The sequence below is a fragment of the Staurois parvus genome, unplaced genomic scaffold (assembly GCF_062004578.1).
Source record: "Staurois parvus isolate SC_StPar_1 unplaced genomic scaffold, SC_StPar_1.0 ptg001482l, whole genome shotgun sequence".
NCBI lineage: Eukaryota > Metazoa > Chordata > Amphibia > Anura > Ranidae > Staurois > Staurois parvus.
In genome coordinates this window covers 358,674-430,762 of record NW_028319278.1, presented here as the reverse complement: position 1 = coordinate 430,762, position 72,089 = coordinate 358,674, and the positions used below count along the sequence as shown (strand labels likewise).

At 46.6% G+C, this 72,089-nt stretch overlaps 2 protein-coding genes across 3 annotated transcripts; one reads left to right on the top strand and one right to left on the bottom strand.

The window, feature by feature from the left end:
• Positions 1-2,505: 2,505 nt before the first annotated feature.
• LOC149435678 (E3 ubiquitin-protein ligase TRIM11-like) lies at positions 2,506-5,864 on the top strand. The gene is made up of 2 exons (XM_089662487.1): positions 2,506-3,009; positions 5,751-5,864. Exons 1-2 carry the CDS (start codon positions 2,506-2,508, stop codon positions 5,862-5,864), a joined length of 618 nt encoding a protein of 205 aa, XP_089518613.1.
• A 14,057-nt stretch (positions 5,865-19,921) lies between these two features.
• LOC149435677 (uncharacterized) lies at positions 19,922-61,682 on the bottom strand. 2 transcript variants are annotated; one of them, XM_089662490.1, is made up of 10 exons: positions 61,596-61,682; positions 55,930-56,007; positions 50,637-50,714; positions 48,795-48,905; positions 47,184-47,225; positions 37,980-38,024; positions 32,096-32,137; positions 30,037-30,081; positions 26,888-26,929; positions 19,922-20,103 (listed from the first exon to the last, which is right to left on the bottom strand). In XM_089662490.1, the coding sequence occupies exons 1-10, from the start codon at positions 61,603-61,605 to the stop codon at positions 20,048-20,050; spliced, it is 549 nt and encodes a 182-aa protein (XP_089518616.1). In that variant the 5' UTR covers positions 61,606-61,682; the 3' UTR covers positions 19,922-20,047. The 2 variants fall into 2 exon arrangements, with proteins under 2 accessions (XP_089518616.1, XP_089518617.1); XM_089662491.1 differs by lacking the exon at positions 37,980-38,024.
• Between the last annotated feature and the right edge of the window lie 10,407 nt (positions 61,683-72,089).

The following is a 72,089-nucleotide window of genomic DNA, read 5'->3' as shown; positions in this document are numbered from 1 at the left end:
TTTTTTTTTATTCTATTTGGCTGGAAACAACATTTTTCAATACTATTGATCTTTACAAAGAAATAAATGTAATAAGTTGCAGGAAAATTATATTTCCCTTCTGGCTTCTATTTAAACAAAAGCACAAAAAAATTAGACCCGCCCCCCCCCCCCTAAATATTTGGAGGGTTTTAAAAGTCGAGTAATTTTTTTTTTTAAAGAAGTCCGCAATGAAATATTTGCCAGCAAAATGTAAACTGTAAGATTGTTTTCACTGTGAATGTAAAGTTTGCTGCAACACTTACTACAGGAAGATGTGAGAACAATCCTGCTGAGGCTGCTATGGATTGTAAGAGGGATTCTCACACAAAACAACAACAAAAATATATCCAACCAAAAATTCCATACCAGACACTGAAAGGAAGCAGGCAGCCCTGCTGGCCAGGAAAAGGGGGTATATTCATAACAATTCCTACAATGAAGCCTGTGAATCGCTGTGTAAATGCTGCAGCTCTAGCAACTGCTGCTGTCAAAATACGTCCATCTGACACATCAATCAGGCAGGAGATAGAGAGATACAAAGTAACATTGTTTATAAACATCGATCAGACGGGAGACGGAGAGACACAAAGTAACATTGTTTATAAACATCGATCAGACAGGAGATACAGAGATACAAAGTAACATTGTTTATAAACATCGATCAGACGGGAGACGGAGAGATACAAAGTAACATTGTTTATAAACATCGATCAGATGGGAGATACAGAGATACAAAGTAACATTGTTTATAAACATCGATCAGACGGGAGATAGAGAGATACAAAGTAACATTGTTTATAAACATCGATCAGACGGGAGATAGAGAGATACAAAGTAACATTGTTTATAAACATCGATCAGACGGGAGATAGAGAGATACAAAGTAACATTGTTTATAAACATCGATCAGATGGGAGATAGAGAGATACAAAGTAACATTGTTTATAAACATCGATCAGACGGGAGATAGAGAGATACAAAGTAACATTGTTTATAAACATCGATCAGACGGGAGATAGAGAGATACAAAGTAACATTGTTTATAAACATCGATCAGACGGGAGATGGAGAGATACAAAGTAACATTGTTTATAAACATCGATCAGACGGGAGATGGAGAGATACAAAGTAACATTGTTTATAAACATCGATCAGACGGGAGATAGAGAGATACAAAGTAACATTGTTTATAAACATCGATCAGACGGGAGATAGAGAGATACAAAGTAACATTGTTTATAAACATTGATCAGAGGGGAGATAAAGAGATACAAAGTAACTTGAGGCCTTGACATACTCCTGAACATCAGAAAAAAGAGGAGAGGAAACAATGATGCTTGGCATGCGTTGAGGGCAGCCTTTACAAGTGATTGACAATGATTAGCGGAAGGAGAGTTCAGGTGGAATATGTGAGGAAGCTGAGATGCAGGACCCTGGCAGGAGGCCTAGTGGGAAGAGGCCTACCTACAGGCAGGGAACTGGAAAAGGGGATCACTCATTCTCACCAGCCCCCAAAGCGAAGACCCTTTAGAGCCAGGAAAGAAGCCAACCCAGTGGAAGGCCTGAAGGCAACCACCTACCTAAATCTGCTCACAGGACTGACACTAAGTAGTCCTACACTCTCTAGGCCAGCTAAGGGAAAAAGAACACTCTGGTGGGAAACCTTATTAGCTCCTTACCTGTGACTGTTTCATTTAAGGTGACAAGCACTGGATTCCCTTGCCCAGGGATTCCCTCAGGCAGCTGGATAAGAAGAGAATTATCTGGGATCTGGGGTGGTACACCAGGAGAGGCTGGAGAGCTCTCCAAGAAGAGTTTCTACGGTGTAAAGTCTTGTACATAGTTGCTAAGGAATTTGTCCTTGGTTTGTAGTTCCATATCCCCCTTACCCCATCCAAGTTTAATACCCCTTAATAAAACAAAACAAAACAAGCTCAAGGACTGTTTACTAACTCTTAATGTAAGTCTGAGGAAGATGCATGTTGCCTGGTTGTGCAAGACCATAGGGGGACCCAACTCATCATTAACCCCTAAGGGGGTAATGCTACAATGCCTACAAGAAGCACACAAACTGATTGCTGGTAGGGGTTCTAGTCTTCTACTCTACACTTTAAATGAACCCAACAATATGTTAGATTGTAAAAATAGCCATCATTCAAACCAGGCAATAGACTCTACCACCCACAGAGGTTTCCTCGAGTCCATGTGTACTTTGCTAATTCCAATTCATTCAACTGAAAGATCAGCTCAGCCGCGCCCCGTACAGAAAAGCTGGAACCGGTTCAACTGCATTTTTTGTGTTAGAGACACTTATTTCATTTCTCTTCTTCTGTCAGGGATGGAAGTCCATGTGTACTTTGCTAATTCCATTTCAATCAACTGAAATATCAGCTCAGCCGCGCCCCGTACAGAAAAGCTGGAACCAGTTAAACTGAATTTTTTAGTGTTAGAGACACTTATTTCATTTCTCATCTGCTGGCAGCGATGGCGGCTGCTTTTCTGAGAGCTGAGCTGGAATGTTTCATTTGTATGAACATTTATACAGATCCTGTAATGCTGATATGTGGACACAACTTCTGCCGGGTCTGTATTGGTCGTGTGCTGGATACACAGGAGGAGTCTGGAGGGTATTCCTGCCCTGAATGCAGACAGAAGTTTCCGGATCGTCCTCCACTGCACAGGAACATAACACTGCATAACATAGTGGACAAGTTCCTGTCTGCTCAGCCAGATCAAGAGGAATCCGGGGTCTCTGGAGTCCACAAAAATACACCAGGACACAACTTAACTGACCCCACCTTCCCCTTGGAGAGAAGTAAATGCACCATCCACAACAATGGTTTGAAGTATTTCTGTTCTAAAGATGATACCTGCATCTGTGAGTCTTGCTATGTGCTTGGAGAACATCAAGGACACCAGGTGGAGATGCTGGATGAGGCCTTTGAGAAGAAGAAGAAAACACTGAGGAAAGTTCTGCAGACACTTCTGGCAAAGAGAGAGGAGATGGAGGAAAGAGTCCAGAGTCTGCAGGAACACAGGATGAAAGTAGAAGTAAAATCAGCTGGTGACACCAAGAGAGTCACTACCCTGTTTAAAGATCTCAGGAAATGTCTGGAAGACCCAGAAAAGGAATTTCTGAGGGAACTCTTGGGACAGGCAAAGCAGGTCTCCATCTCCATGTTGGATAAGATTCGGGATCTGGAAATAAAGAAGGAGGAGCTGTCCAGGAAGATGCGTGACATTGAGGAGCTGTGTAACATGACGGATCCACTGACTGTCCTACAGGAATCAGACACAGGTGACTTGTGTGATACTGAGGATGGAGATAACGAAGACAGAGAGAGATATGAGGAACTCCTCCATGATGGAGGGGGGCTGGATGTGGCTAGGATCCTATATGCAGGTTTATCTAATTTAATAACAGAGGCAGTTGAATACTTCCATAATCCAGAAGCTGCAGACATATTACTGGATTTAAACACAGCTCATAATAATCTACATATATCAGATGACAGGAAAACTGTATCCTGGTCAGATATGGACCAGAATCGCCCAGAAACACCAGAGAGATTCACAGATTATTCTCAGGTGATGAGCAGTCAGAGTTTCTCCTCGGGACGACATTACTGGGAGTTGGAAGTCGGGAAAACATTTCGTGGCAGTTTTGGGATGTGTTACCCCAGTGTAGACAGGAAAGGAAGTAATTCATTGATTGGGCGTAATGACAAGTCCTGGGGTGCTAAAATAGGTATTTTCGATGCTACTTTTGAAAACAATAAAAAGAACATCTTTTATACTGGTATCACCAAAACCAGAATCAGGATATATCTGGATTATGAGGCCGGGAGGATCTCCTTTTATGATCTGTGTGACCCGAGCCGACACCTCCACACCTTCACCACCACCTTCACTGAGCCCCTCCATGCCGGGGTATGTGTAGAGCAAGGTTTTATAAAGATATATGGGGGGATCCCGGAGATGTGAGACCTCCACCTAGAGAATGGTGACATCAAAGGAAAGGGTGGTGGGATTGGTTCACCGTTCAGCCAATGGTTGGAGGAAGTGGTGACTATGTTATGTTAGAAATACAAAAGGGTTGAATTACTAACGGCAAATAGACTGTGCAGTTGCTCCAGAGCTTAGTAAATGAGCAGGAGCTCTGGTGACTTCCATCATCCAATCGTATGCAAGCAAAATTCTGAATATTTTCTTTTTTTTCTCCTTGCATGTGATTGGGAATTCTTTGTAAAGTGAATCTTTACCTCATTTACTAAGCTCTGGAGCAACTGCGCTTGCAGAGTACAACTGAACTTTTGCAAAGTGCACAGTAAATCAAACCCCGAAGTCTGCAATTGCAGACCTTCTTCTGAAAATGCGAGTTACCCGGCTTTGTTTAATGTAACCCACATGGAAGAAAAATATATTTGAAATCTATTTTAAAAATATCCTTCCCAAATATTTGGCCATATATTTGAAATACTACAATTTTTGCCGTATTGAATATATTTCAAAATACATTTCAATAAATATATATGTTGAAATAAGTTTTTATTACAAAATATATATATTTGTAAATGCAGTCCAAAAAAAAATATATATATATATACACACACACACATATATATATATATATATATATATATATACTGTGTATATATATATATATATATATATATATATACTGCATGTTGAAATTAGTTTTTATTACAAAATATATGAAAAATATTTTTAAAAATACCTTTCAAATATTCTGTATGTCTTTAAAAATGCAAATCTACATTTTTGGAATGCATTTACATATATTTTTAAATATATATTTTATAAATATATTCTTCAGGTTTTTATCAACATATAAAAAAGTCATTTTAACATATATTTTTATTTATATTTGTAAATGCACTCCAAAAATGTAGATTTGTATTTTTAAAGGCATAAAGTATATTTGAAATGTATTTTTAAAAAATATTTTTCATATATTTTGTAATAAAAACACATTTCAACATGCAGTATATATATATGTATAGATATATGTATATATATGTATATATATATATATATATATTGAATATGGCCATAATTGTGTTATTTCAAATATATGGCAATAGTTTGGGAAAGAATATTTAAAAAATGTATTTCAATTGTATTTTTCTTCCATGTGGGAAGAACTGTGTCCGGGTCAAAGACTGCAGCCAAAGCACTGCCATGACATCCAGGGAACAACCATTCTCTAAAGAAGAGTTGAACAATGTCAGCCTCCACAATTCTCTCATGATGGAGGCCCTTTAAATGCAATTATTTCATGCCAAGGTGTGTCGGGATTCCAAGGACGGTCCCGGGATTTAGATTTTTGGTTCCTGGAAATGTTGCCAATTTTAGTAATCATTTCTACAAATGTTTCTACTGTGATTTCTATTACAGAGTAATTTCACTTTCGTGGTGATAATAAATGGTGATGGATATTTTATTCCTCGATTTCCTGTTTCTATTGATGTCGGCAGTTTTCAGTCCTGGAAATACACATCTTCCTTCATGCAGGACAGAATTCTGGGAAATCTATGGCAGAAAACATGAGCAGGAATGGGTCAGCCCAATCTCCGGTGATATGATAATACCAGACCGGTCTCCGGGACTCGGCCTGGCTTGCCTCATGTTATCTCGGCTTCTACAGATAATATTGATACAAAAGTCTACAATGAAATGTAAAGTGATGATTTATTATGTTATATTAGAAGGAGATCAAGGCTGAATATGGAGTTATCGGGGCAATACTGGACTATAGGGATGAGGTTCATATTCGGTTCAGCAAATCCTGGGCGAGCAACAATTTTAATAAGGCAGAATAAAAAAAAAATACAGTAAAGTCCCCCCCCCCAAAAAAAAAAAAAAGAAATGCATACCAGAACCTTTGAATCTGACAGGAATTTGAAGCTGGATCCTCATCCGCAAAAATTCATGAAGTCCAACTTAACATTCCACATGAGATCCTTAACCTCTTCCCCTGCCAATGAACGGCCGTATGGGAGATTTTGCAGATGTGGGGGAACATTTCTAAATGTCCCCCCGCATCCATTACCCTGGGAGCGAGCAGAGCCCCGATCTGTGCCCCAGTCCCAGGGAGTACCTCCCCTCAGAAGAAGAGATGAAACAAGGGACACGTGCACCACAGGAACCAGGTGGGATCCAAGAGGGGCTGCGGGCTGCTTGATGGTGTATGTAGAGCCTGACTCCCATTCCCAGGGATGTCTGGAGCTTTGAAGATGAGGGTCTTTCTCTCTGTCGCCAGGAGGGGGGGTAGTGGAAGGCTCTCCCGAGTGGAGGGCAGGGGTGTTGTTGGTCAATGTCAGGCTCTCTCCAAGGGGGGGGGGGGGGGTTTGGGTTGGTGTCTGTTGGAGCAAATGATTTTTGTGTTGCCTAGGGCAGCACAAAACCTAAATACACCGCTGTATGAAGGGATGGGGAGTGGTTAATGTATCAGTACATTTGTTCATACATTACATTCAAAAGCACCCCAATGGTATAACACAGTGGCGTACCGAGGCCGGTGCGGGGGGTGCGGTCCGCACTGGGTGACACCGACCTCACGGGGTGACACCAGACCAGCTCCACAAAAAGGTAAGTTGTAAAGCAAGCTGACGATCCTCGCAGGATGGATCCGACCCATCCTGCGGAGATCGTCGGCTTTCTTTACAACTTACCTTTTCTTCTGGTGTCACCCCGTATAGGTTGCATACGGACGATACTGCGGGGTGACACCGGTGTATCGGTAAGATGTGTCTCTCATGCAGGGGCGTATCCACCGCGAGGCTAACAAGGCGTTTGCCTAGGGCGGCAATTTTAGTAGGGCGTCCCCCCTTTGAGCAGCAGCGGACAGCAGGAAGATCGATGCGGTGGGGTGTGAGGGAGGGAAGTTGCAGAGCAAGGATCGTGCATCTCTCCCTCCAGCAGCTGACAAGCCAGGACCAGGGGAATGCCTGGAGCAGGGAGAGAAGTGATGAAAGAGCCCAGAGGAGGTGAGCTGTGTTGTGTTCTGTGGACTCTCCCTCCTGTCATCCATACGGTAGATTACACTGACACTGATCACTGACAGAACGTATGAGACTGCACACCCCTTCCTGCTGCATGGAGATCAGCAGCCCTTGGAGAGGGGCGAGAGGGGCGAGAGGGGGGAGGGGTGGGTGGGTGGGTGTGTGTGTGTGGTCCCATACGATCTGAGGGAGGGGGGGGAGAAAGGGAAGAGAGAGAGGGAGGGAAAAGAGAGAGAGGGAGGAAAGAGAGAAGGGGGGGGGGAGAGAGGGAAGAGGGAGAGGGGGATAAAGAGAGAGAGGGAAGGGGGGGAGAAAAAGAGGGAGAAAGAGGGAAGAGAGAGGGGAGGGGAGAGAGAGAGAGAGGGAAGAAGAGATAAATAAAAGGAGGAAGAGAGAAAGAAAGAGAGAGAGAGGGAGAAAGAGAAAAGGGGAGAGAAAGAGAGGGGGGTGAGAGAGAGGGGGGAGAAAGAGAGAGGGGAGAAATAGAGAGGGGGGGAGAAAGAGAGAGGGGGAGAAAGAGAGGGGGGGAAAGAGAGAGAGAGAGGGGGAGATAGAGAGGGGGGGGAGAGAGAGGGGGGAGAAGAGAGAGGGGAGAAATAGAGAGGGGGGAGAAAGAGAGAGGGGGAGAAAGAGAGGGGGGGAAAGAGAGAGAGGGGGGTGAAAGAGAGAGAGAGGGGGGAGAAAGAGAGAGGGGGAGAAAGAGAGAGAGGGGGGAGAGAGAGGGGGGAGAAAGAAAGAGAGGGGGGGAGAAAGCAGGAGAGAGGGAGGGGGGAGAAAGAGGGAGAGAGGGGGGAGAGAGGGGGGAGAGAGAGGAGAGAGGGAAGAGAGGGAGAGAGAGAGAGAGAGGGGGAGAGAGGGAAGAGAGGGGAGAGGGGGAGGAAAGAGAGAGGGGGGGGAGAGAGAGAGAAGAAAAAGAAAGGGAGAGAGACATAATATACATACACACACTTATTGAACTCTCTCACTCTCTCGGGGGGGGGGGGGGGGCACACATTTTTTGTGTTGCCTAGGGCAGCACAAAATCTAAATACACTACTGCTCCCATGTAGATATGTCCCCCTGAAGCATCTGCGCATGTCCCGGTTTCAGGCCGGATCACTGGATGATAGAACTACTGCTATCATCGATTGATCGTGCCTGGAAGAGGGACATGCGCAGTTGTCCCAGACCCGCTTCAAGAATAGGTAAGTTGTAAAGAAAGCTGACGATCCCCGCAGGATGGATCGGAGTCCTATCCATTATGCTCAATCTGCAGATCCGATCCATTCTGCGGGGATCGTCGGAGGGGGTGTCACCAAGTGTTACCGCACCGGGTGACACCAACCCTAGGGACGCCCCTGGTATAACGCTTCAAAGGTTTGCCAAAATGGATCTGGACTAATTGGTCCTTCAAGGAAAAGGCACGTCTAAAAGTCAACTGCAATAAGGAGGAAACATATTTCTCTATCTGTGTGTCCTCAAGTAACCGATCCCAGGGAGTAGAAAGGATTGATTGTTACTCTGAGTGGGGTACAATGTTCAGGACACCCCATTCTGCGTTCCTTGTTATGTGCTACCCATCACCCAGTTTGAAAAGTTGAAACCAAGAGCAACACTGGACTTCTTTTTACTGCATTCTAATTGTCCTCCTCAGTTGCTCATGGGTTGTCCTATTTGCCTTCCAATCACAAATCAGTAAGTGGGGGGCTAGCAACTGCGGGAAACAATTTACAGTGGTCTCCAGACACAAGAAGCATCACAAAAACTAAACACACAACAGTTGTCAGAGCTCCTCCCATCTCCATATCATTTTTACGACTGACTTTCTTTTAACAATGGACTTTTCTTTCTGATAACAGGTAGGAGAGTTCTATATTTCCTCCATAAGTTAAAACTGCAGTCTTCAGTGTAGACATTCTGAGATCTTCCCAGTCTAGAGAAATGTAAAACCCCAGCATATTCTGCAGCATTCCTATGGCCGTAGTATGATGGAGGAGGAGAAAAGGCAGACGGACATCATGTGCCCTCCGATGTTCACCAGTCCATATCAGAATATCTTCTTCTCACAGATGTACTTGTAGCTCAGAGAACAGTGATCGTCATTCCACTCATGTCCATCCCTTAACTCAACGCAGTCTTCTCCTCCTCCAAAACCATGACCCTTCCAGTCACCGACTCCCAGAACCTGAAGGACAGAAGAGATAATGATGATTACACCAAGACAGACAACGTGCAGAACTGGAACCTCTGAGGGTAGCGGCCAGGTGTCCAAGGATCTCTAAACCAAAAGATCAATGATATTGTCCTCAATCCCACAACAGGCCATTCAGAATAATAGTGTTCAGGTGATATGAAAGGTAAAGTTCTTTTCACAACAAGCATGTTACACTCACCTGCTATGTGCAAACGTTGTGCACAGAGAAGCCCCAATCCTCTTCTTCTTGAGTCCCCTGCCGATGCTCCTGGTTCCTCCTCTTTTCCGAGTACCCCCATAGCATGTCACTTGTATGCTTGCTCCGCTCCCACTTCCTCCTCACTGGCTGTGATTGACAGTAGTGGGAGCCAATGGGGTGGCAGAGACCCAGGAGGGACGTCGCTGTGGTGCATATCACTGGGTCGTGATCAGGCTCAGGTAAGTGTTGGATGGGCTGTGGAGGGAGCTACTTACCGAAAGTTTTTATTTCTTCATGCATAGAATGAAGCTACGTTAAAGGAGAAGTGTGAGCTTAAAAAAAAAGACAAACATCCCTACTTACCTCCATAATGAAGCATCTATGTGGTGCTTCAGCTGTACCACATCAGCTCTATGACCAAGAACCGAGCTATCGCCCATGATGGGTGATCACACGTTTTTGGTCTTCTCAGAGCAGAGAGTGCTGACTGTCAGTCATCACTCTCCAATCTGTTCTTCCAGCATTCACTGGAGGACTGGGCTGATGTCAGGGATCGCGGCGTCCTGTCGGCCGGCGCATGCGCGCTGGCAACGGCTCACGCCGGGATACAAGCACTAGGTCCCGGCGAGCCGCGGATGACAGGATGCCGCGCATGTGCAGTGGGAGCCGGGGGCGCGCCTCGGGCGACCAATGACAGCCCGGGGGCGCGTCCTGGGCGGCCAATGACAGTGCAGGGCGCGATATTTAAAGATGCCCTGCACTGTCACTGATTGCCGCAAGGTCTTCTGAGTTCCTGTATCCTGTACCTGTGTTTTTGATCCTGATTGACCCTGACTACTCTACTCTCTCCTGCATTTTGACCCGGATTGTCCTGACTACTCTACTCTCTCCCGCATTTTGACCCGGATTGTCCTGACTACTCTACTCTCTCCCGCATTTTGACCCGGATTGTCCTGACTACTCTACTCTCTCCCATCCTGACCCCCGGCTTGTTAAACCTATCTACGGACTGACTTCTCCTGCTGACCCTGCGAGTGACCTGACGATTCTCCGCCTGCCGATTCTGTACCACGCCTCTCCCACGGGACCACTGCTCGCAATCTATCCTGCTGGGCCCTGCCGTCCTCCTCACATCTGGCTCTTCCGGTACCAATACATCCCCAGAGGTTCTCCCTGCCACTGGTGGGCCTGCTCAGAGGTCGTGACCTGGTCCTGGTCTGTTTCAAGTCCATCCCCACCATCAGGGGCCCTGGTGAAAGCACAGACCGGGACTTAGACTCCACGCTTTGGGTAGGTCTGTCAAGTGGGCAGCCAGCAGCACCACCTGGCAGATCATAACAGCTGGGGAGGGGCAGGTGTGACTGGCTCTGGCTCTCAGCTGCGCTCTGAAGAGTAGAACTAGCTGTCAATCAGGCAGTGGGGTGGATTCAAGCAATATTGTCAGGATCCTTCCTGAGCCTGGTGCTTCTTTTTCCCATTATCTGATAGTGGACAATAGTGTTGGGCTAGATGTTCAAGTTGAATGTAAGTTCGACTCAAACATCAGCTGTTCGTGTCTTCATCAAACACACAAGCAGTAAGGGTGTTCAGTGGGCTATTCGCCTACCGTGCCCCACAATGTACTGCGCCCTGACAGTGCATTGTGATTGGCTAAAGCAATGCACCTGACCACAGGTCAGGTGACATGCTTCTTTGGTCAATCACAGAGCATGATGACATCGCAAGGCAGGTTGTGGGGAAGAGGCCCTTGTCACCATCAACATGGTGCTTTGGGGGGGAGCCCCCCTGCCCCAAAGCACCCCCAAATGTTGAGGGCATGTGGCCTGGTATGGTTTGGGGGGGGCACTCACTCAGCCCTCCTTTCCTGACCTACCAGGCTGAATGCTTGGATAAGGGTCTGGTATGGATCTTGGGGGAACCCCACACCATTTTTTTTTTAATTTTGGCATGGGGGTTCACCTCAAAATCCATACCAGACCCAAATATTTCAATTGCCGGCATCTTTATGCATAAAGATATGAATACATTGCTTTGTTCTTATATCAATTAGTGATTTAGCATAACATAATATACATATTAGAAAAACAAAGAATATCAATGCTCCATTGTATTAATATATGTACATGTTATATTCACTCCTTGTGCCTGGGGGGGGGGGGGGGGGGGATTACTGCTGAAGAACCAGTGTGTCACAGCATGTTTAATTAGTTTTTGTATAGATTATGGCAAGCACTAAGTTTCTTGACAGATATATGGGATTGACCATGTTTCCGGAGCCGTCCAATTAACTTCCAGTATTCTCACTGACTGGTGTCCAATGAGGAACCAGGTGCCCTTATATAAACCTCTCCGGATATGGCAGTTGTCACTTCCTAAAGAAGCCTTTTAGGGTGAAACGTATGTTGGACTGGCATTACGGCACTTCCGGGCCTGGCAATAGTGAAAGTGAGGTTTGAAGTGCAAAGCGGCCATCTTTAAAAACATATATGCCTGGAACACTGGCGCTGGTTCACAAGCACCTGTACAAGTGAGTGGAATATTTTAGTGATTTTGATTCCTATTAAAGTACTACACTTAGAGAAGCTATTCACTTGTCTGATTCATTCATTGGCCGGCTGCATTCCCGTGGGAGGAATATCTAAAACTAACCTAAAGTATATTACTGGAAAACCGATTGGAATCCCTTATATCTGGCTATACTCCACGGAGATTTAGAGGGAGAAAAATGGAAAATCCAACAAAAGGTGGTTCCCTATATAACCAAAGGCGCATTTGACCACCATAATTGGGGCCAAAGGATCTGGTGAGGGAGTCATCCACACTTCACGATTATGAACACGCGGTGAAGATCGGTCACATTTATTTTTTATATTTTTTTTTATTTATTTTTGACCCTCTTTGGAATTTTCTATTACTCTGTTTTGGGACAGTTACAAGAGTTGTCATTCTATTCAAGGTTTTTTATTATTTACTTCACATGTTCACTATTGGTTGAATTGCTATACGGAGGGGTTACAATATCTTTTTGGTCTAAGCACTTTTAGGTGCCCGCAGCCACATCCCCTGAATGCACCAAATCTTGTCTGATCTCTGAAGCTAAGCAGGGTCAGTCCTGGTTGGTATCTGGATTGGAGACCTCCTGGGAATACCAGGTGCTGAAGGTTAAAAATTTTTGCATGGACCAAAATTGAGATAATCCTCAGGTGGTACTAATCTTGTACTTATTGCACTCTATGAAGTTTATTGTTTGGGCAAATATAGCGCCTATTTTATATTTTATTTGCATGTTTAATCCCAATATGTATTGGGCTCGCAGCCATCCTGCCAACAGGACAACACTGCCGGTGGGGTGGGGGAGCCAGGAGAGGAGACACAGGCACGGCCACACAGTGGGTGTCAGGAATGGACTTGCCAATAACGGTGGGACTCACCTGCCTTGTGGGCTGCAGTACCAGGGCTGGCCAGCGGGTGCTCTCAGCAATCAGAGACTCACCCCTGCAGTCAGCCAAAACATCTGAAGCTGATTGCAGGGGTTGTATTTAAGGAATGGCCAGACTCACAGTCAGGGCCTTGGTGTGTGTTTTTCCATGGGCCCCTGTATCTTGTAACCTGCATTCCTGTTCCTGTTTCTGCCTGACTTGTTGCCGACCCTGCCTGATCCTGACCTCTGCTGACTTCTCCTGTTTGATCCCTGGCTTGTGACCCTGACCATTCTCTCCGTCTGCTCCTCCTGTACCTACCTGCCCGATAGTTATCGACCCGGCCTGCCTGACTACGTTGTGCACTATATGTGTATGTACCTGTGTATCTATATCAGTTTAGGTTTGGGTTTGTTTCACCTTGTTGTATGTATTTGTGTTAGCTTGGGGTTTGGTGCACTGCGTTTATGTTTGTATTGTTAGTCTTTAATAAATTGTCTTATTTATACCATATCTGAAGCCTGCGTTTCCCTGTGTCAGTCCACACACTTCTGGTCATACCCGGAGCCCTGACAGTGGGAGTCGAGCAGCGACTCAAGCCCGCATCATAACCGTCCAGACCACAGCTGCCACCCACCTCCTGCTGTGTGGCCCGGTCACCTGCCAAGGCATGCAGCCCTGGGCCACCGAGCAAATGCTCCATGTGCCCTATGGCCAGTCCAGGTCTGACATGATTTTTGACCATCTTGGTAACATTAGTGGTCAGTATATTCAGGTGTTAAGGCAGGACTGATCCCAGCTCTCCCAGGAATTCCTGTGACCAGTCTTGCTGACATTTTGCTGATTGCTGCTCAGAGAAGGACTACCCCACATCAATGTTTTTGACTATCTAAGTAACATCAGTTGTCAAGGCTAGACTGTTCCCAGCTCTACAAGGAATGCATGGGAAGAGTCTTCCTGGCATTTTGATTCATGCCGAATATTTACTACATATTGTGAGTTTTAAAGGCTTTGCTGCTTCCCACATCCAGTCTCTTCAGCCCTGTTTGATGTGCAAGTGATTCTTCACTATTGAAGGTCCTTGTGGGTTTCCTTGTCCTTCCTTGGGCCAGGTCCGGGCTTCCTGGATTCCAAGATGAGGATCGTTTTATTGGCCAGCAACTTGTACTGTTTCCATATATATTTATAAGAATGTGCTCCGGCCCCTGAGGAAGAGTATGAAATGCGTCGACCAACTTCCACACATGATGTTGCAATAATACCAACTGTGTTGATAATCTCTTTTCTCTCTCCCGCTGCCATCTCCATGTGCACACAAGGTGGGGGGCAGGGAGACCACACTTTGAGATGCTGGGTGAAAGCGATGGGTTTGTATGTAAAAGAGGAAACTCAGCAGGCCCTCTGACTTCCAGATTCACATACAAGCCCATTACTTTCAGCCAGCAGCTCAGTGTGGTCTGCCTGCCCCCACCTTGTGTGCGCATGCAGGGCTGAGCGGGAGGGGGGGTACTGTACTGGGCTGGGTGGGGGGCTGAGCAGAGAGTGCCACAGCAGATATCACAACTTTTTTTTTTTTAACACCTTTCTTTTATATGTTACTAAACCACACCAAGTTACCTCTCTCATGGCCAGGCTGCAGTGATATGGAGGTGCAGGATATTAGGGAAAAGTAGCATCCCCCTTCCACCAGGTAATGACACATGCCCTCCTGCCCCCTCTAGATATTGCCCTCCTTCAAGTGCCCCCCACTTCAGCTAATAGATAGATGACCCCCTCCTCCTTTAAAAACAGATGACTATCCAACCTGGTAATGACACATTTCCCCCACTAGGCAATGACAGATGCCCCCCCCCCCCCTCCACCAGGCAATGACAGATGACCCTTACCCCCCACCAGGTAATGACAGATGACCCCCCACCAGGTAATGACACATGCCCTCCTGCCTCCTCTTGGTATTGATAGATGACCCCTCCAAGAGCCCCCACTTTAGCTTATCATAGATGACCCCCTCCTCCTATAAAGGCAGATGACTCCCCCACCTGGTAATGATGGATGACCCCCTCCCACCACCAGGCAATGAGATGACCCTCCCCCCACCACCAGGTAATTATAAATGCCCCCCTTCCCCACCAGGTAATGACATATACCCCCTCCCCCACAGAGCAGTCTCTGGAGCCCACAGTCCCACGGTGGCCCCTCAGGAGGTGTTACAGGATTTTGTGCAAATTTTTGTGTGGGTGTCAGCAGGAGTTGTGGGGCGGTGTTTCTGTTCTCTGCACGGATCCGGCCGCCATCTTTATACCTCCCCAATGACAGCAGTACCAGCTCCTTGACAGTGCTCTCTCCCTCCCTTAGTCCGGTGACAGCTCGGTGTCCAGCAGGGCTGGCCTCATCCCGTCCTTCCTCCTCTACTCTCCGACTCAGGACTTGAAAATGGAGCCAAAAGCTCAGTTTCCACTTTGCCCATGATAGTGACAGTGAGACAACAGGGGCCCCCCGAAGCACAAGCAGGTCACAGTTGTGACCTCTGAGACCCCTGATGCTACACACATGGATCTCAGTTTGATCAGATGCTTTGGAAAGACCCCGGATCTCTCCATAAAGAGGACTTGTCATGGCCCATGCTATTACAAGGGATGTTGTTCATAGCAAAGTTGATATAAAAAAAGAAAAGTTTTAACTAAAACAGACAAAATGTAAAAAGGAAAAGTGTGATCTCAGCACACATCTGAGGTATCGTCACGAATGTCAGAGCGAGACCAATAATTCTAGCACTTGACCTCCTGTGGAACTTGAAACTGGAAATCTGTAAAGGCTCTTAAAGCGTCTTCTATGAAGATTTTTAGGTACTGTAGTTCCATTCCATGGACATGAGCAATTTAACCACTTGGCAACCACGCTATAACCGAATGATGGCTACAGTGGGGTTGTCCAGTTCTGGGAGGGCGTCATATGATGCCCTCCCACGCACACCCGGCTTTCTCCATGGCAGCTGTGTCCTATGGACACAGCTGATCACGTGATGTGGTAAAAGGCCAATCACAGCGCCCTTTTACCATGTGATCAGCTGTGTCCAATGACCCAACAGAACATGGGGTATATATAGTTGCTGGTTATCGGCTGCACTTTCCTCCCCTGTTCGCAGGGAAGTACTGCCGATAACCGGCAATTGTCAGAACAGATCGGCACTGATGATCAGTGCCACCCAGCAGTGTCATCCACCAGTGCTGCCCATCAGTGCCACCAGTCAGTGCTGCTCATCAATGCACATCGGTGAAGGAGAAAAATTACCTGCTTGCAAAACGTTACAATAGAAACAAACTTTTTTTTTTTTGCAAATTTTTTTGGCTCTTTTTTGTTTATAGCGAAAAAAATAAAACACCCAATCACTTGTCTTCAGGAAACTCATTTCTCAAGGCAAGCCACTCCTAAGTTGTTGTTTTTTTTTTAGTTTGTTTGTTTTTTTTTTCATGTTAGATATTGGCAAGTCTTTACTGCGTCTGCTACAACTACACAACGTGGTGTTTTGATTCGTTTCATCGCTCAGTACCCTTTACTCTCTCGGCCGAGATTAGAGACCCGGAAGGCCTTTATCTAATTCTCACAGGCCAACTCATGGATGCTGATATCACCATTGTGTCATACTATGCCCCCAACAGGCACCCTACATCCTTTCTTTCTCACTTACTTGAGGTGGTAGCCTCCCATAAGCTGGGTATGGCCATCATTTGTGGTGATTCTAATCAGGTTTTAATGCCCTTTTTGGATAAATCCCCCTCCATCTCCGCTCACTAGCCCTGCTAAGCCTTCCTTTAACCATCTACTTGCCAAACACAAATTAGTTGACTCCTGGTTTGAATTAAACCCCACTAAAAAACATTACACTTACTATTCGCACCCACATAAATCTTTCTCGTGCATTGACCACATCTTCCTGAGCATTGGCATAGCTCCTGAACTTTTATCCTCGTCTAGTATTCCATTTACCTGGCCGGATCATAGTGCGGTCCTGACCACTGTTGCTTCACCTATTCCAACGGCTCAAGACACCTCCTGGTGCCTCAATGAATCTTTGCTTAAAAACCTGTCTTATCGGGCAGACTTTGAGATAGTTCATAAGGACTACCTATTCCATAATTCCATAATTCATGGGAAGTGCATAAGCCGGTGATTCATGGGGCTCTTATTCGTCAAATGACCCTTCTTAAAAAAGATCTCAAATCTCTACTTCAGAGACTGGAATGTTACTTTAACTCCTGCTACACAACCTTCCAAGCCGACCCGATAAGGCCCGATTAGAACTAGACCTATTTTTAACTGACTCAGCAGATAAATTAGTGAGAGGCTTCCAACATAAATTTTATTTTCAAGCTAACAAGCCAGACTCTCTGCTTGCATGCACTCTCAGATCACTGAATACGCCCTCTAAACCCACTAGACTTAAGGTGGCACGAGACATCTATACCATCAACCTGGCCAAGATTTTGCAAAAATTTCAATCTCATCTAGCTTCCCTGTACTCATCTGTGCGTTGGATGTTTCGAAGACAGAGGCCTTTTTTTTTCACATATTAAGCTTCCGGAGCTCTCACAGGCCCATCGCTCCAAGTTGGATTCTCCTATTACTGAGCCTGAAGTGGCTATGGCCATAAAAGGTTTGAAAGTTATCTTCTCACTACTGCTTTTAACATGCTACTTGATGGACGTTCTTTCTGTTCAGAATCCTTATTGGCCGTTATTTGCTCCCTAAACCCCACTCTGATGATTCTATTTGGTCTAACTATCTCACTTCTGAATCTTAACATTAAGCTTTTAGCTAAAATACTGGCGACCAGATTAAATACTATGATTGGGAGACTTATTCATCGTGACCAGGTGGGGTTCATACCAGTGCAGCGGGCCGGAGACAATATCTGTAGGGTTGTGTTGATTGAACATGTGGCCAGAACACAATGTATCCCCTGTTGCTTCCTATCACTTGATATTATAAAGGCTTTCGATACCATGTCGTGGTCCGATCTACAATCTACCTTACAAAAATGGGGGTTTGGTCCTCACTTTCTTCACTGGATTTCAGCCTTTTATGATTATCAGAGCGTATGTCAAGTATGCTGGATACAAATCAGACTCTCTATGCATCGGCAGAGGAACACGTCAAGGTTGTCCCTTATCTCCTATATTTGCTCTTCTTATCGAACCTTTAGCCAAGCACATCCGTTCGGATTCCAAAATTAGAGGAATTGAACTTGGAGGACATCATCATAAATTGTGTCTTTTCGCAGACAACATTCTGCTGTTCTTATCCACTCCGCAAATTTCGGAGCCAAACTTACTAGCCACGCTCTCTCAATTTGCTTCTCTTTCTGGCTCTCTGTAAACGCTCAGAAAATTACCGCCCTTAACATATCACTATCGGAGGAAGAGCTATGGCTCACCCAAGCGTTTTTACCCTTTTCATGGGCCCAGCATCTTCTTTATTTGGGTATCAAGTTAACAACTTCTCATTCTGACCTTTTTGCTGCTAATTATCCCCCAATACTCACATCTGTATCTTCAATGACTCGCTGGTCCTCTCTTCCAATTTCTTGGATATGTAGGATTAACGTTCTTAAGATGGTTCTTACCCAAATTACTATATCTCTTTCGAGTCTTGATGATTTCTGTCCCGGCCTATTTCCTTCGTATTTTGCAGAGGCGAGCATTGTCTTATGTTTGGGGCACAAAAAAAAAGCTGCGGATACCTAGTTCCACATTGTTTCTCCCCAAAGCCTGTGGCAGAACCGCTCTTCAAACCCACCACAAAACATTCTCTGTCTACCTGGGATAGATTCAAGGCTACATATGGATTGCAATCCACTCACAATCCAATGCTCTCCTTTTTCAAAAACCCTACCTTTCTTCCAGCTTGGGAAAGTCTTACCTCGCTTCATGTCTGGAATGCCACGGGCCTTATACGCCTATATAAACTAGTCAATGCGTCCTCTTTTCTGTCCTTCCCCACTCTCTGTGACTCCTTTTTTGGCCTTCTGGGTTTATATCATTTGTTTGGCCTGTATCCTGTTTTATACCCGGCCTCTTGAAGGCCTGCCCGTCTGTGTTTGTCAGCCCCCCCGTCTTTCTTCTTTTCTGTATCCTATGTTGAAATAAAAATCTTTGACAAGGAAAAATAAAACACCCAGTGGTGATTACATACCACCAAAGGAAAGCTGTGTGTGAAAAAAAAAGATAAAAATTTCATATGGGTACAATGTTGCATGACCATTCAAAGTGCAACAGTGCTGAAAATTGTCCTGAAGGGGATATATGTGCCAGGTAGGCAAGTGGTTAAAGTGTGCCATGTTAAGTATCTATTTACTCATAACATAACATTTTTTATATTTTACAAAAAAAAATGGGTATTATATTTTTGTTTGTGTACACTAAAATTCATTAGTGTGTTTCTTACTAATTTTTATTGCTGCACAGCCATTTTTAAAAAGAAAAGTTGCAAAAAACACCATTTTAATCTCCAGGGCCTCTGCTGTCAAAAAATGTTTGGGGGTTTTAAGTAATTTTCTGGCAAAAAAAATGTATGTGAAAAGTATCAGAATTGGCCCGGGTGGTTAAAGGTGAACCCCCTTTGTCTGTATAATATGGGCAGCACAGGGGCTAAATGGTTAGCACTTCTACCTGGCAGTACTAGGGGTCACTGGTTTGAATCCAAACCATGGCACCACCTGCCTAGAGTTTGGATGTTCTCCCTGTGCCTGCGTGGGTTTCCTCCGGGTATTCCGGTTTCCTCCCACACTCCAAAGACATGCTGGTAGGTTAATTGGATCCTGTCTAAATTGTCCCTAGTATGTGTATGTATGAATGTGAGTTAGGGACCTTAGATTGTACGCCCCTCGGGGGCGGGGGCTGATGTGAATGTACAATATATATGTAAAGTGCTGTGTAAATTGATGGCGCTATATAAGCACCTGAAATAAAATAAGTCTATTATATTGCAAGATTAGCCCTACCCCCTACAATTAATATGCTTTCTGCTCACAAGTTTCTTTGGTGATGTCTGTTTTACATTGTAAAACAAAACCCAAAATGCTAAATTTTGTTCCACAATTTTTTTTTATTTAAATACAACACAATTTTATTACATTGGGGTCCTGAGGAGAAAAATGGAAGGAGGGATGAGCTAGCTGGCCCCCTGATTTACAACAAAGGCTGTGGCATTCTCAAGTACGTTCACCTTTCTTTTTTATCTTGTTCAGGTCATCCATTATGTTGTCAACTGGAAGAAGAAAACACAAAGCTGAAGTGATTATTATACAGAAGGCCAGTGCAAGGATGGGCAAAGAGGGGTGAAGGACACTGAATGGAGGCCAGTGGAGGGATTGGCAGAGAGGGGTGGTGGACACTGAATGGAGGCCAGTGGAAGGATTAGCAGAGAGGGGTGGTGGACACTAAATGGAAGTCAGTGGAGGGATTGGCAGAGAGGGGTGGAGGACACTGAATGGAGACCAGTGGAGGGGTTGGCAGAGAGTGGTGGAAGACACTGAGTGAAAGCCAGTTGAGGGATTGGCAGAGAGGGGTGGAGGACACTGAGTGGAGGCCAGTGGAGGGATTGGCAGAGAGGGGTGGAGAACACTGAGTGTAAGCCAGTGGAGGGATTGGCAGAGAGGGGTGGAGGACACTGAATAGAAGGCTGTGGAGGGATTGGCAGAGAGGGATGGAGGACACTGAATGGAGACCAGTGGAAGGATTAGCAGAGAGGGGTGGTGGACACTGAATGGAAGCCAGTGGAGGGATTGGCAGAGAGGGGTGGAGGACACTGAATAGAAGGCTGTGGAGGGATTGGATGAGAGGGGTGGATGACACTGAGCGGAGGCCAGTGAAGGGATTGGCAGAGATGGGTGGAGGACACTGAATGGAAGCCAAAGGAGGTATTGGCAGAGAGGGGTGGAGGTCAATAGAGGGAATGGCAGAGAGGGTCAGATGACACTGAATGGAGGGCAGTGGAGGGATTGGCAGAGAGGTGGAGGACACTAAATTGAGGTCAGAGGAGGGATTGGCAAAGTTGGGTGGAGGGATCAGCAGAGAGGGGTATGGGACACTGAAGGAGGTCAATAGAGGGATTGGCAAAGATGGGCAGAGGATACTTAATAGAGGCTAGTGGATGGATTCAACCGGTAACAAGGGGCATATTTTGGAGATGTTACAGAGGTGACTTTTACAAGATTTGGACAGTGATTGTATTTGAGGCTGAAAGGGCAGGTCAGAGTCTAGGATTACATCTAGCACCCTGTTGGGAGGAGGGGGACAGTTGCATTATTGATCTATATGGAAAAGTCACGGAGGAGGGAATAAGCGAGGAGAAATATTTTTCAGCTTGATGTTAGAGAGATTTAGTTTAAGGAATTGGTCAGGGCCTGGACAAGGGGTGGCAGCGACAAGGGCAGCCGGGAGGGTCAGCTCCCCTGAGCACAATGTTTTACTGTAGGGATGGGGGCATCTTCCTTCTGTTATAAGACTAACAAGATGGAAGCCGTGGGAGGTTATCAAATGACTGCGAAGAGGTGTAGATAGAGAAGGGGTCCAAGAACAGAACCTTGGAAGACCCCTACAGAAAGAGGAAGTGGAGAGGAGACAGTTACAGGGAACACTGAAGGAGCACTGCTATAGGTATGAGAACCAGGATAGAGCAGAATTTTGAATGCCACGAGAGTGCAGTTTGAGAAGAAGCAGGCGGTCAACAGTGTCAAAGACCGCAGAGAGGTCTAGCAGTAAGAGTATGGAGCAGTGGCCATGAGTTTTAGTAGTGCGGTTTCTGTGGAGTGCTGTGAATGAAAGCCAGACTATAAGGGGTCAGGAAGGTGGTTTTCAGTGGGTAGGAGCTCAGATGGATGTAGACTAAGCATTCTAAAAGTTCAGAAGAAAAACAGGAGCAAGGAGATGGGTCTTAATCTGTTCAAGCTGGTTTGGTCCAGTGATGGCTATTGGGGTGATCTCTGCATGCTTTGAAGGGGAGAAGAAGGTGCCAGTAGAGAGGGAGAGACTGAAGATGTGAGTGAAAGAGCATAGGATAGAAAAAGTGACTGTAGTACTTGCGTGGGAACAGGAACAGTGACTGAACATTGTAATGGCACATCCAGATCTTAGGCTATCATACCCTATACAATCAGATTTGGCAATTTCTGTACAATCTGCTTCTTCATCAGAGCTCTGAAGAAGGGACCCCCTTCAAAACGCGTCAGCCTTACATTGAGAGTCTACCCTGCGATGTGACTCGTCCTGGCTCTACACTCCTAAAGTTCCTTTGAGGACCTATATGCTTGATTTACTTTGTTGTCTGTGAGTATTATTCTCAATTTAATAAAATCAGTTTACTGAGGTAATGCGCAAGGTTGGTGCGCTTTTTGTTTCACTTTGCAGTACATTGATATGAGTTCATGCAAAGTTTGAAGAACTCACTGGCTTTGGTTAGGCTACTCACGACAGACAAGGCTAGCCTCCAGTGGGTACCCATGTAAGGAGAGCCAGACCAAAAGATAAAAGTACCTCCTGTGGGTCCCCATTTATGGAGTGACGGACCAAAAGATAAAAGTACCTCCTGTGGGTCCCCATTTATGGAGTGACGGACCAAAAGATAAAAGTACCTCCTGTGGGTCCCCATTTATGGAGTGACGGACCAAAAGATAAAAGTACCTCCTGTGGGTCCCCATTTATGGAGTGACGGACCAAAAGATAAAAGTCCAAATTCATTGATTAGTTTGTACTAAAAAAATATCCAACATGTTTCGGCAATCAGAACATTCTGTTCAGGGAAGCCTTACTGCTGGACCAGGATAGTTACTGGCCAGCAGCATCTGGGGAGCAATTAAGATACGATCCCTTGCACAAATTCACACAGGAAAGCTGTATTTTGAATTCATTCAAGGTCCTTCCTTTAACTGAAACCCTGATGAAGGGGGAGTTGTCAACCCCAAAATAAACTGCAGTTTTTTTTAGTACAAACTAATAAACTAATTTGTACTCGTATCTTTTGGTCTAGTGCTTCTTCCGTTTGTGCATGCATTTTTGTCAATCTCTAGCCAATCAGGCAGGTCCTTGGTAGTTTTACAGGATATTTTGCAAGCAGTTTGCATAGTGTATGGTCAAGACTAAGACTAACTCCCTCCCAACACTAGTAGAATGGATACGGTATTCATGCTGTGCGATCACAGAGCAAAATGATACGAAGGAAGCTGACCTACGGCCTCCCCTCCAGTCTTGCACAGGTCTACCGGCCCCTCCCCCTCCAGTCTTGCACAGGTGTACTGGCTCCTCCCCTTCAGTCTTGCACAGGTGTACCAGCTCCCTCCCCCTGAAGGGGGGGAACCATTACACCTGTGCAAGACTAGAGTCTTGCACAGGTGTAATGGTTCCCCCCCTTCAGTCTTGCACAGGTGTACCAGTTCCCCCCCTTCAGTCTTGCACAGGTGTAATGGTTCCCCCCCTTCAGTCTTGCACAGGTGTACCAGTTCCCCCCCTTCAGTCTTGCACAGGTGTAATGGTTCCCCCCATTCAGTCTTGCACAGGTGTAATGGTTCCCCCCATTCAGTCTTGCACAGGTGTACCAGTTCCCCCCCTTCAGTCTTGCACAGGTTTACCAGCTCCTCCCCCTCCAGTCTTGCACAGGTTTACCGGCTCCTCCCCCTCCAGTCTTGCACAGGTGTACCGGCTCCTCCCCCTCCAGTCTTGCACAGGTGTACCGGCTACTCCCCCTCCAGTCTTGCACAGGTGTACCGGCTACTCCCCCTCCAGTCTTGCACAGGTGTACCGGCTCCTCCCCCCTTCAGTCTTGCACAGGTTTACCAGCTCCTCCCCCTCCAGTCTTGCACAGGTTTACCGGCTCCTCCCCCTCCAGTCTTGCACAGGTGTACCGGCTACTCCCCCTCCAGTCTTGCACAGGTGTACCGGCTACTCCCCCTCCAGTCTTGCACAGGTGTACTGGCTCCTCCCCCTCCAGTCTTGCACAGGTGTACCGGCTACTCCCCCTCCAGTCTTGCACAGGTGTACCGGCTCCTCCCTTGGACTGAAATAGCTTCCTCTGATGTCACTGCACACTGGGAGCTTCTCACAATGTGCATTAGAAGCTGCAGCCAGTCAAATAGAGCTCCGCCTCATTTCCTGGCTGAAGGACGCCCAGCACCATCATCTAAGATTTTTCTCTCCAGCCCACCTGTTCCTGGCCCCGCCCCTGTCATTCATCGAATTTCAGCATTGCCCTGCACTGTGCTACTAAAAAAGGCCATGAGCATATCTGTTGTGAAGTGTTGGAAGGCCGTTCATAATGAATGGGCTGCCTTAATGCAACACGTATAAAGGTGTGTAACATTGATCACAATAGTTCATTTACATGCGAGCGGATCCTCAAAGATCTTCTTTTCCTTCTTGTTCATGTTTTAGCCCCCCCCCCCCCCCCGTCAGCTTGATGTCAATGGCTGGTCCAGGCTCTACAGCAGTGGTTCTCAACCTGTGGGTCACGACCCCTTTGGGGGTCGAACAACCCTTTCACAGGGGTCTCCTAAGACTATCGGAAAACACATATTTCTGATGGTCTTAGGAACCGAGACACCGCTCCTCTATCAGTCTCCAGGCGGGTCCGCCCACATGCAGATACGCCCACATTTCCCTGGACGCGATGTGTGCGCGGGATGACATGCCGCCCCTGTCATCTGGCCACATCCCTGGGATCACTCAACAGCTCCGCCTCCTTGCCAGTGATTGGCCGCCAGAACTGTAGCTCAGGAGAGGCACACAGGCGGCCAATCACCGGCGAGAAGGAGGAGCCGAGCAGCAGCGCGAAGATCAAAGAAGATCGAGCAAGGGAGCGGCCGGAGAAGGAAGACAGCTGACTGGTAAGTGTCTGTAGTGTGCAGATGGTGCTGCTGCAGCCAGGTATGCTGGCTGTAGATGGGAGAGGGAGGGAGCGAGCCCAGGCTGGAGCAGGAGTCAGCAAGGTAAGTATCATTGGTGTCAGTAGGAGGAATAGTGCCCCATCATTGGTGTCACTGACACCAATGATGGGGCACTATTTCCTCCCACTGACACTAATGATGGGGCACTATTCCCCCCCCCCCCACTGACACCAACGGTGGGGAACTATTCCTCCCCCCACTGACACCAACGATGGGGCACTATTCCCCCCCACACTAGTATCAATGATGGGGCACTATTCCCCCCCACACTAGTATCAATGATGGGGCACTATTCCCCCCCCCACTGACACCAATGATGGGGCACTATTCCTCCCACACTGATACCAATGATGGGGCACTATTCCTCCCACTGATACCAATGATGGGGCACTATTCCTCCCACTGACACCAATGATGGGGCACTATTCCTCCCACTGACACCAATGATGGGGCACTATTCCTCCCACTGACACCAATGATGGGGCACTATTCCTCCCACTGACACCAATGATGGGGCACTATTCCTCCCACTGATACCAATGATGGGGCACTATTCCTCCCACTGACACCAATGATGGGGCACTATTCCTCCCACTGACACCAATGATGGGGCACTATTCCTCCCACTGACACCAATGATGGGGCACTATTCCTCCCACTGACACCAATGATGGGGCACTATTCCTCCCACTGACACCAATGATGGGGCACTATTCCTCCCACTGATACCAATGATGGGGCACTATTCCTCCCACTGATACCAATGATGGGGCACTATTCCTCCCACTGACACCAATGATGGGGCACTATTCCTCCCACTGACACCAATGATGTGGCACTATTCCTCCCACTGACACCAATGATGTGGCACTACTCTCACTGACACCAATGATGTGGCACTATTCCTCCCACTGACACTAATGATGAGACATTATTCCTCCCACTGATACCAATGATGGGGCACTATTCCTCCCACTGATACCAATGATGGGGCACTATTCCTCCCACTGATACCAATGATGGGGCACTATTCCTCCCACTGATACCAATGATGGGGCACTATTCCTCCCACTGATACCAATGATGGGGCACTATTCCTCCCACTGACACCAATGATGGGGCACTATTCCTCCCACTGACACCAATGATGGGGCACTATTCCTCCCACTGACACCAATGATGGGGCACTATTCCTCCCACTGATACCAATGATGGGGCACTATTCCTCCCACACTGATACCAATGATGGGGCACTATTCCTCCCACTGACACCAATGATGGGGCACAATTCCTCCCACTGACACCAATGATGGGGCACTATTCCTCCCACTGATACCAATGATGGGGCACTATTCCCCCCACTGACACCAATGATGGGGCACTATTCCCCCCACTGACACCAATGATGGGGCACTATTCCTCCCACTGACACCAATGATGGGACACTATTCCTCCCACTGACACCAATGATGGGGCACTATTCCTCCTACTGACACCAATGATGGGGCACTATTCCTCCTACTGACACCAATGATGGGGCACTATTCCTCCCACTGACACCAATGATGGGACACTATTCCTCCCACTGACACCAATGATGGGGCACTATTCCTCCTACTGACACCAATGATGGGGCACTATTCCTCCTACTGACACCAATGATGGGGCACTATTCCTCCTACTGACACCAATGATGGGGCACAATTCCTCCCACTGACACCAATGATGGGGCACTATTCCTCCCACTGACACCGATGATGGGGCACTATTCCTCTCACTGCAAAATTACAGTTATGAAGTAGCAACGAAAATAATGTTATGGTTGGAGGTCACCACAACATGAGGAACTGTATTAAAGGGTCGCGGCATTAGGAAGGTTGAGAACCACTGGTCTACAGGGATCCGCCAAGATGCCTGACTGACAGCCTGAGCCAGCCATCCCCTCCCCCTCCGCAGTCTGGCACTCCAGTGAGTGCTGAGGGTACAGCACAGAGCTCAGTGAAGATTAAGACAGTTGAAGCATCAGATCGACGTGGCACCCACCTACATGAATGTAGATGTTCGGGGTTTTTTTTGAAACCTAGACTTCTCTTTAATACTTTTTACAATAGTTACCTGATTCTTGCAGATCAGACACATCCATTTTCAACCCAGAATCTAGAAAAAAAGAAAAATGTTAGAAAACTTACAGGAAGGACTTTGCAGAAATCAATTGACTGCTGAGAGCAACAGATATTCACAACACGACCATTTTAAAACATAAAACAAGAATGAGAAAGTGCCGTCAGGGGTGTCTCATGGATTTTGGAGAAAAAGAGATGAATTACTTCTCTATCTCATTCAATTCTGTATGGACAAAATGTTTTAAGCTTGAGCCATTGAGCTCTGTACACAAACTTATTTTTAATTCAGTAAAACAAATGAGAGCCGGGAAAAAAGCGTACACACACACATGGTCCGAAAAAGAGAAAATATCAAGTGAGTGGCAGTTGTGTGGTGGAGAATGCCTTGTTGAGGTCAGAGGAGAATGGGCAGACTGGTTGAAGATTATAGAAAGGCAACAGTAACTCCAATAACCCCTCGTTACACCCAAGGTATGCAGAATACCATCTCTGAATGCACAACATGGCCAACCTTAAAGCAGATGGGCTACAGCAGCAGAAGACCACACCGGGTGCCACTCCTGTCAGCTAAGAACAGGAAACTGAGACTACAATTCACACAGGTCATCACAATTGGACAATAGAAGATTGGAAAAACATTGCCTGGTCTGATAAGTCTGGATTTCGGCTGCGACCTTCAGATCGTAAGGTCAAAATTTGGTGTAAACATGAAAGCATGGATCCATCCTGCCTCGTATCAACGGTTCATGGATGTGCTGCTGCCAAATCTGCAGCAACTGTGTGATGCCATCATGGCAATATGGAGCAAAATCTCTGAGGAACGTTTCCAACACCTTGTTGAATCTATGCCACCAAGAATGAAGGCCGAAGGGGGTCCAACCCGGGACTAGCAAGGTGGACTTCATAAAGTGGCCGGTAAGTGTCTATTTATGTATAATTATATTGTGGGGGATCACCTTCCCTGTGAAAATGGTAGTCCAGACGGCAGGTCTTTTCTTAAAAATCTGACTTGTAGCCAGTTTTATTTAAAAGGTTCTATGCATCATAAACAGAAAATAAATCCTTGCCATCCAGGCACTAACTAAACAGAAAAGGTTCCCATCTCACAGGTGAAGGGCTTCTCCCTGTCACCAACAGAACAAAATGGTGTGCAAACGTTTTCCTTTCTTGTACAACGCAAACTTTCATCCACAGCTCTCTCAAGTATGGCTCCCTGAGTCCCAGGCCAAGAGCAACTTCTTGCCCCAGTCCTGATTTAGTTATACCACCTGCTGATGGTCATCAGTGGACCACAAAATCTGGTCCCGAACCAACTCTGCCAAAGTGGCTGGGTTTTATATATACACACTATATTGCCAAAAGTGTTGGGCCGCCTGCCTTTCCACGCACATGACCTTTAATGGCCCCCCAGTCTTAGTCCGTAGGGTTCAATATTGGTTGGCCGGCCTTTCCACACACATGACCTTTAATGACCCCCCAGTCTTAGTCCATAGGGTTCAATATTGAGTTGGCCCCGCCCTTTCCACACACATGACCTTTAATGACCCCCCAGTCTTAGTCCGTAGGGTTCAATATTGAGTTGGCACCGGTCTTTCCTCGCACATGACCTTTAATGGCTCCCCAGTCTTAGTCCGTAGGGTTCAATATTGAGTTGGCCCCGCCCTTTGCAGCTATAACAGCTTCAACTCTTCTGGGAAGGCCGTCCACAAGGTTTAGGAGGGTGTCTATGGGAAGGTTGGACCATTCTTCCAGAAGCACATTTGTCAGGTCAGGCACTGATGTCGGGGGAGGAGGCCTGGCTCGCAGTCTCCACTCTAATTCATCCCAAAGGTGTTCTATGGGGTTGAGGTCAGGACTCTGTGCAGGACAGTCAAGTTTCTCCACCCCAAACTGGCTCCTCCATGTCTTTATGGACCTTGCTTTGTGCACTGGTGCACAGTCATGTTGGAACAGGAAGGGGCCATCCCCAAACTCTTCCCACAAAGTTGGGAGCATGAAATTGTCCAAAATGTCGCCTTAAGAGTTCCCTTCACTGGAACTAGGGGGCCAAACCCAACCCCTGAAAAACAACCCCACACCATAATCCCCCCTCCACCAAACCTTACACTTGGCACAATGCAGTCAGGCAAGTACCGTTCTCCTGGCAACCCCAGACATGTCCATCATATTGCCAGACAGAGGCATGATTGATCATTCCAGAGAACACATCTCCACTGATCTAGAGTCCTGTGGCGGCGTGCTTTACACCAAGGCATCCAACGCTTTGCATTGCACTTGGTGATGGAAGGCTTGGATGCAGCTGCTCAGCCATGGAAACCCATTCCATGAAGCTCTCTACGCACTGTTGTTGGGCTCATCTGAAGGCCACACCAAGTTTGGAGGTCTTTAGCTATTGACTCTGCAGACAGTTGGTGACTTCTGGGCACTGTGCGCTTCAGCATGCGCTGACCCCGCCCTGTCATGTGACGTGGCCTACCACTTGGTGGCTGAGTGGCTGTTGTTCCCAGTTGCTTCCACTTTGTTATAATCCCACTAACAGTTGAGCGTGGAATATTTAGTAGCCAGGAAATGTCACGGATGGACTTATTGCCCAGGTGGCCACCTATCACGGGACCACTCTTGGAGTCACTGAGCACCTGAGAGCGACCCATTCTTTCACCAATGTTTGTAGAAGCCGTCTGCATGCCTAGGGGCTTGATTGTATACACCTGTGTCCATGGAGGGGATTGGAGCACCTGAATCACATGATTGGGAGGGCGGGCCCAATACCTTTGGCAATATTATGTATGTATTTTAGGAATGATTACATTTTCCCATTCACAAGCTCCACAAAAACATTCAATCATTTTTGGTCATATGTATCCAGCAAAGATTTCCAGCTTATCACTGCAAATACAAAATGTCCAAATACTGTCACTGAAAGTGTTGGAATGTCATAATGGACCCAAATAGACAGTCAGGATCCTACCTGTCAACACACAATAATCTGAATTAACGTGAAACCCCCCATTACAGACAGCGCCACTCATCTTAGTCTGTTCAGAACAATTCTTTGAAATAAAATGGAACATTGCTGAGACCAGGTCATCAGGTGATCTCAGGGGAAGGCTGAATGATCAGATTTACACATAAATGACTTACGTGTTTCCTCCTTAAATTTTCTTAGTTGTGAAACGTATTGCCTGACTGAAACAAAAAAACAACAACAAAGAATCATTAGATACATAAACATTAAATAAAGTAATAAATACAAATTTAATATAAAATAATAATAATTAATATACACATAACTAATGAATCTGAGTCGCAGCCAAGTTTGAATGTAGTTCCTGCACTGCGATTGGAGGTGCGACTTGCACAAACGTCTGTAAATGAAGTCACAGAGATGTCTTCCGAGTCGCACCTGACGTGACAATGAAATCGTGTGACTTCAAAGTGAAGCTGCACAATTTCAAAGTCGTATTCAATGTGAATGGGGGCTTACTAGAGCAAAGCGCTCCACACCATTGGTGTAACAAGTTCAATATTACGAGATCTGGTTCTCCAAATGACACCCGGCTGTCAGTGGGTGACTCTGATCCCATGCGCTCTGTACTGGTTTTCAATTGTCCTCCACCACAAGACCAAATTTACTGCCAGCACACAAGCCCTGATGAAGGGAGAACTGAGCTCCTGGGCCACATTGGCTTTATTATTATTTTTATTTATTATATTCAAGCCTTCTGTGCGGTGCGGAACAACAAAACACCAAAGTGAACCTAAAAAGTGCATGTAAACACACACAAATAAAAGTGTCATAGTTCCCTCCTCAAGAGAGGGGACCCCTCTGTGGGCCCTCCGGGGCCCAAGACCCCTGATGGTGGCAAGGCACATTCAGATCTACCTAGCCAAAAGGCCCATTATGATTAGCAGAAGCCAACCAACAAGTACTGGTTGGGATACTCTCCCAAAGAGACCCCTCCCCCCCACACCAAAGCAGGAGAGGAAGAAACCTGATAGCTGCATATCTTCCACTTTAAGATTGGATGAGACACACTCTGCCATCTTCTCCTAAGGCGTCAGCATACCAAGACATTTTGGACAATTTCATGCTCCCAACTTTGTGGGAGGAGTTTGGGGATGGCCCCTTCCTGGTCCAACATGACTGCGCACCAGTGCACAAAGCAAGGTCCATAAAGACATGGAGGAGCCAGTTTGGGGTGGAGGAACATGACTGTCCTGCACAGAGTCCTGACCTCAACCCCATAGAACACCTTTGGGATGAATTAGAGCGGAGACTGCGAGCCAGGCCTCCTCCCCCGACATCAGTGCCTGACCTGACAAATGTGCTTCTGGAAGAATGGTCCAACCTTCCCATAGACACCCTCCTAAACCTTGTGGACGGCCTTCCCAGAAGAGTTGAAGCTGTTATAGCTGCAAAGGGCGGGGCCAACTCAATATTGAACCCTACGGACTAAGACTGGGGGGCCATTAAAGGTCATGTGTGTGGAAAGGGCGGGGCCAACTCAATATTGAACCCTACGGACTAAGACTGGGGGCCATTAAAGGTCATGTTTGTTGAAAGTGCGGGGCCAATTCAATATTGAACCCTACGGACTAAGACTGGGGGGCCATTAAAGGTCATGTGTGTGGAAAGGGCGGGGCCAACTCAATATTGAACCCTACAGACTAAGATTGGGGGCCATTAAAGTTCATGTGTGTGGAAAGGGTGGGGCCAACTCAATATTGAACCCTACAGAGTAAGACTGGGGGGCCATTAAAGTTCATGTGTGTGGAAAGGCAGGCGGCCCAATACTTTTGGCAATATATTAATTAGATACATTTTGTAGAATATCCCCTGGGGGGACCTCAATGGATCCAGTTGGGGGGACCTGAGGTCACCCAGAAGGAGGGAGCCTATGCTCCCTTACCGTGCCAACTCCTGGCCTGGGAAGTTGGGGTTCCACTAACAGTCTGCTGCTGGAAAGTGAACTGGTAAGTTGACCTAGGAGGTAATCGTGTTCTTTTATAAAACTGGAAGTGACTTTACACCACCAAGTTTTATAATGCCGGGAATAAACGAAGATTGACAGTGACACCATGGAGGTGACACATCCAGTAGAGCTGCCTCATGCACTTAGCTCCAGGCTCCCCCGCTTCATCTACTGTATTAAGAAAATACAAATCTGTAGATAGCATGATGGGTTTATGAATCCCTTACTACTGTGCTTCAAACGTACCACCGCCCCCGTGAAGTTCTTATCTAGGGAGAAAAGAGAATACAATTAGAAATAAGTTAACCACTTGCCCTTCAGAGGATTCCCCCCTACTCCAGAGGATTCCCCCCTCCTCCCCCTCCAGAGGATTTACCCCCCTTCCTGACCAGGCCATTTTTTTTTTGTTGTTGCAATGCGGTGCTATGTTACTTTAACTGACAATTGTGCGGTCATGCAACGCTGCACCCAAATTAAATTTATGTCCTTTTTTTTCACCACAAATAGAGCTTTCTTTTGGTGGCATTTGATCACATCTGTTTTTTTTTTTTTTTTTTTGGCGCTATAAACAAAAGAACAGCAATTTTTGAAAAAAATATATATTTTTGACTTTTTGCTATTAAACATGTTAAATAAAAAAAAATCAAATTTCATTCTAAATTTAGGCCAAAATGTACTGTGCTCCATATCTTTGCTGAAAAAAATCCCAATACGTGTGAATTAATTGGTTCATGTAAAAGCTATAGCGTCTACAAATGGCGGTATATATACTGGGATTTACATTTTTTTTACTAGTAATGGCGCCTTATAGCAGGACTGCGGCAGACATTCTGACACTGGGGGGGGACTGACTAACTGCTATCGAAATCCCCCGTGACACCAATACAGTGATCAGTGCTAATCACTGGGCAGGAAGAGGTTAACTTTTGGGCGATCAAAGGGTTACCTGTGTGCTGTGTTACTAGAGAGACATGCTGTGCAGAGACACACAAAGCAGCATGTCCTTGCTGGCAGGGGAGAGACTTGGGTTGTTTACACACAGGTCTCTCCCCTGCCAGCTTTGCACTGCGATCACCGGGTGCCGGTGGGAAATCAGGACCCGGTGATTGACATGCCTAGCTGCCAATGGTGGCACAGGTAGGGTGGTGCACACATGCCCCCCCTACCTGGAAATGCAAATCATGTGTGTATATATACGTGATTTTGCACAACCCTGCCACCCTGTAGCAGTATGTCTACTATAGGGAGGCGGGCAAGCGGTCAAGTTGTGAAGGCTTTGCAAAATTCGACTTTGTTCCTGAGCTTCTGATCCTTTATTATAGTCTATCTTCCACCTGACATTGCACTCCTCACCCCCAGGCTCTACCACATTTGAGGGTTGCCTTGGTCACCATACCCAGCCTCCTGTCAGGGACTGGCTAAAGTTCTTCAAACATGCAGACCTGGGCTTCTTCCTCTCCTCCAACCATGTTCCAGAAAGCAGGTTTCTGCAAAGGTGGGAGAGCTCCAGAAGCCCTGACCTGCTAGGAGCCTCCTGCCTGTCCTGAGGTATCCTTTCTACCTCTCTCCCAGGCTGACTCATTCCAGGCTGCTATTCAGCCTCTGCCTAAAAAACAAAAATGACAAACAGCCTATCTGGCTAACACTTACCTAGAAGGACTTCCTGGGTGGGGATATATTAGGAAGGCAGAGCTCTTCCTGAGCTTTTCACCACAATAGCGGTTTGGTCTTCTTCATCTTGCATTTTGTGGGACTACTTGCTCCCCCTGCTTAGGGATTCCAGACTCTAGGACACCCATCCTGTAGAGTTTCCTTTCATGCCACATGCCTTTGAACTACACTGGACTGTTTGCAATATACCTGAGTGCCTCCACCTTTGTGGGATGGCTGAAATATCTTTGTCTCTTAATTCAATAAACCATTAAAAGCCATTCCTGGCATGGGCTCCTCCTTCTCCTAACCTTGATATGGGAACATCTGGAAAGAAAACTTCTGCCCAAGGAGCAAAGCGGGATGTACTGGTGTACAGCTTGAAGCAGGTGTGTCAACAGGTATCGGTTAAGCCAAGAAAAGATGCCACACAGATGTCCCATATGCAAGAGAGTAGGATAGTTGTGGGCCTACAGGATCTTGGGGGTCCTGTGCCCATAGTAAGCTGTTATGAAATGGTCACTACCCCTGGGTCCTGGCGGAAATGGGTTTAGGAGTGGACACGCTCTCCCCTCCCGTCTCCCCTACACAACATGCCTATCCAGCTTTTAGAGGCTTACCACCTGTAGCCTGACAGGGCCTACTCATTACCAAATCAGGTCTTCCAAACTAGCCCACCTTCTAAACCGAGATCTGTCATCTGCAACTGGCCTCCTTCTGACAGACTGAAATTGACCAAATGACATTTTCATGTGTAAAGAAATTTAAGACCCCGGTCATGCCGGTGCAACTGGTCATGCGATGTGATAGTTTCAAATTGTATGACAAGTCACAGCCTATTGTCTGTAATTTGAAGCAGACTGACTTCTGCAATGCTGACTTCAATGGAGTCGCACCGATTTAGAAAGTAGTGCATGCACTAATTCTGCAAGTTCAGGTGCGACTCTCATAGACATCTGTGCATGAAGTCGTAAAGATGTCTTGCAAGCCGTACCTGAACTTGTACTGGCATCAGACTTTGAAATCGTGCGACTTCACTTGACATCGGTAAGTTGAATTCGGTGTGACTGAGCACTAAATCCTGACTTAAAATTTTGTGTATTCTATCATTACCAATTTGTTCTGTTTATCCAGGTAAATTCTGCAATAAACATGTTGAGGCAAGTACATCAGCAGGTGAAATATGGATCAGAACTAGAGATGTGATGGTCCGAAAAAATGTCATTCATTGTTAATATGCAAAGCAAACTCCCACATCCATTTATGTCTCCATGCTTTATTTTGCTGTAAAATTATTTTGAAAGCACCCCCTAGCATCAGTGGCTATCTTGAGTAAGGGCAGATGATTCATGTAGAATTTACTTCCTGGAATCAATCTGCCCTGAGCTCAGGCATTGGCTGAGCTGAGACTCCTCCCCTCCTGAAGACTGCTGGGATGAATTACATCATTTGCTAGGGAGATTTATGGCAGTGGCCATCTTGAGTAAAGGTAGATGGTTCATGTAGCATTTATTTCCTGGAATCCATCTGCTCTTAGCTCAGGCATTGGTTGAGCTGAGAACTCTCCCTCCCCTCCTGAAGACTGCTGGGATGTATGCCATTTGCCTAGGCACAGTTCTGGCAGTGGCCATCTTGAGTAAGGGCGGATGATTCATGTGGAATTTACTTCCTGGAACCCATCTGTCCTTAGCTAAGGCATTGGCTGAGCTGAGACTCCTCCCCTCCTGAAGACTGCTGGGATGCATGACATCATTTTTCTAGGTATAGAAACCAGGAAGTAACTAAAGAAATCCTATCTATTTACTAATGCTAGCAGCATAAGGATTACAAATAGTCAATGTTGATTGAGATAGTGAAGTTCCACTTTAATGAAAGATTTTTGAGACTTTATATAAAGTTTTTTTTAAATTATTGCAAGTTTTCAGCTGAAGACAAGCAAATCCTGGAATACAATTCAAGTAACACTGTACTTCTCAATGCAGTTCTCAAACAAGAGAAATATGCATATCTGCCACTAGGGGACACTGCAGGGAAAGTCTCCAGCTTGGTTTGCTTGTGGGCTCCATCTTGTACCTCCTACAGTTGGGTCAGTGTTGGGATGCAGTAGATAGTTTTTGTCCCCCCAGGGCATAAATGGCAGGTAACAGGGTGAATTTGTCTGATAAATGAGTTGATCGTTATAATCTTTAAAGGATTTCAGTGAACGTTCTCCACCATCACAGCATATTGTTTCTCTATAGTCTGCTCAGTAAATTGCTTTTCCTTTTCCTTCTCCTAGTAAAATGGTGAGACCGACATCTAGAGTTTAGAAAACCTTCCACAGAGCAATTTTTGCTGAGAGCAAAGCTGCAATCTGCAAATATTGTGAGAAGAAATATTCTTTTCCAAATGCTACAAGGAGGACACAACACATCCCGGCATGCCGGAGGTGTCCTAAAAACATTACAAATACTTAATGGAATGCAATGATGAGGAGCAGAATGACAGTGAGTGCAGCATTTCCCTCCCGAGCTCTCATTCCAGAAACTTTCTGCTGCTTCTGGATCATCACAAAGTGTTTCTTCACCGGCAGCATCTTCAGGAAAGGAAGAGTTACCAACTACGGCCTCCCAAAAATGAACCATCCATTCATTTATAGAGAAAATGACACCTGAACATCAGGAGAACATCTTCAATGAAGGAAGAGTTACAAACTATGGCATCCCGAAAACACACAATCCTTTCATTTATAGAGAAAATGACACCTGAACATCAGGAGAACATTAATCCAGCTCTTCATAGAGCAATATATGCTTCTGGATCATCACAAAGTGTTTCTTCACCGGCAGCATCTTCAGGGAAGGAAGAGTTACCAACTATGGCCTCCTGAAAACGCACAATCCCTTAATTTATAGAGAAAATGACACCTGAACATCAGGAGAACATCTTCAAGGAAGGGTTACCAACTATGACCTTCTGAAAATGCACAATCCCTTCATTTATAGAGAAATGACAGCGAGTGCAGCATTTCCCTCCTGAGCTCTCATTCCAGAAACTTTCTGCTGCTTCTGGATCATCACAAAGTGTTTCTTCCCTGGCAGCATCTTCAGGGAGGAAGAGTTACCAACTACATCCTCTCGAAAATGAACCATCCATTCATTTATAGAGAAAATGACACCTGAACATCAGAAGAACATTCATCCAGCTCTTCACAGAGCAATATATACTTCTGGATCATCACAAAGTGTTTCTTCACCGGCAGCATCTTCAGGGAAGGAAGAGTTGCCAACTACAGCCTCTCGAAAATGCACCATCCCTTCATTTATAGAGAAAATTACACCTGAACATCAGGAGAACATTCATCCAGCTCTTCATAGAGCAATATATGCTTCTGGATCATCACAAAGTGTTTCTTCACCGGCAGCATCTTCAGGGAAGGAAGAGTTACCAACTATGGCCTCCCGAAAACGCACAATCCCTTAATTTATAGAGAAAATGACACCTGAACATCAGGAGAACATCTTCAAGGAAGGGTTGCCAACTATGACCTCCTGAAAATGCACAATCCCTTCATTTATGGAGAAAATGACACCTGAACATCAGAAGAACATTCATCCAGCTCTTCATAGAGCAATATATACTTCTGGATCATCACAAAGTGTTTCTTCACCGGCAGCATCTTCAGGGAAGGAAGAGTTACCAATTATGGCCTCCCGAAAACGCACAATCCCTTAATTTATAGAGAAAATGACACCTGAACATCAGGAGAACATCTTCAAGGAAGGGTTGCCAACTATGACCTCCTGAAAATGCACAATCCCTTCATTTATGGAGAAAATGACACCTGAACATCAGAAGAACATTCATCCAGCTCTTCATAGAGCAATATATACTTCTGGATCATCACAAAGTGTTTCTTCACCGGCAGCATCTTCAGGGAAGGAAGAGTTACCAATTATGGCCTCCCGAAAACGCACAATCCCTTAATTTATAGAGAAAATGACACCTGAACATCAGAAGAACATTCATCCAGCTCTTCATAGAGCAATATATGCTTCTGGATCAGCGTTGTCCATTACTGAAAATGCATGTTGGCAGGAAGCCGTAATTCTTTTGAGGGGGTGGGTGGATTACCTGTTCTCATGTATAGTTGGTATGTTCTTACCTTATGCAGTCCCTGTTATTGGATTTGGAATAAAAAACTTAAGTTTTAAAAAGCAAGTTTAGTTTGATATTGAATAAGCTGGACTTTGTTTCAAGTATTGTACTTTTACATACATATTATATTATGTACATCACCTTCCCAGTGTAACGGAATGACTTTCAATTCGTAAAAATACTCCACACTGAATTTTTTTTAAAATTTATCCAAAATGTTCATTTTTATTCCAGAAAAAAACAGGGCATTTTTTTTCAATGGATTCAAAATTTCAGGAAATATTACATCTCTAAACTGTTACATTACAAATATCACTGACTTACTTGTTTTCTGCTCGCTGATTTTTATTTGTGAGGTGAGTTCCTTGACTGGAAAGGGGAAACAAAAGGTGATTCACGGATGAAGAGGAACATTTGTTGTATCTTAAAGCAATGTGCAAGGATTGCCATCTGTGTAGTATTAGCCCCCCCCCTCCACCACCACACACACACATCACATCCAATCCCAGTGAATGCTTCACATGAAGGCACGCCCCTTTTTCCATGCATTTACCTGCAGCCAAACATAATACATATATTGCACTATAAACAATGATTCTGCCCATCTTAAGATCTTTATCCGTTCATCCATGATTCACAGATCAGATGTACCCTCACTGGCCACTTTATTAGGTCCACCTGTTCAATGGCTTGGTAATATAAATTGCTAATCAGCCAATCACATGACAGCAATTTTGGCATCTCGACGTGCTGAAATTCAAACCAAGAACAGAATGGGGAAGAAAGGGAATTTAAGTGACTTTGAACGTGGCATGGTTGTTGGTGCCAGACGGGCTGGTCTGATTATTTAAAAAACTGATGATCTCCTGGGATTTTCCCACACAACCATTTCTAAGGTTTACAGAGAATGATCCGTAAAAGAGAAAATATCCAGTGAGTGGCAGTTGTGTGGAGGAAAAAGCTTTGTTGATGTCAGAGGAGAATAGGCAGACTGGTTCTAGATGACAGAAAGGCAACAGAAACTCAACCAACCACTCGTTACAACTGACGTATGCAGAATACCATCTTTGAATGCACAACACGTCAAACCTTAAAGCAGATGGGCTACAGCAGCAGAAGACCACACCGGGTGCCGCTCCTGTCAGCTAAGAACAGGAAACGGAGACTACAATTCACACAGGATCACCAAAATTGGATAATAGAAGATTGGAAAAACATTGCCTGGTCTGATGAGTCTGGATTTCAGCTGCGACATTCGGATGGTAGGGTCAGAATTTGGCGTAAACAACATGAAAGCGTGGATCCATCCTGCCTTGTATCAACGGTTCAGTCTGGTGGTGGTGTCATGGTGTGGTGGATCCATCCTGCCTTGTATCAATGGTTCAGGCTGGTGGTGGTGGTGTCATGGTGTGGGGGATCCATCCTGCCTTGTATCAACGGTTCAGGCTGGTGGTGGTGTCATGGTGTGGGGGATCCATCCTGCCTTGTATCAACGGTTCAGGCTGGTGGTGGTGTCATGGTGTGGGGGATCCATCCTGCCTTGTATCAACGGTTCAGGCTGGGGGTGGTGTCATGGTGTGGGGGATCCATCCTGTCTTGTATCAACGGTTCAGGCTGGTGGTGGTGTCATGGTGTGGGGGATCCATCCTGCCTTGTACCAACGGTTCAGGCTGGTGGTGGTGTCATGGTGTGGGGGATCCATCCTGCCTTGTATCAATGGTTCAGGCTGGTGGTGTCATGGTGTGGTGGATCCATCCTGCCTTGTATCAATGGTTCAGGCTGGTGGTGGTGGTGTCATGGTGTGGTGGATCCATCCTGCCTTGTATCAATGGTTCAGGCTGGTGGCGGTGTCATGGTGTGGTGGATCCATCCTGCCTTGTATCAATGGTTCAGGCTGGGGGTGGTGTCATGGTGTGGGGGATCCATCCTGCCTTGTATCAATGGTTCAGGCTGGTGGTGGTGGTGTCATGGTGTGGTGGATCCATCCTGCCTTGTATCAACGATTCATGGATGTGCAGCTGACAAATCTGCAGTCAATATGGACCAAAATCTTAGAGGAATGTTTCCAACACCTTGTTGAATCTATGCCATGAAGAATGAAAGCATTTCTGAGGGCAAAAGGGGATCCAACCCTCATATTGGCAAGAAGTGGTAAACCAAGACTCAACACATCCGGTTTTGAAACCATAATGGCACTGCAACCCCTGTGCAGCACCCTCCTATGCAGCTAGAGGGAGCTAGACTACAATTATAAACCCCCCTGGTGGTATTCCCGAGTGTAGCTCGGAGTAAAGTTTCAGAATCACAAGCGGTGGAGATGAAGTCATGGGTGGAGATGAGTGGCTAGTCTGTACTCTTAGGGGACCCTGGCCAATCCCCAACAGGAGGCTTGGCAAGGAGCCAGGACAGCCTTTAAGCCTGCTCAGCTGCAGGAGAGTTCGGGTGGAAGATGGAAAAGTGAGACTAGAGAGCAGGAGCCTGGGAGGGGGCCCAGATGGAGGGAGGCTCACCTACAGGTAGAGGTTCTTGGAAGGAGGAAAGCTTGGGACTTCACTGGCTCCCAGAACAAGGACCACCTATGCAGTGGGGAAGGAGCAGCTTAGAAGAAGGCCTGAGAGCAACCATTGACTCTACAGCAGTATAGGAGAAGGACTGAGTAAGTAAACCTGCACCCCCAGGGCAAGTAAGGGGAAAGAGTCACTCTGGTGGGAAACCAGATTAGCTTTTTACCCAGGACTGTTCACATTGCAGTGGCAGGCACTGGATCCCCTCCTCAGGGAAACATTCAGTACAGCTGGATGAGGAGAGGAGGTGGTACATCAGGAGATTCTAGTCTCCAGAAATTGTTTTTCTATAAAGACTTAGACATAGTTGCTAAAGAGTTTGTCCTCTGTTGCCATTATCCTTGGGAACCCCGTACACCCCTTTACCCCATCCAAGTTCAATCCCCTAATAAAACTTCAAAACAAAGTTCAAGGATCAGTTACTGTCTCCTGATGCAAGTGTGTGTGAAGGAAATGCGTATTGCCTTGCTGTGTAGGACTATAGGGGGACCCAAACTTCAGCGACTCCTGTTACAGCCAGATGGGTCAGCACTGGGAGGAGGACAGCAAGGCACATTGGCAAAGCACTGTCCACTGGATCACTTAGCGCTGGGTCTCCTAGGGAAATAAAATCTATAGACCACCACTTGATGATAAACCATGCTAGAGAGAGCTGACCGCAGTGTGCAGAACCACACTAGATATCTAAATAAGAAGGTAGGTAGGAATAGTGCCCCATCATTGGTGTCAGTGGGAGGAATAGTGCCCCATCATTGGTGTCAGTGGGAGGAATGGTGCCCCATCATTGGTATCAGTAGGAGGAATAGTGCCCCATCATTGGTGTCAGTGGGAGGAACAGTGCCCGTCATTGGTGTCAGTGGGAGGAATAGTGCCCATCATTGGTATCAGTGGGAGGAACAGTGCCTCATCATTGGTGTCAGTGGGAGGAATAGTGCTCCATCATTGGTGTCAGTGGGAGGAACAGTGCCCGTCATTGGTGTCAGTTGGAGGAATAGTGCCCCATCATTGGTATCAGTGGGAGGAATAGTGCCCCATCATTGGTGTCCGTGGCAGGAATAGTGCCCCATCATTGGTATCAGTGAGAGGAACAGTGCCCGTCATTGGTGTCAGTGGGAGGAATAGTGCCCCATCATTGGTATCAGTGGGAGGAACAGTGCCCGTCATTGGTGTCATTAGGAGGAATAGTGCCCCATCATTGGTATCAGTGGAAGGAACAGTGCCCGTCATTGGTGTCATTAGGAGGAATAGTGCCCCATCATTGGTATCAGTGGAAGGAACAGTGCCCGTCATTGGTGTCAGTGGGAGGAATAGTGCCCCATCATTGGTATCAGTGGGAGGAATAGTGCCCCATCATTGGTGTCAGTGGGAGGAATAGTGCCCCATCATTGGTGTCAGTGGGAGGAATAGTGTCCCATCATTGGTGTCAGTGGGAGGAATAGTGCCCCATCATTGGTGTCAGTGGGAGGAATAGTGCCCCATCATTGGTATCAGTGGGAGGAATAGTGCCCCATCATTGGTATCAGTGGGAGGAATAGTGCCCCATCATTGGTGTCACTGGGAGGAATAGTGCCCCATCATTGGTATCAGTGGGAGGAATAGTGCCCCATCATTGGTGTCACTGGGAGGAATAGTGCCCCATCATTGGTGTCAGTGGGAGGAATAGTGCCCCATCATTGGTGTCAGTGGGAGGAATAGTGTTCCATCATTGGTATCAGTGGGAGGAATAGTGTCCCATCATTGGTGTCAGTGGGAGGAATAGTGCCCCATCATTGGTGTCAGTGGGAGGAGCACTGTCTCGTATCAGTGGCAGGAATAATGTCTTGATGACCAGATAAAGGCAAGGAAAGGCCACATCTGGCAACAGTTTGGAGACCACTGACATCTAGGGTCTCTTATTTTAAATCTGATCTGAAGTCATCCACCAAATGTATATCCCTCTGCCCATTTATGGTGTAAACACCAAAGCTTTGTATTTGAACTCGCATTGAACAAGCTGCGGTTAGTAGCTGATTGGCTGCCATACACAGCTGCACCCTGTTTTCCTGAATTCCTCCCCTCCAATCAGCACTGTCAATATTCCTCTGTATCCAGACAGCTTGGCAGGAACCAATTCCTGAACAGAAGCAAAGTCATACATTTATCTGGAATTAACAATGGGATGATATTTGTTAGAAAACCAGAACAATTCATCTGACAAAAAACTAGAAATATATACAGTCATGGCCGAAATTGTTGGCACCCTTGATATTTCTCCAGGAAATCATGTATTTCTCACGAAACGTATTGCATTAACACATGTTTTGCTATACACATGTTTATTCCCTTTGTGTGTATTGGGACAAAACAAAAAAAGGGAGGAAAGAAAGCAAATTCGACATAATGTCACACAAACCTCCAAAAATGGGCTGGACAAAAGTATTGGCACCCTTTCACAACTGCGGATAAATAAGAATGTTACAAGCATGTGATGCTCCTGTAAACTCACCTGGGGCAAGTAACAGGTGTGGGCAATATAGAAATCACACCTGAAAGCAGATAAAAAGGAGAGACGTTCACTTAACCTTTGCATTGTGTGTCTGTCTGTGCCACACTAAGCATGGACAACAGAAAGAGGAGACGAGAACTGTCTGAGGACCTGAGAACCAAAATTGTGGCAAAATATCAACAATCTCAAGGTTACAAGTCCATCTCCAGAGAACTAGATTTGCCTTTGTCCACAGTGCGCAACATTATCAAGAAGTTTGCAACCCATGGCACTGTAGCTAATCTCCCTGGTCGTGGACGGATGAGGAAAATTGATGAAAGATTGCAACGCAGAATAGTCCGGATGGTGGATAAGCAGCCCCAAACATGTTCCAAAGACATTCAAGCTGTCCTGCAGGCTCAGGGAGCATCAGTGTCAGCGCGAACTATCCGTCGACATTTAAATGAAATGAAACGCTATGGCAGGAGACCCAGGAGGACCCCACTGCTGACACAGAGACATAAAAAAGCAAGACTACAGTTTGCCAAAATGTACTTGAGTAAGCCAAAAGCCTTCTGGGAAAACGTCTTGTGGACAGATGAGACCAAGATAGAGCTTTTCGGTAAAGCACATCATTCTACTGTTTACAGAAAACGGAATGAGGCCTACAAAGAACAAAACACAGTACCTACGGTAAAATATGGTGGAGGTTCAATGATGTTTTGGGGTTGTTTTGCTGCCTCTGGCACTGGGTGCCTTGACTGTGTGCAAGGCATCATGAAATCTGAGGATTACCAAAGGATTTTGGGTCGCACTGTAGGGCCCAGTGTCAGAAAGCTGGGTTTGCGTCCAAGATCCTGGGTCTTCCAGCAGGACAATGACCCCAAACATACGTCAAAAAGCACTCAGAAATGGATGGCAAAGAAGCGCTGGAGAGTTCTGAAGTGGCCAGCAATGAGCCCAGATCTAAATCCCATTGAACACCTGTGGAGAGATCTTAAAATTGCTGTTGGGAAAAGGTGTCCTTCCAATAAGAGAGACCTGGAGCTGTTTGCAAAGGAAGAGTGGTCCAAAATTCCGGGTGAGAGGTGTCAGAAGCTTATTGATGGTTATAGGAAGCGACTGATTTCAGTTATGTTTTCCAAAGGGTGTGCAACCAAATATTAAGTTAAGGGTGCCAATACTTTTGTCCAGCCCATTTTTGGGGTTTTGTGTGACATTATGTCATATTTGCTTTTCTGCCTCTGTTTTATATTTGTTCCAATACATACAAAGGGAATAAACATGTGTATAGCAAAACATGTGTTAATGCAATACCTTTTTTGTGTGAAATACTTGATTTTCAGGAAAAATATCAAGGGTGCCAACAATTTCGGCCATGACTGTATATTTTTTAAATAAACGGCTAATACAGGATATGATGTTTAAAACTTCCTATGAAGTAGATGTCTACTGAATGTTAATGAATATGTAGCGCCCTCTAGGTAGATAGGATTTGTGTGGTTAGTCAGAGGCTTGCTAGATGCCTGGGATGAATCAGACTGGTAGTGAGGCAGTGAGGTTACCTCAGGACAGGCTGGTAGGCTCTACAGGTCAGGGCTTCTGGAGCCCTCCCACCCCTCTAGAAACTGCTGGAACTTTCCAGAAGTGGGGGGAGCAGGCCTGGATTTGCATGTTTGAGGGAACCTGGCCAATCCCCAGGTAGGAGACTTGGCAAGGTGACTAGGACAACCCTTAAATGTGAGAGAGCTTGAACAGCAGGAGGGTTTCATCTGGGGTCTGAGGAGGTGCACCAAAGGGGACTCAGTGCTCCTTACTAAGATAGTTGCTGATTTTGTCCACATATTTATACATTTTGGTAGGAAGTTTTCCTCGAAGTTCTACAGTTCCTTGGGCATCCCATATACCCCTAGACCCCATCCAAGTTGTTATCCCCTAATAAAGACATCAAAACCAAGCTCAAGGGCTGTTTTACTGACTCCGATATAAAATGTGGAAAAAGCATGTTGCCTGGCTGTGCAGAGCTTAGGGGAACCCAGGAAAATCCAGTTGCCCTCAAGGGGGTAGCGCTACATGTGGGGGCTCATATTCCAGGATTTCCCTATAGCAACCTGCACGGCCATTGCCCCTAGCAACCGGCAACCAATGAACCAGAGGACTGTAAAGTGGTCACGGGATTCAAGCGGGAAAGTGGAGTTGTGCTGTACTGCTGGGATTGTGACTGGTACTGTGTCATTCAAGTGTCTTTGCTAATGCTGACATTCAATATAGTGAATGCAAATCCACCAATGAAAGGTCAATATAGAACCAAAAACCATTCACACCAGATGGGGGGGGGGGGGTGGTTGTTGATTTTGTCAAGCTGATTTTTCTAACACTCTGATTACATGTGTATTATGCTATCACTCTATACAATTGTTTTGGTGTATTCAGGGGCGGACTGACAACTCATGGGGCCCCCCGGGCAATAGGGGATCATGGGGTTCCTGTGTCCTTGCCCAAACTCAAAAAAGCCTATGAAAAAGGTACCAGGGGCATCTCATGGGGCCCCCTACTGACCCCAGGCCCTTGGGCAGTGCCCGAGTTTCCAAATGGTCAGTCCGCCCCTGGGTGTATTCATTGTCTTTGCAGATGTCCTGCTCTCCCCAATGCTCCTGAAGAAGCTGAGAGAAACAAAGAACATGTTGGGAAGAACGTAGTCATAGGTTTTAGACTGTATCATCTAGTGTATGGTACTGTTAGTACCAGTCCAGTTTTGGGGGGGGCTTCTGGTACGTATTTTATGGCACAGCTCCCTGGCTCATTGCAGTCAGGTGTAGATGTGGTGGGCCCTTTTAGTTGGTGGTGTTGTGCACAGTGGCGACACTTTCCTGTTCAATGGTGAAATAGGACGGTGTTGGGAACTGGTCTCAGTGTTAACAGGTAGCACCCATGTGGTGTTTTTGGGGTAGTTTACCATCTACTGTGTGTGGGGGGAATAATTAGGGGTGGGTGTTTTTTCTCTAAGCTTCTCTAGGGGGGCATATGGGTATGTGTATGAAGGGCTCTTTTACGATTCATCTTGGGAGGGGGGGTGATGTTGTGGTGGGGCCTTGGGTTGGAGGTGGGTATTGTATTGAAGGGGTCCATATGGGATGGTGCAGTGGGGGTCAGGTCACATGTCTGTGATGCTTTTTACGTACATGTTTTGTGTAAAATACATTTTGTATGAGGAATTAGCCAAATGGGTGTGTAGCCTATTTTCTTTTCTCTATTTATATTATTATGCTTTAGGGCATCACCCTACCAGATAGTGTTGGTGGCACCTATTAATGTGTATTGTTGTATCAAGGGTGGGGTCCTCATGCCATATTTTTGTTGTTCTTGCAACTATTGTTGAAGGAATGAGAACTCAAGTGGTTAACCTACACAATAACCATCATTATTGAAGGAACTGGGGACTCAAATGGTTTACCTATGTAACAACCACCACTGCTGAAGGAACTGTGGACTCGAGTGGTTAACCTACACAATGTCCTCAATTTAGAAGAACTGGGGACTCGAGTGGTTAACCTACTTTATAACCACCATTGTTGAAGGAATGAGAACTCAAGTGGTTGACTTACACAAAAACCATCATTGTTGAAGGAACTGGGGACTCAAGTGGTTAATCTAATTAATAACCACCATTGTTGAAGGAATGAGAACTCAAGTGGTTGACTTACACAAAAACCATCATTGTTGAAGGAACTGGGGACTCAAGTGGTTAATCTAATTAATAACCACCATTGTTGAAGGAATGAGAACTCAAGTGGTTGACTTACACAAAAACCATCATTGTTGAAGGAACTGGGGACTCAAGTGGTTAATCTAATTAATAACCACCATTGTTGAAGGAATGAGAACTCAAGTGGTTGACCACACAAAAACCATCATTGTTGAAGGAACTGAGAATTCAGGTGGTTAACCTACGTAATAACCACCATTGCTGAAGGAACTGAGGACTTGAGTGGTTAACCTACATAATAACCACCGTTGGAGAAGGAACTGAGGACTCAAGTGGTTAACCTACAGAAAAGCCACCAATGCTACAGGAACTGATGACTCAGGTGGTTAACCTACAGAAAAATCATCTTTGAAGAAGGAACTGGGGACTCAAGTGGTTAACCTACACAAAAACCACCGTTGCTAAAGGAACCGAGGACTTGAGTGGTAAACCTATACAATAACCACCATTGGAGAAGGAACTGAGGACTCAAGTGGTTAACCTACGTAATAACCACCATTGCTGAAGGAACCGAGGACTTGAGTGGTTAACCTCCATAAAAACCACCGTTGGAGAAGGAACTGGGGACTCAGGTGGTTAACTTACATAATAGCCATCATTGGTGAAGGAACTGGGGCCCGTGTCTACCATCCTACCCTCTTCCTCTATAGCTTCTTGTGTACTACAACATATCTCTGCTAACCGCAGATTTTTACTCTGAAACCTCCACAGCTGTATATAGAGGAAGTAAATACCGTTGCTCCTCAGACGAGACTGCTCCTCGGTGATACTGTTATCTGGGGAGGAAACAGAACATAATATAAGAGAATCTCCCTCATAAGATGAGGAGTAAAAATGTTCATTGTAGGAATTACAAGATCTCTTTCAGATGGGTGACCGGTGCATCTTGGACAAACGTATTAATCCTCTGAGTTCTGTTGCACCTGAATACACTGGTGCTTCTTCCTAGATCACAATCATTTCCTGTACACACGGGCTTCAGCTTGCATAAGGGCAGTGTGTACAACGCACCAATTGTAAAGCTCCCTGCAAGCTTTACAAATATTTCCTGAAGCTCTTAAAGCAAACTTCAGTTCCAGTATGGAGATAATAAACACAGATCTTAAAGAGAGTGTTGACCATCACTTTAACCCCTCGCCCTCCAGATGATTTATCCCCCCCCCCTTCCTGACCAGGCCATTTTTTTGAGATATGGCGCTGCGTTACTTTAACTGACAATTGCGCGGTTATACAACGCCACACCCAAAAGAAATTTACGTCCTTTTTTTTTCCCATAAATAGAGCTTTCTGTTGGTGGTATTTGATCACTTCTATGTTTTTTATGTTTTGCGCTATAAACATAAAAAGGCAGACAATTTTGAAAATAAAACCCCAATACATGTAAAGTAATTGGTTTACGTCAGTGTTTCTCAACTCCAGTCCTCATGGACCCCCAACAGGTCATGTTTTCAGGATTTCCCTCAGATGAAACAGCTGTGGTAATTACTAAGGCAGTGAAACTGATCAAATCACCTGTGCAAAATAATGGAAATCCTGAAAACATGACCTGTTGGGGGTCCATGAGGACTGGAGTTGAGAAACACTGGTTTACGTGAACGTTATACAAATGGCCGTATAGATACTGGGATTTTTATTTTTTTTATACTAGTAATGGTGTGATCAGTGACCTATAGCGGGACTGAGGCGAGCATTCTGACACTGGGGAGGGGAACTGACTATCTGCCACTGACCTCCCCAGTGACACCAATACAGCGATCAGTGCTAATAAAAAGCACTGACACTGTACTAATGGCACTGGGCAGGAAGGGGTTAGCATCTGGGGTGATCAAAGGGTTAACTGTGTGCTGTGTGTGTTTTACTAGGGAGACATGCTGCTGTGCAGAGCAATACACAGCCGCATGTTATTGTTGACAGGAGAGATCTATGTTGTTTACAAACAGACCTCTCCCCTTTCACTGTTCCCCAGCGATCGCCAGGTGCTGGTGGGGAATCTCCGGCCGGGACTCTGTGATCAACAGCTGTTACCGCCAATGGTGGCACAGGTAGGGTGGCGCTCGTACCCCCTACCTGTAAATGCAAATCACGTATACATATATATATATATATATATATATATGTGATTTTGTGCAGCCCTGCTGCCGTGTAGCAGTAGTTTTCAGGAGTAATTCAAGACAAAAGGTACATTTTCACCTTTCAGGCTTACTTTACGTCCATGCTATGACAACATGATAAAAACACCATTTGTGAATTTTGGGTGCAAACTCCCCAGGTAAAGCTAATGTTTGCTTTTTAATCCACACAATGACTAAAAGAACAAATAATATAACCATAGCTGTGATACTTACAGAAAACAAACAGGAGACTTGTGAAGATGACCACAATAATAAACATCAAGATTAGGAGGACAACTAGGGTGATGATAACTGAACCTTGGGGATTCCGGGCAGCTGGAAGCTCTGAAATAATTATAGACAGAAGGAATTGAGAATGATCCAATATGTACCAACTGATATAATGCATCTCTGTAAATAATTTGAATGCTTATATACACAAAGGACTGAAGGACAGAAGAGCCTCACCGCTATCACACAATGTAAAGAACTCCAACCAACCATCCCCTCTTAGCTGGTCTTTACCAGGACAGACCAGAAAATGTTCAGCTGAACCCATAGATGGGACTGTCTGTAGTTTATTCTGCAAAGCTTCTACACTTTCATAAAAGGGTTTCATTTTTTATCAGTTTCCTTAACTCTGGGTTGCATTATGGCTAGAAGGATGAATGAATTAACCCTGACCTGTGTTGCTTGTTCCAAATGTAGTGATCAGGTTTTTCCCAGAGAACTGATAGAAAGGAGTGCAGTGTAGCTGGTAGTGTTTTGTGGTCTCTTGGTTGTTCTGTGTTCATTTGGTTATTAGTATTCTAGACCTTTGTTTGGGGGTTGACTGGCAGATTTTGGCCAAGGGGGTCAAGTACAACTCGCAGGCGCATGGTGCAGCGACTTGGCACCCCTCCAGCTCTCCCTCCTCCCTGCCCCCTCCTGACCCCATCCCAGGCTGAAGATCCTCTCCAGGTACTCTCTGCTCACTGGGTGGGTTGGGCTGGACAGTGCTTGCTGCCCTGAACTGGCCAGCAGGGGGTGGCCAGGGGCTAAAGGAGGGAGCAAGGGTGGCTTGGTCTGGGCTGGCCAGGGGAGGAGAGCCTCCAGTCGGGCATGGAGCCAGCCTCTGCTTGTACACAGTGTACACTGACTGTACTGGAGAGGGGAGCGTCAGTGTTCTGTCCTTGTCCTCATCACCCATTCAGAAGGACAACGGTGGGAACTTTTTACTCATTCACCAGCCTTTAGGCATCTCTGAAGTGGTGCAACCTTTTACGGGGCATCAGAGCAGCTCAGGGGGCAGTTTGCTCTACAGTCCAGTCTGCCCCTACTGCTGGTTTTTTATTTCTCACAAAGCCCTATGAAACTCTGCCTCTTCCAGGAACATCTCAGAAAGACCTCTTCTACATTCCCCAAGCTTCTTCTTAACCATGGAGGTCAGGCGCACACACACCTACAGTTATATCTTCCTTTCTTCCCTCTCTCTTGGTTCCAGCAGCACACAGAGAGGACCAGACAAGGATGAAAACTTTCAGAAAGACTAAAACGGGCCATAAACAGGTAGAATGTTGTTTAAAAAATTTTTGATTTTGGAATGTTTAGTCAATATTCCAATAATTAATGGGGTCGATGCAAAGACCATGTGACCTGAGTGATGAAAACAAAATCCCCGAAGGAGCAGAATGGAAACATTTTTCTCTAAATTCTAACAGTGAATGTGGTTTTCTTTCAGTAAATTATATTAATTTAAAATTTCTACTTCTTAGAGGAGAAGACCTTTACAATGCAAAGGGCCAACCATTCCTTACTCGTAAACCCATAGAGGATACAGTAATTCCAGGAGAACCTGGATCACTACTTGCAGCATGTGTCTTATACTCTTCATTGCTGGCCTGAGCATAGCAGCCAATGGGATGTTGACTTTTATTGCCTCGTTGGCCCTAAACAAGTACTGTGGGTGGCCAATGTGACTGTACGGCTAGTACTGTACAATAGACATGATAGTAGAGGAATGCAAATCTCACATAAACACAGACAGGTGTCCTAAGCCATGTATAATGGACAGAAACAGTAACTCCTACACCTTACCTTTGGTTTTTGTCCTCTTCTCTATCCTCGGTGCACTGAAATCACTTGAATTGACATAATCATCATCTTGAAATCTCCCTAAAGACAAACAGTGAACATGAATTTTTAACATGCTGCCATTTACAACATGCGTGATGTTCGGTTCATTTGTACAACACCCCTTTATGACCACCTGAGCATAACAGCCAATGGGATGTTATGCTCCCTTGGCATCAGAGACACCGCTCTCTCCTGGTTCTCCTTGTACCTATCCCGACGCTCCTTCAGTGTCACCTACAATGGTGCCACCTCCCCCTCACTCCCCCTCTCTGTTGGGGTCCCCCAGGGCTCTGTCTTTGGACCCCTTCTCTTCTCCATCTACACCTCCTCCCTTGGCAAACTCATACACTCCCACGGCTTCAACTACCATCTCTATGCTGATGACACTCAAATTTACCTCTCCACCCCTCACCTCACCTCCACTTTCTCCGCCCGCATCACTCACCTCCTAAACGATATCTCTGACTGGATGTCGCTCCATTTCCTCAAACTCAACCTCTCCAAAACCGAGCTTCTCGTTTTCCCTCCTGCCCGCGCCCCCCCCCCCATCCTATCCATCACTACCAACAACACCACCATCAATCCCGCCCCGCAAGCCAAAGTCCTTGGAGTCATTCTGGACTCTAACCTCTCCTTCCAACCTCATGTCAAATCACTCACAAACACATGCAGACTCCACCTCCGGAACATCGCCAAAATACGCTCCTTCCTTACCCCAGACACCACTAAACTACTTGTGCACTCCCTGATTATCTCACGCCTTGACTACTGCAACTCCCTCCTCACCGGCCTACCCCAGTGCAGGCTCTCCCCGCTTCAGACCATCCTCAACTCAGCGGCTAGACTCATCCACCTCACCACCCGCTCCACCTCTGCCACCCCCCTCTGCCTCTCCCTCCACTGGCTCCCTATCGCCCAACGCATCAAATTCAAACTACTCACTCTGACCTACAAAGCCATTCACAACACTGCCCCTAACTACCTCACCAACCTGATTCCCAAGTACCACCCTACCCGTACCCTTCGCTCTTCACAGGACCTCCTTCTATCTTGCTCCCTGGTCTCCTCCTCACACGCACGTCTGCAAAACTTCTCCAGGTCCTCCCCCATCCTCTGGAACTCACTACCCCAATCCATCAGACTGTCACCTTCCCTCCTCACCTTCAGGCGCTCCCTGAAAACCCACCTCTTCAGGGAAGCCTACCCCACCCTCACCTAACTGCTGCTCTCCTTCATTCCTCCTACCACTCCATCCCCCACAGCCACTTCCTCCTGTACCACTACCCCCTCCCTCCTAGACTGTAAGCTCGAAAGAGTAGGGCCCTATAACCCCTCGTGTGCTGTTTGTAGTTGCTGTAATGTTTCATGTATTGTCCCCCCCTCTATTGTACAGCGCTGAGCAAACCCTTTGGCGCTATATAAACTCAATGTAATGTAATAATGTAATGTAATGTTGACTTTTATTGCCTCAGTGGCCCTAAACAAATATGGTAGGTGGCTACTGTGGCTTGTACTGTACAATACACATGAATACACAATAGAAGAATACAAATTTCACTTGATAAACTCCCATGGCTTCCAGTACCATCTCTATGCTGATGACACACAAATCTATCTTTCTACCCCTCACCTCACCCCTTCAGTCTCCTCCACACCTCACCCCTTCAGTCTCCTCCTCACCTCACCCCTTTAGTCTCCTCCTCACCTCACCCCTTTAGTCTCCTCCTCACCTCACCCCTTCAGTCTCCTCCTCACCTCACCCCTTCAGTCTCCTCCTCACCTCACCCCTTCAGTCTCCTCCTCACCTCACCCCTTCAATCTCCTCTCACATTACTAACCTACTAAGTGACATATCGGCATGGATGTCACTCCACTTCCTCAAACTCAATCTTTCCAAAACTGAGCTCTTAGTATTCCCCCCAGCCCGTGCCCCCTCCCCTGACTTCTCCATCAAGATCATTAACACAATCATCAGTCCCTCCCTTCATGCCAGGGTACTAGGTGTTATCCTAGACTCCCATCTGTCCTTTCAGCCCCAAATCCAATCACTGTCCAAATCATGTAGACTTCACCTCTGCAACATCTCCAAGATACGGCCGTTCCTAACCTCAGAAACCACTAAGCAACTTATTCACTCCCTTGTTATATCTCACCTTGACTATTGTAACTCCCTCCTCATTGGCCGACCTCATCGCAGGCTATCATGAATACTGCGGCCAGACTCATCCACCTTACTAACTGTTCTGTATCAGCCACCCCTCTCTGCCAATCCCTCCACTGGCCTCCACCCCTCTCTGCCAATCCCTCCACTGGCCTCCACTCAGTGTCCTCCACCTCTCTCTCAGTGGGAGGAACAGTGCCCCATCATTGGTGTCAGTGGGAGGAATAGTGTCCCATCATTGGTGTCGGTGGGAGGAGCACTGTCTCGCATCAGTGGCAGGAATAGTGCCTCGATGACCGGATAAAGGCAAGCAAAGGCAGCATCTGGCAACAGTCTGGAGACCACTGACATCTAGGGTCTCAGTCTTAAAGCTGATCTGTAGTCACCCCCAAAAAGTTATATTCTTCTGCCTATATATGGTGCAAACACCGAAGCTTTGTATTTGAACTCACTTGCATTTTCCATTACTGGAAGCAACTGAAAACCTCCATCTCTGATTACAGTTACACAACATGTATCTGCCATAACTAAGTGGGAATACTGGGGTTGATTTACTAAAACTGGAGGGTGCAAAATCTGGTGCAGCTCTGCATAGAAACCAATCAGCTTCCAGGTTTTATTATCAAAGCTTAACTGAACAAGCTGAGGTTAGAAGCTGATTGGTTGAATGTTAATGAATATGTAGCGCCCTCTAGGTAGATAGGATTTGTGTGGTTAGTCAGAGGCTTGCTAGATGCCTGGGATGAATCAGACTGGTAGTAAGGCACTGAGGTTACCTCAGGCAGACTGGGAGGCTCTACAGGTCAGGGCTTCTGGAGCCCTTCCACCCCTCTAGAAACTGCTGGAACTTTCAAGAAGTGGGGTGGTAGAGGGGAGGAGGTCTGGATTTGAATGTTTGAGGGAACCTGGCCAATCCCCAGGCAGGAGACTTGGCATGGTGACTAGGAAAACCCTTAAATGTGAGAGAGCTTGAACAGCAGGAGGGTTTCATCTGGGGTCTGAGGAGGTGCACCAAAGGGGACTCAGTGCTCCTTACTAAGATTGTTGCTGATTTTGTCCACATATTTACTGGATTTTTATTTTTTTTATACTAGTAATGGTGTGATCAGTGACTTATAGCAGGACTGAAGCGGGCATTCTGACACTGGGAGGGAACAAACTGCCACTGACATCCCCAGTGACACCAATACAGTGATCAGTGCTAATAAAAAGCACTGACACTGTACTAATGGCACTGGGCAGGAAGGGGTTAACATCTGGGGTGATCAAAGGGTTAACTGCGTGCTGTGTGTGTTTTACTAGGGAGACATGCTGCTGTGCAGAGCAATACACAGCCGCATGTTATTGTTGACAGGGGAGATCTATGTCGTTTACACACAGACCTCTAAATAATTATAGACAGAAGGAATTGAGAATGATCCAATATGTACCAACTGATGTAATGCATCTCTGTAAATAATTTGAATGCTTATATACACAAAGGACTGAAGGACAGAAGAGCCTCACCGCTATCACACAATGTAAAGAACTCCAACCAACCATCCCCTCTTAGCTGGTCTTTACCAGGACAGACCAGAAAATGTTCAGCTGAACCCATAGATGGGACTGTCTGTAGTTTATTCTGCAAAGCTTCTACACTTTCATAAAAGGGTTTCATTTTTTATCAGTTTCCTTAACTCTGGGTTGCATTATGGCTAGAAGGATGAATGAATTAACCCTGACCTGTGTTGCTTGTTCCAAACGTAGTGATCAGGTTTTTTCCCAGAGAACTGATAGAAAGGAGTGCAGTGTAGCTGGTAGTGTTTTGTGGTCTCTTGGTTGTTCTGTGTTCATTTGGTTATTAGTATTCTAGACCTTTGTTTGGGGGTTGACTGGCAGATTTTGGCCAAGGGGGTCAAGTACAACTCGCAGGCGCATGGTGCAGCGACTTGGCACCCCTCCAGCTCTCCCTCCTCCCTGCCCCCTCCTGACCCCATCCCAGGCTGAAGATCCTCTCCAGGTACTCTCTGCTCACTGGGTGGGTTGGGCTGGACAGTGCTTGCTGCCCTGAACTGGCCAGCAGGGGGTGGCCAGGGGCTAAAGGAGGGAGCAAGGGTGGCTTGGTCTGGGCTGGCCAGGGGAGGAGAGCCTCCAGTCGGGCATGGAGCCAGCCTCTGCTTGTACACAGCGTACACTGACTGTGCTGGAGAGGGGAGCGTCAGTGTTCTGTCTTTGTCCTCATCCCCCATTCAGAAGGACAACGGTGGGAACTTTTTACTCATTCACCAGCCTTTAGGCATCTCTGAAGTGGTGCAACCTTTTACGGGGCATCAGAGCAGCTCAGGGGGCAGTTTGCTCTACAGTCCAGTCTGCCCCTACTGCTGTTTTTTTATTTCTCACAAAGCCCTATGAAACTCTGCCTCTTCCAGGAACATCTCAGAAAGACCTCTTCTACATTCCCCAAGCTTCTTCTTAACCATGGAGGTCAGGCACACACCTACAGTTATATCTTCCTTTCTCCCCTCTCTCTTGGTTCCAGCAGCACACAGAGAGGACCAGACAAGGATGAAAACTTTTAGAAAGACTAAAACGGGCCATAAACAGGTAGAATGTTGTTTAAATAAATTTTTGATTTTGGAATGTTTGTTCAATATTCCAATATTTAATGGGGTCGATGCAAAGACCATGTGACCTGAGTGATGAAAACAAAATCCCCGAAGGAGCAGAATGGAAACATTTTTCTCTAAATTCTAAAATTCTAACAGTGAATGTGGTTTTCTTTCAGTAAATTCTATTAATTTAAAATTTCTACTTCTTAGAGGAGAAGACCTTTACAATGCAAAGGGCCAACCATTCCTTACTCGTAAACCCATAGAGGATACAGTAATTCCAGGAGGACCTGGATCACTACTTGCAGCATGTGTCTTATACTCTTCATTGCTGGCCTGAGCATAGCAGCCAATGGGATGTTGACTTTTATTGCCTCGTTGGCCCTAAACAAGTACTGTGGGTGTACAATAGACATGATAGTAGAGGAATGCAAATCTCACATAAACACAGACAGGTGTCCTAAGCCATGTATAATGGACAGAAACAGTAAGTCCTACACCTTACCTTTGGTTTTTGTCCTCTTCTCTATCCTCGGTGCACTGAAATCACTTGAATTGACATAGTCATCATCTTGAAATTTCCCTAAAGACAAACAGTGAACATGAATTTTTAACATGCTGCCATTTACAACATGCGTGATGTTCGGTTCATTTGTACAACACCCCTTTATGACCACCTGAGCATAACAGCCAATGGGATGTTGACTTTTATTGCCTCAGTGGCCCTAAACAAATATGGTAGGTGGCTACTGTGGCTTGTACTGTACAATACACATGAATACACAATAGAAGAATACAAATTTCACTTGATAAACTCCCATGGCTTCCAGTACCATCTCTATGCTGATGACACACAAATCTATCTTTCTACCCCTCACCTCACCCCTTCAGTCTCCTCCACACCTCACCCCTTTAGTCTCCTCCTCACCTCACCCCTTTAGTCTCCTCCTCACCTCACCCCTTCAGTCTCCTCCTCACCTCACCCCTTCAGTCTCCTCCTCACCTCACCCCTTCAGTCTCCTCTCGCATTACTAACCTACTAAGTGACATATCCGCATGAATGTCACTCCACTTCCTCAAACTCAATCTTTCCAAAACTGAGCTCTTAGTATTCCCCCCATCCCGTGCCCCTCCCCCGACTTCTCCATCAAGATCATTAACACAACCATCAGTCCCTCCCTTCATGCCAGGGTACTAGGTGTTATCCTAGACTCCCATCTGTCCTTTCAGCCCCAAATCCAATCACTGTCCAAATCATGTAGACTTCACCTCGGCAACATCTCCAAGATACGGCCGTTCCTAACCTCAGAAACCACTAAGCAACTTATTCACTCCCTGGTTATATCTCACCTTGACTATTGTAACTCCCTCCTCATTGGCCGACCTCATCGCAGGCTATGCCCTCTTCAGTCTATCATGAATGCTGCGGCCAGACTCATCCACCTTACTAACCGTTCTGTATCAGCCACCCCTCACTGCCAATCCCTCCACTGGCCTCCACCCCTCTCTGCCAATCCCTCCACTGGCCTCCACTCAGTGTCCTCCACCCCTCTCTGCCAATCCCTCCACTGGCCTCCATTCAGTGTCCTCCACCCCTCTCTGCCAATCCCTCCACTGGCCTCCGATTGCCCAACGGATAACATTCAAAACTTTAACCATAACATATAAAGCCGTTTATAACTCTGCCCCAAATTACTTCACTGATCTTGTCTCCCAATACCACCCAAACCGTACTCTCCGCTCCTCGCAAGACCTCCTACTCTCTAGCTCCCTTGTCTCCTCCTCCCATTCTGGTCTCCAGGACTTTTCCAGAGCTTCCCCCATCCTCTGGAACTCTCTACCCCAATTTATCAGACTATCGCCTCCTCTGCTCACTTTTAGGCGATCTCTGAAAACCTCTCTCTTCAGGGAAGCCTATCCTGCCCTCAGCTAATACTGGAATCTTCTACTCTTCCAACCAGTCCATCCCCCACAGTTACTACCTTTTGTACCACTAGCCCCTCCCTCCTAGATTGTAAGCTCCAAGGATCAGAACCCTCCTAACCCTCTTGTATTGAACTGTATTGTTACTGTATTGTCTCCCATTATATTGTTGGCGCTATATAATCCTGTATAATAATAATAAACACTGACAGGTGTCTTCAGCCACGTATAATGGAAGGAGACAGTAAGTCCTACACCTTACCTTTGTTTTTTGTCCTGTTCTCTATCCTTTGTGCACTGAAGTCATTTGAATTTACATATACATCTTTCTGAATTCTCCCTAAAGACAAACACAGAACAAATGGAATCTCCAGGGAGGGACACATATAAGTGCAGTGCTATAACTACCAAGGGCAACCAATTCTGAAGTCCATCCAATAGAGAAGCCCATTTTAGACCTGATAAAAATGATGCCATGTTACTGCTTCTCCTCCTGCTCTTAATTAGAAATTTTCAACCAGTACCAAGTATGTCCTGGTGGGTAGGTTTTAGTAAATGGGCCCTTTTTTACAGTTTTTTAGGCAGGAAGCAAGGAAACCAGAAGTCCACCTCAGCAATTGTGTTTAGATGCCGTGAAGTAAATATTGGTGCTGCTAACGCTGACGTCCTTCTGAAAAGGCTTGCTGCCTGGCTATAATGTTTTCCCATTGGGTCTTGATGGGAAACAAATATGCATGTAGGTGTGGAGGATTCTGAGGGGCTCAGTGCCTCCTGATTTGAGCAGTGCTGCTTTGTTTGGCCAAGAGTCAGGAACAAGGGCGGACTGACCATTTGGAAACTCAGGCACTGCCTGAGGGCCCGGGGTCAGTAGGCGGCCCCATGCGATGCCCCTGGTACTTTTTTCATAGGCTTTTTTGAGTTTGGGCAAGGACACAGGGGTCCCATGATCCCCTATTGCCCGGGGGCCCCATGAGTTGTCAGTCCACCCCTGGTCAGGAAGGCAGAGAGCCTGTGGTGCTGAGCTCCCTCTGGCAGTGGTATCCCGGGGCTGCTCCTAGTGTCACCAAGAGTCTGGGACCCACTGTGATAAAGGGCACTAGGTTGGCTTCGGTTTGTCATGAGGATCGGGGTCTGCCAGACCTTGTGGCCAGGTGGACCTGAGTATGTCTTGCACTTGTCAGGAGTCTTGCACCTGGGGGGTGTCAGGAAAGGGTCCGTCTTCTTTGGGGAGTGGGCCATATGACACAACATAAGTGCATTTTTTGCTGTGTATGTTCACATACATTTTTTTGTTCACTTTTGGTTGTTATGATTGTGCACTGCACCATGAGCTCAATATAGAAAAAAAAAACCAAATATATATGTAAGGCAACATTTACAACAAGAGTTTTATAGTTTAACAACACACTGTATATGTTTTTCCTTTACCTAGGGTACATCAGTATTACAATGGGTGTAATGAATGTGACATGCATTACATACTACAGGTCCCCCCCGTCAGAGCTCCTAGATTCTTTTATACCAACTGATTACATTTATAGTACTTCCATTATAGATGTTCCTACCTAACTGTGTGTTGTGTGTCTTTTGATTTTCCTATTGCACCTCCATAGGTTCTATTTAAGAAGATCAAACTGGCCAGCCATATAAAAATGTGAAATAATGAATCATCAGAAGTTATAGGACATCCAATGAGAAACAAAAAGGAAGGGAGAGTTCCTCAGATCTTATTTACTTCTCTCTTACATTCCTTTCCAAGATTAAACAAAGTCTCCTCTGACTTAGACTATAAAAGGGAAAAAGAATATCAATACGTAAGGATGTCACAAAGACACCCCCCCAAAAAAAAATGAGAAACATTTCCTGTGTGGACTTTAGAGGTATTACTGGAGACAACTATTAAAAAATATATATATAATAAATAGTTTATTGTGAACAGATTAAAAACTCATGGATCAAAATGATGATGTGTATATATTTATACAGTTGCAAGAAAAAGTATGTGAACGCCTTGGGGTTACGTGGAGTTTTGCATGAATTGGGCATAAAATGTGCTCTGAACGTCATCTAAGTCACAACAATAGAAGAACACAGTCTGCTGAACATAATACTACACAAACATTAGATATTGCCATGGTTTAATTGCACATAACATGTAAACATTCACAGTGCAGGGAGGAAAACGTATGTGTCCTGCCCTTAAAAAACACACACCTGTTTTGGGTTTACTGGTTTCAAGAAGCACTGTCTGATGTGAACCATGCCTCGCAGAAAAGAGCTCTCAGAAGACCTGCGATCAAGAATTGTTGACTTGCATGAAGCTAGAAAGGGTTACAAAAGTATCTCCTTGAGCCTTGATGTTCATGTGTCCACGGTAAGACAGACTGTCTACAAATGGAGAAAGTTCAGCACTGTTGCTACTCTCCCTAGGCGTGGTCGTCCTGTAAAAATAACTGCAAGAGCACAGCGCAGAATGCTGCATGAGGTAAAGAAGAATCCCAGAGTGTACTTTTGTAACCCTTTCCAGCTTCATGCAAGTCAACAATTCTTGATGGTAGGTCTTCTGAGAGCTCTTTTCTGCGAGGCATGGTTCACATCAGACAGTGCTTCTTGAAACCAGTAAACCCAAAACAGGTGTGTGTTTTTTAAGGGCAGGACACATACTTTTTCCTCCCTGCACTGTGAATGTTTACATGTTTTGTGCAATTAAACCATGGCAACATCTAATGTTTGTGTAGTATTATGTTCAGCAGACTTTGTTCTTCTATTGTTTTGACTTAGATGACGTTCAGAGCACATTTTATGCCCAATTCATGCAAAACTCCACGTAATCCCAAGGGGTTCACATACTTTTTCTTGCAACTGTATATATATATATATATACTGCATCTACTGTATGAAATGAGACATAACCGTTCCAAAAAAGGGGAGGGACGCTGACAACTGACAACCTAGTATGCACCCATTTTTTTTGTTCCAAGTACGTTACTACATTGTAGAAGGAAAGTGTCCTTCCACTTATCAACGTGTTTCACAGGAAATATTTGCTTCGTCGGGATGTAACAGTATCAAATTGGCAAGTTATCATATAATTGTCCTTTCATGTGTGGAAACCAAAGAAAAAAGAGGGCAAAGCTACTCCTTGGGCAGACACAGAGTCAAGCACAGTGACTAAATGGGTAGCACCTCTACCTGACAGTACTCGGGTCATTGGTTTGAATCCCAACCATGGCACCACCGACCTGGAGTTTGCATGTTCTCCCTGTGCCTGTGTAGGGTAAGAGCCCTTTGTTTGTTAGTGCTTTCATCCTTGAAAAGAACATTCAATAAAGTCTGGCACACCTGTGCTAATAGCACCATAAAATGTATTACACCATCCTATTCCAAGACTCTTCCAATGATCAGAAGTGATCACATCAGTGGTGGATGGAGTTACCAAGGGGCCCCTGTGTGGCATCACTATTTAGGCCCCTTCCCCGATCAATTACTGGACAAATAAAAACAAGTCACTGGGTATCAAATAGCAGTCCATACCCAAGTCTACACCACGGCCTGAGGGATCTCAGCACACATCTGATCGATCAGATGGTCATTGGATGGGGGTAGGTAGGTATCTGTGGAGGAGGGTAAGGTAGGTAGGTCAGGTGAAGGAGGACAAAAGGGTAAGGGCCCTTTGTTTGTTAGTGCTTTTATCTTTGAAAAGAACATTCAATAAAATCTGGCACACCTGTGCTAATAGCACCATAAAATATATTACACCATCCTATTCCAAGACTCTTCCAATGATCAGAAGTGATCACATCAGTGGTGGATGGAGTTACCAAGGGGCCCCTGTGTGGCATCACTTTTTAGGCCCCTTCCCCGATCAATTACTGGACAAATGAAAACAAGTCACTGGGTATCAATTAACAGTCCATACCCAAGTCTACACCACGGCCTGAGGGATCTCAGCACACATCTGATTGATCAGATGGTCATTGGATGGGGGTAGGTAGGTATCTATGGAGGAGCGTAAGGTAGGATAGGTCAGGTGAAGGAGGATAAAAGGGTAAGGATCTGATGGATGGATCAGATGTGTGCTGAGATCCCTCAGGCCGTGGTGTAGACTTGGGTATGGACTGTTAATTGATACCCAGTGACTTGTTTTCATTTGGCCAGATGTGGACATCTAAAACAAATGGGCCCCTAAGTCTCACGGGCCCCTGTGCAGCAATAGGTATGTCCAACCCTTGAAAGTCTATGAATTACCTGAGTGCATTATAAAATCTTCAGTCCTCCTTCTTGCTACCTGCGCCCCATACAAGCCCCGCGTCCTTTCCTCGTCCTATTCACGGCTCTGATCATATGAATAGGAAGTCGGCCCAGCACCTCATTTAGATTTAAGGAAATGAAAGTAACCACAACGCAGGAAGCTTTGCATCTTTATAACTGCATATTATTGTAATATAAGGAGAGTCATTATTTTCCGTTTTCTTACAAATTGTCAATCTCAGTACTTTTGTACTTAAATTAACCCCTTCGCGCCCTAAGGGTAAGACAAATCTTAATGCCTAAGCACAATTTTGTAATGTTGACCTGTGTTAGTAAATCCGTCCGTATCATCACAACTACTTTGTACATCCGGGTGGATTATACCGCGCTTTTTTCAAGACAAATTGGGCTTTCATTTGGTGGTAAATGGAAATGGATATCTTCTGATTTTTTTATTATCAAAGGAAAACTGGCCCAAAATAGTAAAGAAAAAAATCATTTTTTTTATTTAGCTGTGTATTTCTTGTTACGACCATAACCTACCACCAAAGAACAACTCAAAATAAATTCTCCATCTCCTGACGATCGCAGAGATACCATAGATGTGGATGTTATTTGTTGTTTGTACCCGGAGTACGGCCCAGAAACAATAATGCGCATTTTGTTTTTGTCTTTTTTTTAACCTAAAACACACTGACACCAATTTTTGTTTTAAATCCTGACCTTTGACCCTGACCTTTTGGCCTTGACCTGGACCCAAACACTAACCCTAGCACTGAACTAGATCAAAGCTTGATCTAGTTATTTTGTCTTAATTTTTTATTATATATTTTAATATTATATTAATATATATTAATTTACTCATCTTTTTTGGTGATTGGATGAAGGCGTTGATGCTATCTGTGCAGCTAAAATACTCTGGTATTGTGACAGAAGTGACTTTTGGGGGTGGGGGGGACATCTACATCAGCTCATGTTCCCCTCATTATGTTTAATTCATCCTGTGCCTGTTAAGGGGTACAGGGTGTGCATGTGAATGTCCTAGTCTTGTGTATTAGTGTGTTGTCCTTTGTTCTCAACCAGGTGGCTGTCCATTGTTTTTTGCCATGTGTTTCATCCCATTGTTCTGTGTCTTGCTGGCCAGCAAACTATTATGGGTTGCTTGTGTTCCTGTATTGTCTACTGCCCTGTGGTTATTCCTTTGTTCTCTTGTTCTGTCCATTGTTTTTTTGCCATGTGCTTCATCCCATTGTTCTGTGTATTGGTTGGATGGGGCGGGCTGATGATGTGTTCCCTGTAGCCCTTCCCACTGATGGGGCGGACTGATGATGTGTTTCCTGTAGCCCTTCCCACTGATGGGGCGGACTGATGATGTGTTTCCTGTAGCCCTTCCCACTGATGGGGCGGACTGATGATGTGTTTCCTGTTCCTGGTTTTGTCCCCACCCTGTGTATATAACATGTTGTTTGTGAAAAAATTAAAGGAGTTGACTTCCTGTTTGAAGAAGAGTCTGGTGCGGTCTCTTATTTTCCTGCATGATCAGAGCGGGTGCTGTGGTCCGTGGATGGTGTTTGGACAGGGGAAGTGGAGTCTAACGGAAAAACTCAGTGCAGTCTGGGTTCCGGTTCCGTTACATTGGTGGCAAGTGGTGGGATTGTGCTTCCAACCTGTGAACACGTCCAAACCACCACCAGGATTCAAGATCAGAAAAGAGACGTCAGACACCCCAGTGGAGATATGGACCTGGCATCAGAGTTTCCAGGGCTGCTGCAGACCGTTCTTGAAACATACCCCAGGACTGTGCCTACGGATCAGTACCTGGAGCTCAGGAAGAGGATTTGGGAGGTCCTTTGGTGAGAAGCCCTGCAGGTTGCGGGTACGGAGAATGGCAAGTGTTATCCAACCCCAGGGGAACGGGCCAGGGACCATCGGAAGTTACGGATGCCATTCCTGGGAGAGCGACCCCAGGAGCAATGGGTGACTGAGTTGGACAGGATGGTCCAGCAGGAGATAGAGCTGGACAACCGATATCGGGCTCTGCAATGGTACGCAGAGCAGAAATATTTAGGGGTGACAACAGAATGCTCTCCACAGGGATATGACTTTGGTGGGCCTGGATTGCTGTGGGAGAGCCTTACAGATCATTTTGTGTTTGGCGATGAAGGAGAACCTACCCTGGAGGACTTGCGAGAAGGCAGAGAGGCTATGTTCAGTCTCACAGGGGTCTTGGAGCTTGAGCCAGATCTGGAATACCTGCTGATAAAAGAACAGAATCTGGAAGGGCATACAGGCAACTGCTAAAACATGTTCAGCAGCATGCCCAAGAGTCAGCAGTGGAAATTCCAGAGACTGGGGATCTGATAGACTTCTCTGCTGAAGAGGAACTAGCAGAAAAGCTCAGTTCAGTCTGGGTTCCGGTTCCGTTACAGGTATGTTCCTGACACTCATAAAACCTGAAGAAGGGGTTCAGAGAAGAAGGGGTTCAAAGAAGAAGGGGTTCAGAGAAGAAGGGGTTCAGAGAAGAAGGGGTTCAGAGAAGATATGAAAAGTCTTCAAGTTTACAGAAGAAGTTCAGCTGAATGTAGCCACCTACTACTAGATATACTAATGATAATACAGTGGGTGACTATTGTGTGGCGCAGACTGCCGTCACGTGTGTGCCTGTGCACGGGGCCACGGATCACATTCTGTGTCAGCAATACATGCGGTTATCTCTGTCAGACTTCTGTTTCTTGCAGTCCGCTCTGAATGAACACATTTACAAATACTAGAAGTAACATGGCAAACGGCCAGGACTCTGAGATAACTGCTGAAGATGGTTCACCGCAGACCTGAGGAGGGACCAGACTTCTGCTGATAGATGTCCAAAGATGGGCTGAGGCAGGGGTGGACTGACAACTCATGGGGCCCCCGGGCAATAGGGAATCATGGGGCCCCTGTGTCCTTGCCCAAACTCAAAAAAGCCTATGAAATAGATACCAGGGGCATCTCATGGGGCCCCCTATTGACCCTGGGCCCTTGGGCAGTGCCCGAGTTTCCAAATGGTCAGTCTGCCCCTGGGCTGAGGGTGTCGGTGTGATGTCATCATTTCCTCCAGTGCTGGTCCAGCAAATCAGATAACGCTGGAGGTCAGTGATTGGCTGACAAGGATAGATCACAGTACATCATACAGTATAATGCCATTATTATTAGTACCCATCGATCTGTGCTGGGATCTGTCTAATCTGCATGGACTGGATGCAGGCCTCTCCCCATAATAATACATATATACATATATGGCCATAATATATCATAGGGTGCCTTTAAAGGGTTCCTGTAGCTTTAATAAATGTGCAAGGAAGTACCCGCTGTGCTCATTATGAGGGGTTCCCACCATCCCTGTGCTGAGTTTCTGGGTCTGTACACCTGCTATGCCCATTATGAGGAGTTCCCACTATCCCTGTGCTGAGTTCCCGGGTCTGTACACCCGCTGTGCCCATTATGAGGGGTTCCCATCATCCCTGTGCTGAGTTCCCGGGTCTGTACACCCACTGTGCCCATTATGAGGGGTTCCCACCATCCCCGTGCTGAGTTCCCGGGTCTGTACACCCGCTGTGCCCATTATGAGGGGTTCCCACCATCCCTGTGCTGAGTTCCCAGGTCTGTACAACTGCTGTGCCCATTATGACCTGTTCCCGCCCTCCTTTCAAGGTTTTTATTTATTTCATACAATGGGGAATGTAAGAGGCATAGCTAGAACATGCAAAAGTAGATGGTAACACCCAAAACCCATTGGTGGGTGAGAGCAGAGCTGGGGATTCTGACCAGGAGATCTCACTGCTGGAGAACTGAAGACATAAAAGAAGCCAGCCAGGCTCCACCGACAAATAAAGTCTCAGTTTGGGTGGAGGGACCCTTTCATGACATCCTGTAGCACCAAACAGCGTTGATTTTTTTGCTTTGTAAAATTTCATTTCTATCGTGTTACAGAAGTTGACTTTCGTTCCGCTCTGGTTTGTGGTTGGAGTTCCTGAGAAGGTCGGTGTGGGGTCATCTCTCTTCTTCAAAAGTCAGAAAACATCTCCATACCAATCTCTGGAATGGTATCACCAGGGGCAGATTGACAACTCATGGGGCCCCCGGGCAATAGGAAATCATGGGGCCCTTGTGTCCTCGCCCAAACTCAAACCACACCCAAAAAAGCCTATGAAAGGTACCAGGGGCATCTCATGGGGCCCCCTACTGACCCCAGGCCCTCGGTAACTATATGGTCAGTCCACCCCTGGGTATCACACAGGGCTCACAATCCCATTTATTAGTGGAGAGCAATGAGGAAGAACGAAGAGATTGACATGACGTCAGGTGACAGAAATATTCATCATTGTACTGGGACGGGCGTCATACGGCACATCATCACAGATTGGCAGTTGTTGGGAGTTTTGGTTCCAGTTTCATTGTCAGTTTTATCTGGGCCTACCGGGCACTTCTACCCTCTTCCTGCCTCCTGGGCACTTCTACCCCTTCCTGCCTACCGGGCATTTATTCCCCCTTCCTGCCTACCGGACACTTCTACCCCTTCCTGCCTACTGGGCATTTATTCCCCCTTCCTGCCTACGGGCACTTCTACCCCTTCCTGCCTACCGGACACTTCTACCCCCTTCCTGCCTACAGGGCACTTCTATCCCTTCCTGCCTACCAGGCACTTCTACCCCCTTCCTGCCTACAGGACACTTCTACCCCTTCCTGCCTACCGGGCACTTCTACCCCCTTCCTGCCTACAGGGCACTTCTACCCCCTTCCTGCCTACAGGGCACTTCTACCCCTTCCTGCCTACCAGGCACTTCTACCCTCTTCCTGCCTCCCGGGCACTTCTACCCCTTCCTGCCTACAGGACACTTCTACCCCCTTCCTGCCTACAAGGCACTTCTACCCCCTTCCTGCCTACCGGGCACTTCTACCCCCTTCCTGCCTACCGGGCACTTCTACCCCCTTCCTGCCTACCGGGCACTTCTACCCCCTTCCTGCCTACAGGGCACTTCTACCCCCTTCCTGCCTACCGGGCACTTCTACCCCCTTCCTGCCTACCGGGCACTTCTACCCCCTTCCTGCCTACAGGGCACTTCTACCCCCTTCCTGCTTACCGGGCACTTCTACCCCCTTCCTGCCTACTGGGCACTTCTACCCCCTTCCTGCCTACCGGGCACTTCTACCCCCTTCCTGCCTACAGGACACTTCTACCCCCTTCCTGCCTACAGGGCACTTCTACCCCCTTCCTGCTTACCGGGCACTTCTACCCCCTTCCTGCCTACAGGGCACTTCTACCCCCTTCCTGCCTACCGGGCACTTCTACCCCCTTCCTGCCTACCGGGCACTTCTACCCCCTTCCTGCCTACCGGGCACTTCTACCCCCTTCCTGCCTACAGGACACTTCTACCCCCTTCCTGCCTACAGGGCACTTCTACCCCCTTCCTGCCTACCGGGCACTTTTACCCCTTCCTGCCTACAGGGCACTTCTACCCCCTTCCTGCCTACCGGACACTTCTACCCCCTTCCTGTCTACAGGGCACTTCTACCCCCTTCCTGCCTACAGGGCACTTCTACCCCCTTCCTGCCTACCGGGCACTTCTACCCCCTTCCTGCCTACAGGGCACTTCTACCCCCTTCCTGCTTACCGGGCACTTCTACCCCCTTCCTGCCTACTGGGCACTTCTACCCCCTTCCTGCCTACCGGGCACTTCTACCCCCTTCCTGCCTACAGGACACTTCTACCCCCTTCCTGCCTACAGGGCACTTCTACCCCCTTCCTGCTTACCGGGCACTTCTACCCCCTTCCTGCCTACTGGGCACTTCTACCCCCTTCCTGCCTACCGGGCACTTCTACCCCCTTCCTGCCTACAGGACACTTCTACCCCCTTCCTGCCTACAGGGCACTTCTACCCCCTTCCTGCCTACCGGGCACTTTTACCCCTTCCTGCCTACAGGGCACTTCTACCCCCTTCCTGCCTACCGGACACTTCTACCCCCTTCCTGCCTACAGGGCACTTCTACCCCCTTCCTGCCTACAGGGCACTTCTACCCCCCTTCCTGCCTACCGGGCACTTCTACCCCCTTCCTGCCTACAGGACACTTCTACCCCCTTCCTGCCTACAGGACACTTCTACCCCCTTCCTGCCTACCGGGCACTTTTACCCCTTCCTGACTCCCGGGCATTTATACCCCCTTCCTCACCAGGCCAATTTTCAGTTTTCAGCGCTGTCGCACTTTCAATGACAATTGTGCAGTCGTGCAACACTGTACCCATAAGAAATTTTTATATTTTTTTCACACAAATAGAGCTTTCTTTTGGTGGTATTTAATCACCGCTGGGTGCTTTATTTTTTGTGCTATAAACAAAAAAAGAGCAACAATTTTGAAAAAAAAAAGTTTTTCTTTGTTTCTATTATACAAATTTGAAAACAGGTAATTGTTCTCCTTCACTGATGCGCGTTGATGAGGCTGCACTGATAGGCAGCACTCATGGGCACTGATAGGCAGCACTGATAGACACTGATAGGTGGCACTGATGAGGTGGCATGGATAGGCAGCACTGAAGGGCACTGATAGGCAGCACTGATGAGGTGGCACGGATAGGCAGCACGGATAGGCAGCACTGATGGGCACTGATAAGCAGCACTGATAGGTGGCACTGATGAGGCGGCACTGACTGGCAGCACTGATGGGCTGCACTGCTAGGTACTGATGGGCACAGATGGGTGGCACTGATGGGCATTGGTGGGTGGCACTGATGGGCACAGGTGGGTGGCACTGATGGGCACAGATGGGTGGCACTGATGGGCACTGGTGGGTGGCACTGATGGGCACTGATGATCGGTGCCAATCCGTCTTCTGACAATTGCCAGTTATCGGCAGTACTTTCCTCATACTGTGACAGCGTGAGGAAAGTGCAGCTGATAACCGGCAACTGCATTTCCCGGTGATCAGTGTGTCATTGGACACGGCTAATCATGTGGTAAAAGGCCACTGTGATTGGCCTTTTACCACATCATGTGATCAATTGCGTCCGTAGGACACAGCGCTCATGGAGATCGCCAGGTGGCGCGCCCCTGGGGATGCGAGGGAGGGCGCGTTCTGAGAGGACGTCATATGATGCCCTCCCAGAACTGGCCGGCCGCAGTGAAGCCGTCATTCGGCTATCTGCGGCGGTTAGAGAGTTTATAGCGGGTGCGGAGCACAGCCAACATATGGTGGAATGACATCACAGGCCAGGCTTGTACATAATCAGAAATGTTAACCAATAGAAGAAAGCCGAGAAGCAGATATAGGGGTAAACGTTTCCACCAGAAGGGGGGTGAACAGAGGAAGGGCAGAGTTGGGGGTGAAGGAGGGTAAGAGGAATGGAGGGTTGGGGGGAAAGGTTTAGAATATAGAGGCAAGAAAAGCACAAGTCATTCTACACTCACCGGCCACTTTATTAGGTCCACCTGTTGTATTGTTTGGTAACACAAATTCCTAATCAGCCAATCACACGGCAGCAACTCAATGCATTTAGGCATCTAGACGTGATGAAGACAACTTGCTGAAGTTCAACCCGAGCATCAGAATGGGGAAACAAGGGGGTTTAAGTGACTGAACGTGGCATGGTTGTTGGTGCAACACAGGCTAGGCTGAGTACTTCAAAAACTGCTGATCTATTGGGATTTTCACACACAACCATCTCTAGGGTTTACAGAGAATGGTCCGAAAAAGAGAAAATATCCAGTGAGAGTCAGTTGTGTGGTGGAGAATGCCTTGTTGAGGTCAGAGATCAGAGGAGAATGGGCAGACTGGTTGGAGATGATAGAAAGGCAACAGTAACTGAAATAACTACTTGTTACAACCAAGGTATGCAGAATACCATCTCTGAACTCACAACATGTCCAATCTTGTAGCAGTTGGGCTACAGCAGTAGAAGACCACATTGAGTGTCACTCCTGTCAGCTACAAACAGGAAACGGAGGATACAATTCACACAGGATCACCAACATTGGACAATAGAAGATAAGAAAAATGTTGCCGGGTCTGAGGAGTCTGGATTTCAGCTGCAACATTCAGATGGTTGGTTCAGAATTTGGCATAAACAACATGAAAGCATGGATCCATCCTGCCTTGTATCAATGGTTCAGGCTGGTGGCGGTGGTGTCATGGTGTGGTGGATCCATCCTGCCTTGTATCAATGGTTCAGGCTGGTGGTGGTGGTGTCATGGTGTGGGAGATCCATCCTGCCTTGTATCAACGGTTCAGGCTGGTGGTGGTGTCATGGTGTGGTGGATCCTTCCTGCCTTGTATCAATGGTTCAGGCTGGTGGTGGTGGTATCCAGGGGCGGACTGACCATTTGGAAACTCGGGCACTGCCCGAGGGCCCGGGGTCAGTAGGGGGCCCCATCAGATGCCCCTGGTACCTTTTTCATAGGCTTTTTTGAGTTTGGGTAAGGACACAGGGGCCCCATGATCCCCTATTGCCCGGGGGCCCCATGAGTTGTCAGTCTGCCCCTGGTGGTATCATGGTGTGGTGGATCCATCCTGCCTTGTATCAATGGTTCAGACTGGTGGTGGTGATGTCATGGTGTGGTGGATCCTTCTTGCTTTTTATCAACAGTTCAGGCTGGTGGTGGTGTCATGGTGTGGTGGATCCATCCTGCCTTGTATCAATGGTTCAGGCTGGTGGTGGTGTCATGGTGTGGGGGATCCATCCTGCCTTGTATCAATGGTTCAGGCTGGTGGTGGTGGTGGTGGTGTCATGGTGTGGGGGATCCATCCTGCCTTGTATCAATGGTTCAGGCTGGTGGTGGTGTCATGGTGTGGGGGATCCATCCTGCCTTGTATCAATGGTTCAGGCTGGTGGTGGTGGTGTCATGGTGTGGTGGATGCATCCTGCCTTGTATCAATGGTTCAGGCTAGTGGTGGTGTCATGGTGTGGTGGATCCATCCTGCCTTGTATCAATGGTTCGTGGATGTGCAGCAGCAACTGCGTGATGCTATTGTGTCAATATGGAGCAAAATCTCTGAGGAATGTTTCCAACACCTTGTGGAATCTATGCCATGAACAGTGATGGGCTTCATGTTTGAACGTAAGTTTTACTTGAACATTGGCCATTCGTGTGTTTGCTGAACACATGAACAGTACAGGCATTAGGCAGGTTATTCCCCCGCTGCGCCCTACAATGCACTGCATCCTAACAGTGCATTGTGATTGGCCAAAGCAACGCACCTGACCACAGGCCAGGTGCAATGCTTTGGCCAATCACAGCGCATGATGACGTTACAAGGGGGTGGGGTAACATCATCACAGTATTTAAGAACTGTCATCGTGGCACAGTTGTCAGATGGCGGAGAGCCGGCATCGTGAGCAGAGAATTTTTTTTTTTCTTTTTTCAGGTAGCGGCAGCAGCCATCGTGATTGATGTTGGATCTACTTTGGGGGACATTTTTTTAATTGTTGTTTTAATAAAGGACTTGTCAAAGGCAAGACATTTTTTAATACACTTTTTTTTTTGTGAATAGGTAGCGGTACCGTGTATCATATACTCATTCACATGGGGGGAGCTGGGATCTGGGGGCCCCCTTGTTAATGGGGGCTTCCAGATTCTGATAAGCCCCCTGCCCACAGACCTCCACAACCACCAGCCAGGGTTGTGGGGAAGAGGCCCTGGTCCCCATCAACATAGAGACAAGGAGCATCTGAGCACCACATACTCAGATGTTGGATTGTAGTCACTGAGCGGGATCTCACCTCATACTCAGATGTCGGATTGTAGTCACTGAGCGGGATCTCACCGCATACTCAGATGTCGGATTGTAGTCACTGAGCGGGATCTCACCTCATACTCAGATGTCGGATTGTAGTCACCGAGCGGGATCTCACCTCATACTCAGATGTCGGATTGTAGTCACTGAGCGGGATCTCACCTCATACTCAGATGTCGGATTGTAGTCACTGAGCGGGATCTCACCTCATACTCAGATGTCGGATTGTAGTCACTGAGCGGGATCTCACCTCATACTCAGATGTCGGATTGTAGTCACTGAGCGGGATCTCACCTCATACTCAGATGTCAGATTGTAGTCACTGAGCGGGATCTCACCACATACTCAGATGTCAGATTGTAGTCACTGAGCGGGATCTCACCACATACTCAGATGTCGGATTGTAGTCACTGCACGGGATCTCACCACATACTCAGATGTCGGATTGTAGTCACTGAGCGGGATCTCACCACATACTCAGATGCAGGATTGTAGTCACTGAGCGGGATCTCACCTCATACTCAGATGTCAGATTGTAGTCACTGAGCGGGATCTCACCGCATACTCAGATGTCAGATTGTAGTCACTGAGCGGGATCTCGCCTCATACTCAGATGTCGGATTGTAGTCACTGCACGGGATCTCACCACATACTCAGATGTCGGATTGTAGTCACTGCACGGGATCGCACCACCTACTCAGATGCCGGAAGATACCGCTTACTAAATTG

What these genes read in the sequence shown, in the direction of transcription:
- LOC149435678 (XM_089662487.1), top strand. Translation starts at nt 2,506, where the DNA reads ATGGCGGCTGCTTTTCTGAGAGCTGAGCTGGAATGTTTCATTTGTATG. An exon ending in AAGTTCTGCAGACACTTCTG is followed by an intron (nt 3,010 to 5,750) that starts GCAAAGAGAGAG and finishes ATGTTATATTAG; the next exon opens with AAGGAGATCAAGGCTGAATA.
- LOC149435677 (XM_089662490.1), bottom strand. An exon ending in GAAGAGGACAAAAACCAAAG is followed by an intron (nt 48,906 to 50,636) that starts GTAAGGTGTAGG and finishes TAATTATTTCAG; the next exon opens with AGCTTCCAGCTGCCCGGAAT. An exon ending in GTCTGATCTGCAAGAATCAG is followed by an intron (nt 20,104 to 26,887) that starts GTAACTATTGTA and finishes TTCTTCTTCCAG; the next exon opens with TTGACAACATAATGGATGAC.